At 46.9% G+C, this 51,270-nt stretch overlaps 1 protein-coding gene across 1 annotated transcript; it reads right to left on the bottom strand.

The window, feature by feature from the left end:
- Positions 1-12,924: 12,924 nt before the first annotated feature.
- Positions 12,925-36,725, bottom strand: LOC136629167 (oocyte zinc finger protein XlCOF22-like). The gene is made up of 5 exons (XM_066605323.1): positions 36,651-36,725; positions 22,974-23,062; positions 22,827-22,891; positions 22,555-22,663; positions 12,925-14,313 (listed from the first exon to the last, which is right to left on the bottom strand). Exons 2-5 carry the CDS (start codon positions 22,990-22,992, stop codon positions 12,980-12,982), a joined length of 1,527 nt encoding a protein of 508 aa, XP_066461420.1. The 5' UTR covers positions 22,993-23,062; positions 36,651-36,725; the 3' UTR covers positions 12,925-12,979.
- Positions 36,726-51,270: the final 14,545 nt, after the last annotated feature.

The following is a 51,270-nucleotide window of genomic DNA, read 5'->3' as shown; positions in this document are numbered from 1 at the left end:
TGCTGGAATTTTACGCTGCCTATGTTGGCCAGGCTGTACGAGCAGCGTAGAGCAATAGTGGAATACCAGCTGCAAAATGGGCGGCGTAGGGGTAGTCATCCTCCGCAATTCTTTACTGAGGACTGGGCACGGATGGCAGATATCTGCCAGGTCCTCGGAAACTTTGAGGAGTCTACCCAGATGGTGAGCGGGGATGCGGCAATCATTAGTGTTACCATCCCGCTGCTTTGTCTGCTGAAAAGTTTGCTGCAAAGCATAAATGCTGACGCTTTGCGGTTTGAACAGGAGACGGGGGATGACAGTATGTCGCTTGATCGCCAGACCACCCTCATGTCTATACCTAAGAGCGTTTTGGAGGAGGAGGGAGAAGAGACAGCTGGGCACACTGCAGAGGGTACCCATGCTACTTGCCTCTCATCTGTTCAGCGTGTTTGGGCTGTAGAGGAGGAGAAGGAGGAGGAGGATCCTGAAAGTCATCTTCCTAGTGAGGACAGCAATGTGTTGTGTACTGGTAGCCTTGCACACATGGCTGACTTCATGTTAGGCTGCATTTCCCATGACCCTCGTGTTAGATGCATTCTGGCCACTACGGATTACTGGGTGTACACCGTTCTCGACCCACGGTATAAGGAGAACATTTCCACTCTCATTCCCAAAGAGGAAAGGGGTATGAGAGTGATGCAATACCACAGGGCCCTGGTGGAAAAAGTGATGCTAAAGTTCCCATCTGACAGCGCTAGTGGCAGAAGACACAGTTCCGAGAGCCAAGTTGCAGGGGAGGCGCGGGGATCAGGCAGCATGTTCAGCGCAGGCAGGGGAACACTCTCCAAGGCCTTTGCCAGCTTTATGGCTCCCCAGCAAGACTGCGTCACCACTCCCCAGTCAAGACTGAGTCGGAAGTAGATGGTGAGGGAGTACATAGCCGACCGTACCACCATCCTCCTTGATGCCTCTGCTCCATACAACTATTGGGTGTCAAAGCTGGACGAACACGTGGCACGAACTTGCGCTCTATGCCCTGGAGGTGCTGACTAGCCCTGCCACTAGTGTCTTGTCAGAGAGGGTGTTTAGTGCAGCTGGGGGAATCATCACAGATAAGCGTACCCGCTTGTCAACTGCCAGTGCCGACATGCTTAGACTCATAAAGATGAACAAAGCCTGGATTTCCCCAGACTTCTCCACTGGCAGAAAGCAGCGGAACCTAATGATTCTTTTCGCTGCAACTGGACAAAAAAGCATTTTCTATCAGCAGAAAAAAGGGGGGAATTTGCTTTGTCAATCACTCTCGGATATTATTACTCCTCCTACTCCTCCTCCTAAAACAGTATGTCATCACGCTGAACTGCAAATTTTTTTGAGGCCCAAAAGGCTCTGTTTATAATTTTTTAACAATTTTCAAAAGTTGTTAGTCAAAGAAACCATTTTTTTCATAGGGCTGCCTCCAAGCTCTGTTACAAATTAAGCAACACTCCAATCTTTTTACAGAAATGTTACAGGGGTCTGCCTATACTTTTGCTACAGAAATGTTACAGAGGTCTGCCTATACTTCTGCTACAGAAATGTTACAGGGGTCTGCCTATACTTCTGCTTAACAGGCCAAACCTGGCGCAGTTGCATTTCCCTAAGGACTTCACAGCTGTACTAGCATCTGCTTTATGCCCACGATTACTAAGGGTGTGGGCAGAGGCCGAAGTCCTGGGGGGAATGCAACTGCACCAGGTTTGGCCTGTGGAACTTCTTTGTGGTTCATCCAGTCTTTGCAGAGATGAAAGCAGCTCTAACTGATTTAATGAGACGTTCATAGCTGTACTAGTATCAGAGTCTGCTTTATACCCACGATTACTAAGGGTGTGGGCAGAGGCCGAAGTCCTGGGGGAAATGCAACTGCACCAGGTTTGGCCTGTGGAACTTCTTTGTGGTTCATCCAGTCTTTAGGGCAATGAAAGCTACTGTAACTGATTTAGACACTTGAAAATGGTGTGCTGTGCTGTCAGCTTGCTCACTTCATATATCTCATGATCCACTGCTTGCTCAAGCGGGTTCACCTGCCCCCGGTCCTGGGCTTAAACAACAGAGAATTCCATGCAGGAAAAAGTGTAATCCACGCTTGCTTGCAGAATAAAATATATAATCTTCCTTTATTTAGACATATTTAAATTTGCCAGCTGTACACATCTCTGGACCAGACGCGTATCGGCTGCACAGAGCCTTCGTCAGTGGTATGATCTGAATAGAGTATGGGACCGGCTCAAATAGGTGGAACAGAACAAATAATTACAATGGCTGTCAGCTGTACAGGCTATAGGGCAAAAGGGAAAATATACACAGAAACATCAAACTATTACTGGTGGGATAATGCTTGTGATGAAACTTGTAATAAAACAAATATCGCACACATATCAGCGAAGGCTCTGTGCGGCCGATACACGTCTGGTTTAGAGCTGTGTATACCTGGCAATTTTAAATATGTCTAAATAAAGGAAGATGATTAGAGATGAGCGAGCACCAAAATGCTCGGGTGTTCATTATTCGGGACGAAATTTTCGCGATGCTCGGGTGTTCGTTTTGAATAACGAACCCCATTGAAGTCAATGGGCGACCCGAGCATTTTTGTATTTCGCCGATGCTCGCTAAGGTTTCCATGTGTGAAAATCTGGTCAATTCAAGAAAGTGATGGGAACGACACAGCAACGGATAGGGCAGGCGAGGGGCTACATGTTGGGCTGCATCTCAAGTTCCCAGGTCCCACTATTAAGCCACAATACCGGCAAGAGTGCCCCCCCCCCCCCAACAACTTTTACTTCTGAAAAGCCCTCATTAGCATGGCATACCTTAGCTAAGCACCACACTACCTCCAACAAAGCACAATCACTGCCTGCATGACACTCCACTGCCACTTCTCCTGGGTTACATGCTGCCCAACCCCCCTCCCCCCTGCACGACGCAGTGTCCACAGCGCACACCAAACTGTCCCTGCGCAGCCTTCGGGCTCAGTCAGACGGGCGTTTGTTCGCGCGATTTGCGGATCGCATGACGGATGCGCATCCGCAAATCGCGTGATCGGTGCGCGCAAGTCGCCCGCAAATCGCCCGCAAATCTGCTCCTAGCCGCGTTTCATTAGAAACGGGCCGGAGCTGTCCAGCGCAGTGCATTCAATGGAGACGGCAATACAGCCGTCTCCATTGAAAGCAATGCGCTGCCGGCGATCGCGGGATGAATTGTCGGTAAGGGCTTAAATATATAAGCCCTTACCTGCAATTCATCCTAAAATGTGTTAAAATAAAAAACAATTGTATACTCACCTTCTGCCGGCAGCCGAAGCTCCGTGCGGCCGTCCTGCAGTGAGTGTGAAGGGGGTGTGAGTCAGACCTGCCCCCTGATTGGCTCAGCGCTGAGCCAATCAGAGGCATGCCTCACTCACACCCATTCATGAATTCATGAATGGATGTGAGTCAGACCTGCCCCTGATTGGCTCAGCGCTGAGAGGCAGCAGTCATTCATGAATTCATGAATGGGTGTGTGAGTGTTTTCAGCCTCTGATTGGTCAGGGCTGTGACCAATCAGAGGCAGATCATTCAGCAGGCGGGGATTTTAAAGCCCCGCCGGCTGAATAGTGCCGAGAAGCAGTTCAGGAGAACTGACAGCGGCCGCGGCTGGACTCCGGCTGCAGCGGAAAGGTGAGTATACAATTTTTTTTTATTTTAACACATTTTAGGATGAATTGCAGGGAAGGGCTTATATATTTAACCCCTTCCCGACAATTCACCCCGCGCACGCCGGCAGCCCATTGCTTTCAATGGAGCGGCTGTATTGCCGCTCCATTGAATTCAATGGGCAAACATCGTTCTTCTCTGCCACAGCTGTTACAGATGTGGCAGAGAAGAATGATTTGTCTTCTATATGTTCTCAATGGGGTCGATGCTGCTGCCGCCGGCCCCATTGAGCGCATATACAGAAGAGAACAGGAATCGCAGATCGCAGATAGGTGCGATCTGCGATTTTTTGTTCTATAATTTATCGGACGAGCGCATAAAAAGCGCTCATGTGTCCGATACCATTGCAAAGCAATGGTTTTAAAAAATCGCCGGACGCATGCGCATGCGCAAATCGCAGCTAAAAACGCCCGTCTGACTAAGCCCTTCAGGTGCCCTCATGCCACGCCACCCTCATGTCTATTTATAAGTGCGTCTGCCATGACGAGGAACCGCAGGCACACATTGCAGAGGGTTGGCACGGCTAGGCAGCGACCCTCTTTAAAAGGGGCGGGGCGATAGCCCACAATGCTGTACAGAAGCAATGAGAAATATAATCCTGTGCCACTGCCATCAGGAGCTGCACACGTGGGCATAGCAATGGGGAACCTATGTGCCACACACTATTCATTCTGTCAAGGTGTCTGCATGCCCCAGTCAGACCGCGGTTTTTAATTCATAGACACAGGCAGGTACAACTCCCTATTGTGAAGTCCCTGTGGACCGACAGCATGGGTGGCTCCCTGGAACCCACCGGCGGTACATAAAAATATCCCATTGCATTGCCCAACACAGCTGAGGTAGGAATTCTCGTGCTTAATGCAGGTGGGTTTCGGCCCACACTGCATGCCCCAGTCTGACTGGGGTTCTTTAGAAGTGGAAACAGATGCATTTACAAGTCCCTGTGGACCGACAGCATGGGTGGCTCCCTGGAACCCACCGGCGGTACATAAAAATATCCCATTGCATTGCCCAACACAGCTGAGGTAGTAATGTTGTGCTTAATGCAGGTAGGCTTCGGCCCACACTGCATGCCCCAGTCAGACTGGGGTTCTTTAGAAGTGGAAACAGATGCATTTATAATTCTCTGTGGACCCACAGCATGGGTGGGTGCCAGGAAGCCACCGGCGGTACATAAAAATATCCCATTGCATTACCCAACACAGCTGAGGTAGTAATGTCGTGCTTAATGCAGGTGGGTTTCGGCCCACACTGCATGCCCCAGTCTGACTGGTAATATATACCTTAACAGTAACCTCGTTGGTGGTAATGTGGTGGTGACTGCGGACCTGGTTTTATGTAGTTGGTTTTCGGAATGTGGCCAGGATTAAGTGGGCCGTGGCGGGGGGATGGTGGTGGTGCTCTCTTGTTGTGTCGTTAAAGGTGAAATTCTTGGACTGCCACCAGACGGACCAATGCAAAGGTATTTGCCAAGAATGTTTTCATTGTTGGAGGAGGGGGATGTTTTGGAGGCACTATGTGTCCTCTACACGTGTCCGTGGTTATATGCACCTTAACAGTAACAGCGTTGGTGGGAAATGGCCTCGCCGCCATCATTTCTTTGTGAAGCCTCTGTTTCCACACCCCAGTGACATACCATTAGCAGCGGTATAGGCAGAGCCCACAATTATTAACATTTCAGCGGTAGCATTAGGGACAGTCCCCACTAACATATCACTAGCAGCAGTATAGGGGGAGCGCAGTCTTAGTTCCATTTCAGTAATAGTAGCACTCAAGACAGGCCCCAGTAACATTCCCATGTTGCAGCAGTTTAGGGAGATAACAGTCTCTTTCACATTTCAGTAGCTGCAGTATAGACATTTATGTAGCTAAAGTGTAGGCCAACCCCACACACCTTTCTGTACCATGAGTGCAGGCGAAGAACATAGAAATTACTATGATTACACTGTAGGTGAGGGCCCAAAAAAATTAGTGTACCAACAGTACTAATGTACCTCAGAAAAAATTGGCCATGCCCAACCAAGATGGCAGGTGAAACCCATTAATCGCTTTGGTTAATGTGGCTTAAGTGGTAACTAGGCCTGGAGGCAGCCCAGTTGAACGAAAAATTGGTTCAAGTTAAAGTTTCAACGCTTTTAAGAGCATTGAAACGTATAAAAATTGTTTAGAAGAATTATATGAGTGAGCCTTGTGGCCCTAAGAAAAATTGCCCGTTCGGCGTGATTACGTGAGGTTTCAGGAGGAGGAGCAGGAGGAGGAGGAGGAATATTATACACAGATTGATGAAGCAGAAATGTCCCCGTTTTGGATGGTGAGAGAGAACGATGCTTCCGTCCGCGGGTGCAGCCTATGTATTGCTTAGGTATCGCTGCTGTCCACTGGTGGAGAAGAGAAGTCTGGGGAAATCCAGGCTTTGTTCATCTTGATGAGTGTAAGCCTGTCGGCACTGTCGGTTGACAGGTGGGTACGCTTATCCGTGATGATTCCCCCAGCCACACTAAACACACTCTCTGACAAGACGCTAGCCGCAGGACAAGCAAGCACCTCCAGGGCATACAGCGCGAGTTCAGGCCACGTGTCCAGCTTCAACACCCAGTAGTTGTAGGGGGCAGAGGCGTCACCGAGGACGGTGCTGCAATCGGCTACGTACTCCCTCACCATCCTTTTACAGTGCTCCCGCCAACTCAGCCTTGACTGGGGACCGGTGACACAGTCTTGCTGGGGACCCATAAAGCTGGCAAAGGCCTTAGAGAATGTTCCCCTGCCTGCGCTGTACATGCTGCCTGATCTCTGCGCCTCCCCTGCTACCTGGCCCTCGGAACTGCGCCTTCTGCCACTAGCGCTGTCGGATGGGAAGTTTACCATCAGTTTGTCCACCAGCGCCCTGTGGTATAGCATCATTCTCGAACCCCTTTCCTCTTCGGGAATGAGAGTGCAAAGGCTCTCCTTATACCGTGGATCAAGCAGTGTGTACACCCAGTAATCCGTAGTGGCCAGAATGCGTGTAACGCGAGGGTCACGAGAAAGGCATCCTAAAATGAAGTCAGCCATGTGTGCCAGGGTACCTGTACGCAACACATGGCTGTCCTCACTCGGAAGATCACTTTCAGGATCCTCCTCCTCCTCCTCCTCCTCCTCCTCCTCCTCTGGCCATACACGCTGAAAGGATGACAGGCAAGCAGCATGTGTACCCTCAGCAGTGGGCCAAGCTGTCTCTTCCCCCTCCTCCTCATGCTCCTCCCCCTCCTCCTCAACGCGCTGAGATATAGACATGAGGTTGCTCTGACTATCCAGCGACATACTGTCTTCCCCCGCCTCCGTTTCTGATTCCAAAGCGTCTGCCTTTATGCTTTGCAGGGAACTTCTCAAGAGGCATAGCAGAGGAATGGTGACGCTAATGATTGCAGCATCCCCGCTCACCATCTGGGTAGACTCCTCAAATTTTCCAAGGACCTGGCAGATGGCTGCCAACCAGGCCCACTCTTCTGTAAATAATTGAGGAGGCTGACTCCCACTGCGCCGCGCAAGTTGGAGTTGGTATTCCACTATAGCTCTACGCTGCTCATAGAGTCTGGCCAACATGTGGAGCGTAGAGTTCCACTGTGTGGGCATGTCGCACAGCAGTCGGTGCACTGGCAGATTAAACCGATGGTGCAGGATCCGCAGGGTGGCAGCGTGCGTGTGTGATTTGCGGAAATGTACGCAGAGCTGGCGCACCTTTCCGAGCAGGTATGACAAGTGGGGGTAGCTTTTCAGAAAGCGCTGAACCACCAAATTAAACACATGGGCCAGGCATGGCACGTGCGTGAGGCTGCCGAGCTGCAGAGCCGCCACCAGGTTACGGCCGTTGTCACACATGACCATGCCCGGTTGGAGGCTCAGCGGCGCAAGCCAGCAGTCGGTCTGCTCTGTCAGACCTGCAGCAGTTCGTGGGCCGTGTGCCTCTTATCTCCTAAGCTGAGTAGTTTCAGCACGGCCTGCTGACGCTTGCCCACCGCTGTGCTGCCACGCCGCGTGACACCGACTGCTGGCGACGTGCTGCTGCTGCTGACACATCTTGATTGCGAGACAGAGGTTGCGTAGGAGGAGGAGGAGGAGGGTGGTTTAGTGGAGGAAGCATACACCGCCGCAGATACCACCACCGAGCTGGGGCACGCAATTCGGGGGGTGGGTAGGACGTGAGCGGTCCCAGTCTCTGACTCTGTCCCAGCCTCCACTAAATTCACCCAATGTGCCGTCAGGGAGATATAGTGGCCCTGCCCGCCTGTGCTTGTCCACGTGTCTGTTGATAAGTGGACTTTGGCAGTAACCGCGTTGGTGAGGGCGCGTACAATGTTGCGGGAGACGTGGTCGTGCAGGCCTGGGACGGCACATCGGGAAAAGTAGTGGCGACTGGGAACCGAGTAGCGCGGGGCCGCCGCCATCATGCTTTTGAAAGCCTCCGTTTCCACAAGCCTATACGGCAGCATCTCCAGGCTGATCAATTTGGCAATGTGCACGTTTAACGCTTGAGCGTGCGGGTGCCCTGCTGATGCCCCTGCCTCCCCCTCTGAAGACCTGTCCTGTGTAGGCGTTGCACACCAGGTGGGGTCAGTCACCTCATCGTCCTGCTGCTCTTCCTCCGAATCCTCTGTGCTCTCCTCCCTCGGACTTACTGCCCTTACTACTACCTCACTGCAAGACAACTGTGTCTCATCGTCATCGTCCTCCTCACCCACTGAAAGGTCTTGAGACAGTTGCTGGAAGTCCCCAGCCTCATCCCCCGGACCCCGGGAACTTTCGAATGGTTGGGCATCAGTGAAGATAAACTCCTCAGCTTGGAGAGGAACCGCTGCTGCCCAATCTGAGCAGGGGCCCGAGAACAGTTCCTGGGAGTCTGCCCGCTCCTGAGCATGTGTCATTGTAGTGGAGTGAGGAGGCTGGGAGGAAGGAGGAGTAGCAGCCAGAGGATTTGGATTTGCAGCACTGGACGGCGCAGAACTGTGGGTGGATGATAGCTTGCTCGAAGCACTTTCTGCCATCCACGACAGGACCTGCTCACACTGCTCATTTTCTAATAAAGGTCTCCCGCGTGGACCCATTAATTGGGCGATGAATGTGGGGACGCCAGAAACGTGCCTCTCTCCTAATCGCGCAGCAGTCAGCTGCGATACACCTTGATCAGGAGCTCGCCCTGTGCCCACACCCTCACTTGGGCCTACGCGTCCTCGGCCACGTCCACGTCCACGTCCTCTAGGCTTACCCCTACCCCTCAGCATGCTGTATTACCAGTGATTTCCCAGGCAGGAAATAAATTGGCGCAAGCCTGCAGGACAAATACAATTTTTCCCTTTTTGGGAAACGGAGGGCCCACTGACTATATTCAATCAGATAAGATATGTGTTGCACAGAAATGCAGTTATATGAAGTGCAGCAGAGTGGAGACTTTTCACAGGCAGCAAATAAATTGGCGCAAGCCTGCAGGACAAATACAATTTTTCCCTTTTTGGGAAACGGAGGGCCCACTGACTATATTCAATCACATAAGATATGTGTTGCACAGAAATGCAGTTATATGAAGTGCAGCAGAGCAGTTACTTTTCCCAGGCAGGAAATAAATTGGCGCAAGACTGCAGGACAAATACAATTTTTCCCTTTTTGGGAAACGGAGGGCCCACTGACTATATTCAATCAGATAAGATATGTGTTGCACAGAAATGCAGTTATATGAAGTGCAGCAGAGCGGAGACTTTTCACAGGCAGCAAATAAATTGGCGCAAGCCTGCAGGACAAATACAATTTTTCCCTTTTTGGGAAACGGAGGGCCCACTGACTATATTCAATCACATAAGATATGTGTTGCACAGAAATGCAGTTATATGAAGTGCAGCAGAGCAGTTACTTTTCCCAGGCAGGAAATAAATTGGCGCAAGACTGCAGGACAAATACAATTTTTCCCTTTTTGGGAAACGGAGGGCCCACTGACTATATTCAATCAGATAAGATATGTGTTGCACAGAAATGCAGTTATATGAAGTGCAGCAGAGCGGAGACTTTTCACAGGCAGCTAATAAATTGGCGCAAGCCTGCAGGACAAATACAATTTTTCCCTTTTTGGGAAACGGAGGGCCCACTGACTATATTCAATCAGATAAGATATGTGTTGCACAGAAATGCAGTTATATGAAGTGCAGCAGAGCAGTTACTTTTCACAGGCAGCAAATAAATTGGTGCAAGACTGCAGGACAAATACAATTTTTCCCTTTTTTGGAAACGGAGGGCCCACTGACTATATTCAATCAGATAAGATATGTGTTGCACAGAAATGCAGTTATATGAAGTGCAGCAGAGCGGAGACTTTTCACAGGCAGCAAATAAATTGGCGCAAGCCTGCAGGACAAATACAATTTTTCCCTTTTTGGGAAACGGAGGGCCCACTGACTATATTCAATCAGGTAAGATATGTGTTGCACAGAAATGCAGTTATATGAAGTGCAGCAGAGCAGTTACTTTTCCCAGGCAGGAAATAAATTGGCGCAAGACTGCAGGACAAATACAATGTTTCCCTTTTTTGGAAACGGAGGGCCCACTGACTATATTCAATCAATAATATATGTCTTCTGGCCCTGCCTACACAATTCTCTCCCTGTAGTATTACTGCAAGGCGCAATGCTCTGCAGACAGCCGATTTTGAAAAGAAAAAAATATGCAACACTGCTAATAGCAGCCTGCACAGTACTGCACACGGATAGATGTGGCCCTAAGAAGGACCGTTGGGGTTCTTGAAGCCTACACTCACTCCTAACACTCTCCCTACCTAACCACCACTTCTCTCCCTGTAGTATTACTGCAAGGCGCAATGCTCTGCAGACTGCCGTTTTTGGGGGAAAAAAAATTTGTGCAACACTGCTAACAGCACCCTCCACAGTACTGCACACGGATAGATGTGGCCCTGAGAAGGACCGTTGGGGTTCTTGAAGCCTACACTCACTTTTAACACTCTCCCTACAGCAGCACCAGCAGCAGCACTTTCCCTCAGCTAACTCACAAGGCATCTGAGGCGAGCCGCGGGAGGGGCTGACTTTTATACTCGGGTGACATCTGATCTCCCCAGCCACTCACAGCAGGGGGGTGGTATAGGGCTTGAACGTCACAGGGGGAAGTTGTAATGCCTTCCCTGTCTTTCAATTGGCCAGAAAAGCGCGCTAACGTCTCAGAGAGGAAACTGAAAGTAACCCGAACACCGCGTGGTGCTCGTTAAGAATACCGAGCATCCCGAACACCCTAATATTGGCACGAATATCAAGCTCGGACGAGTACGTTCGCTCATCTCTAAAGATGATATATTTTATTCTGCAAGCAAGCGTGGATGACACTTTTTCCTGCATGGAATTCTCTGTTGCAACTGATTTAATGAAACGTTCACAGCTGTACTAGCATCGGAGTCCGCTTTATACCCACGATTACTAAGGGTGTGGGCAGAGGCCGAAGTCCTGGAGGAAATGCAACTGCACCGGGTTTGGCCTGTGGAACTTCTTTGTGGTTCATCCAGTCTTTGGAGCGATGAAAGCGTGTTCAGCTATCTGACACCTACACAGAATGAATTGTGTGGGGACACATGGATTTCCCATTGCTATGTAACTCACGGCACCTTGGGTCACACAAGGTGGAGGCCGGTACCGAGCCTGACCCAGGGCCCGCTCACGTGCTTCCCACACAGAGTATTGCGGGTCCTACCTTGGCAATGGTTTCTCGGGCTTATTATGCCACCTCCACCTCCTGCTTGGGGTCTGGGATCTGCATTGGTCGGCATGTATTATCTCTCGTGCTACAAATTACCACAGTTATCCGAGATACAGGATTGGAGCGATCACAGGAAGCATTAGTGATTTCATGAGACTTTCACAGGGTCACTGTATACCTGTGGTGGTTACTTTTGCGACACCTTCTGCTTCAAACCAATCTTTGGTGTTAGTATGTGCTGCTGCTTTGTGGAGATGTGTAGTAGTGCTGGCACCCAAGTCCCCTTTATGCCCACGTTTGTGGCTCCTGACAATTTTGTGACAGAGGTGGCACGGGATTGGAATGATGATCATATGTCAATTTATCATCAATTCTCAACAGCATTGTGGGCTATTGCCCACACTTTCAAAGTGGTTTGCTGCCTAGCCCTGCCAATCCTCTGCAGTGTGTGCCTCTGGTTCCTCCTCATCCAGTACACACTTATAAATAGACATGAGGGTGGTGTGGCTTTGAAGCGAGCGTGTGGCTTGAGGGCAGCTGAACACTGCACAGGGAAACTTTAGTGTGCGCTGTGGCCGGAGGGTCATGCGGGGGGGAGGGGGGAGTGGACAGCAATGCCAGCATGTAACTAAGGAGAAGAGGCAGCGGTGTCACCCACAGGCAGTGATTGTCCTTGGTTACAGGTAGTGTGGTGCTTAGCTAGGATGGGGCAGTGCATGTGCTTTGCTAATGAGTGTTTGTCCGAAGTAAATTGTTAGGGGGGTGAAGCCAGACTCTATTTTGGCTATTTTGGCTTAATAGTGGGACCTGGGAGCCTCAGATGCAGCCATGCATGCTGCCCCTGCCCTTCCCTATCCGTTTCTGTGGTGTTTCCATGACTTTCTGATGTTTTCTGCTGTTTGACAAGTCATGACCTATGCGGAACATCGGTCCCATACAGAAATGCTCGAGTCACCCATTGACTTCAATGGAGTTCGTTACTCGAAACGAGCTCTCGAGCATTACGAAAAGTTTGACTCAAGCAACGAGCACCCGAGCATTTTGCTGCTCGCTCATCTTTAGTCATGACCTGTGCGGAGCATCAGTCCCATACAAAAATGCTCGAGTCGCCCATTGACTCAATGGGGTTCGTTACTTGAACCAAGCTCTCGAGCATTACGAAAAGTTCGACACGAGCACCCGAGCATTTTGGTGCTCGCTCATCTCTAGTCGTGACCTATGTGGAGCATCGATCGCATACAAAAATGCTCCAGTCGCCCATTGAGTTCAATGGGGTTCGTTACTCGAAACGAACTCTCGAGTATTACGAAAAGTTCGACTCGCGCAACGAGCACCTGAGCATTTTGGTGCTCGCTCATCTCTAATTAACTCTTTAATGACCTTTAATTAACATCCAATCATAGCAGATTTTGCAGGAAACAAATGTCAAAAAAAGCCCGGAAAAGGTCATTAGTAATCTGGTATTTTATTTCAAAAATGCTAGGAATGAAGTCACCTGTTTTTGTACCATTTGCAAATTAGATGAGTTTTCAAAATGAAAATAGTTATCTTTCTGTGTGAATTCTTAGATGTTTAAGAAATTGTGATTTCCAAGTAAAGCCCCTCCCACATTCTGAACATGAAAATGGCTTCTCCCCTGTGTGATTTCTCTGATGCCTAAGCAGATATGCTTTGCTAGTAAAACACTTCCCACATACTGAACATGAAAATGGCTTCTCTCCTGTGTGAGTTATCTGATGTCTATCAAGTTCTTGTTTCGTTCTAAAACACTTCCCACATACTGAACATGAAAATGGCTTCTCCCCTGTGTGAATTCTGTTATGAATAACAAGATATGCTTTGCTCTCAAAACACTTCCCACATTCTAAACATGAAAATGGCTGCTCCCCCGTGTGACTTCTCTGATGTTTAACAAGTTCTTGTTTCGTTTTAAAACACTTCCCACATTCTGAACATGAAAATGGCTTCTCCCCTGTGTGACTTCTCTGATGTATAACAAGATTTGCTTTGAAAGTAAAACACTTGCCACATTCTAAACATGAATATGGCTTCTCTCCTGTGTGAGTTCTCTGATGTGTAATTAAATGTGTTTTATGAGTAAAAGACCTTCCACATTCTAAACATGAAAATGGTTTTTCCCCTGTGTGAGTTCTTTGATGTTTAACAAGCTCTGCTTTGCTAGTAAAACACTTCCCACATTCAGAACATGAGAATGGCTTTTCTCCTGTGTGATTCCTCTGATGTACAACAAGTCCTGATTTTGTTGTGAAACACTTCCCACATTCAGAACATGAAAATGGCTTCTCTCCTGTGTGAGTTCTCTGATGTTTAATTAAATGTGTTTTATGAGTAAAAGACCTTCCACATTCTGAACATGAAAATGGTTTTTCCCCTGTGTGAGTTCTTTGATGTTTAACAAGCTCTGCTTTGCTAGTAAAACACTTCCCACATTCAGAACATGAGAATGGCTTTTCCCCTGTGTGACTTCTCTGATGTATAACAAGTCCTGATTTTGTTGTGAAACACTTCCCACATTCTGAACATGAAAATGGCTTTTCCCCAGTGTGACATCTCTGATGTATGGTGAGACGCGATTTCACATTAAAACATTTACCACATTCTGAACATGATAATAACTTCTCTCCTCTGTGAGTTCTTTGATGTTCTCGTCTTCCATGAGTTTTCTTCTGCTTATCAGCCTGTAATGGATCAGAAGATGACATCTGTATAAGAGGATCAGATAATGGATCTTTGCTGTGAAGGGCTGAGGAGATATCTGTAATAAAGCCAGGTTTTTCATATGCATCTTGTTTACTATTATCAACTGCTTCGAAATCTGCAGATATCAGATGGCCCTCTGAGTTCCGGGTACCCTCATCTGCCAAGAATAAAGCTGATTTTAGGATTATTGAACATAAGTAAAACTGATATTAATATTTTAGAGCATTTATCTATGAATTATGAGTCGCATACCAAAATGCAATTAAAAAAATAATAGGTTCATATGTCAGTGTCTCCGTGCTGCTAGTAAATGCTCAGAAAGATAAAAGGTTCCTGTGAGTCAGTGCTATTAGATGGTGTCCATCTCACATACTTCCTGAGAGCTACATTAGCTTTATCACAAACCAAGGTAGAGGGGGAGGGGGAAACCAGGATATCGGGCTGTATGGTTACATTGAAGATTCATTTGGCCCTAAGAGAGATGTCTTTTAGAAAATGCGAAGCCATCCAACAAGGTTCACCTTCATTCAGAGGATGGGCCCCCATGTTTTGATCAAAATATAAGCTAAAAACGTTACATTATCATACGTGCAGTATAAACAGTTGTGCAACTTTATTCAGATATTAAATGTGTATGAGTGCTGAGACATGTTTCTGTTTAACCTGGCTGACGTCAAATGCAACCATTGCATCTGCAACTGTATCCCCTACTCTACTCAAGGAGTAGAAGAGGAAATTAATCTTTCCTGCTTGTAGTGAGATTTGTTATACAATAATGATGATCCAGCATCCAGGTTTCTTCCTTCCAATCCCTGTTTCCTGGGCACTGTGTCTGATGTCCTCTTTGGGGGCTGCAGATCTTCACATATCAGTGGATTTTGTAGGGTTATTGTTTTTTGTTGTTGTTCAATAATTTTTATTATTGTATATCAAAACATACAGCACATATAGAGCAAAATCGGTAACATATCTTCTCAGGAGTTTGTTATACGGAGAAAGAACATCAAATAGAAATGCAATTTATGTTAATCGACTAGCTTCTTCTGCTTCAGTTATAACTGTTCTAACGGAGAGAAATATCTTGAGTATCAATACTAAGATAAGAGATGATATGACTCTATCCAGTTTTTTCCAAAGTTTACCAGTGCGGAACAATTTTGACAACCTAATAAAGGAAGGGTAGAAAAGTTGGACAGAAAGGGAATGGGAAAACCAGAGATGGGGAGGAAAAGGGGATGTGAACATGAATAGGTAAGAAGACAAGGAAATGGGAAAGGCAGGGCAGGTGAGGCCACAAAACTTCTCTTGAATAATAAAATCTAAAACCTTCCAGATATAGAACCAAGTAAAGTTAGTTGTAGTTATATTAGATAGGACCGACTACGTTGCATACAATAGGGAGATCTGCACGATCCTTTTGTGGCTCTATCTGCTGTAGAATGCTCTGTATTTTACTATCAACCATAGAACCAAGAAAAGTTTGATAAGAGAGTCATTAAACTGTTTGCAATAGGACCTCTCTAGTCCATACTTTATGTTGAAGCTTGGAAAACATCTAGCTTAAAATAGTTTTCCCAAGGACCCCATACTTCCCTGAAAGTCTTGATTGTGTCATTCCTGTAGGCGAGTATTTTTTCATAAGAACAATGATCTGATAGCAATTTAATTATCTCCGGCTCTGAGGGAGTTTGGGGTAGCCTCCAATATCTTGTTTTCAAGAGTTTGATAGAAAGAAGCCCATGTGTTATAAAATTTCTATGTTTAATAGGGACTCCCTCTATTCCCAGCAACAAAACCGCCAGTCCTGGTGATGGATGGGTGACAATATTTAAAACTCTTTTCAAGAGACAGAAGAAAGACTGCCAAGTGGTTTGGACTCTTGGGCAGCCCCAGAAAATATGGAGTAAAGTCCCTCTTTTCCCATACCCCCTCCAGCCTCTGTCTGAGGTCTCTGGAATAAAGGTCTTCCAGTCTTTCTGGTGACCAATACCAGCGTGTGATCACTTTACAGTGTACCTACAAAGGATTTGCACACCGGGATGCTTTGTTAGCCCATTTGTGTGTGTTTTTCCATTGCTGAAAAGAGAAGAACATCACCCCACCCACACACACACACACACACACACATCTCTCTCCCAGTTTAAGATATGGGCTCTTTGGGGATTTTTAGGGTGCAGGTACCATTCCCCAATAAATATCTCATAGAAAACTTTTAAAAGAAACTACCGAAAAAAACTATAGACCTGCGCTACTTGAAATACCGAATAAATTATGCATGTCTCAATAATCAATGTTTCCAATAGAGACAAATAAAAACACTTTTTTTATTTTATACAAATAAAAGAAAAGAGGTAGCAACCTCCTCAGTTTGATATATAAAAATACTTGCGGGATCCTTATACATGCGACGCGTTTCGGCGCAATATACGCCTTTCTCAAGCATACAAGACATCAACAAACATGGGTATAAATAGGACTAAACAAATTACGTACCTATTACAAAGTATCATTCATCAAGTGTGGATGGGTTGCAGTTCTTGGCGCCGTTATGGCCAAGAAAGATGACGTATCAAACATCACCACGCTTAGTGCGGCGCTCCGGATGTGACGTATACGGCCAGCATCAGAGATCGTAGTGCCTCTGATGTTGATCCGAACCACGCCTCCCTGGGTTCAGAGGTGCGTCTCATTAAACGTAGCTCCTTTCCAACTAGAGACACACGCCGTCATGACGTCATGACGTCATGACGTCATGACGGCGTGTGTCTCTAGTTGGAAAGGAGCTACGTTTAATGAGACGCACCTCTGAACCCAGGGAGGCGTGGTTCGGATCAACATCAGAGGCACTACGATCTCTGATGCTGGCCGTATACGTCACATCCGGAGCGCCGCACTAAGCGTGGTGATGTTTGATACGTCATCTTTCTTGGCCATAACGGCGCCAAGAACTGCAACCCATCCACACTTGATGAATGATACTTTGTAATAGGTACGTAATTTGTTTAGTCCTATTTATACCCATGTTTGTTGATGTCTTGTATGCTTGAGAAAGGCGTATATTGCGCCGAAACGCGTCGCATGTATAAGGATCCCGCAAGTATTTTTATATATCAAACTGAGGAGGTTGCTACCTCTTTTCTTTTATTTGTATAAAATAAAAAAAGTGTTTTTATTTGTCTCTATTAGAAACATTGATTATTGAGACATGCATAATTTATTCGGTATTTCAAGTAGCGCAGGTCTATAGTTTTTTTCGGTAGTTTCTTTTGATTTATCCGACCTCCTAGGAGGAACGGAGTTATACTGTGATCCGCAGCTCTCCAGAAAATTTTGGATTTTTTTCTGCTTAATCTGTCTTTGGTATACCCTGGATAAAGTAATCTTTACAAGCATACCAGGATGTTAGGTGCAGGCATAATCACCTGAGAGTGATATGCCTTGCACCAGGTGAGTTACCACACGAGCATCATTGTGGTATTATACATAGTGTGTTGGCGCTCTCCGTGACCCCTATCTTCTATAGAAAACTTTTAGGGAGAGTTTAATGGGGAGGGGTTCGAAAAGAAATTTGTAGAGAAAAAGGGGCAGTGAGATCACATCCTCCCAACCTGGGAATATCTTAAGAATTCACCATCGGCTAGGCCAAATTCCTCCTGAAGTTTGGTAAATGACTTCAATTCCTCTCCCTTCCCCAGGTACGTTAAGATAGCAATTCCTCTATCTCTCCAATTCTGTAGCAGTAGATCTTCCACCCTGAACTCCAACACATCCACAGGGAGTGGCAACACTTTTCTAGGGCTGTAATTCCCGTTTCGCCTGGGACTAAACATTATGGCAGCTGCTACTCTCGGTTTGCCTTATGTCATACAAATGAGAACATCTGTTTTTGAAGTTATTTAAGCCAAATCATGGAGCATTTAAGAGGGATTGTACGAAATGTATACATAATCTTAGGCAAAATCATCATTTTGTGTAACACAATTCTCCCCAGCCATGTGAATTCTATTTTATTGTAGCTTTCTAGACTCCTATGGATGTCCTCTACCAATGAACAAACTTTATCATCGAGAATGTTCCTCACTGGGGAAGTCAGATTTACACCCAAGTATTAGATGCCCTCAGGGCTCCACTCAAATGGGAACTTTGTTAATATTTGTCTGTTAATATTTCGTTGGGTTGATTTTATAATCGGATATTTTCCCAAAAGAGGAAATTACCTTCCACACTGCTCTAAGGGACTCTATTGGTGAGGTTAGTATTATGTCATCTGCGAAAAGCCTTATTTTATGCTGTCTATAGGAGAAAATAAAACCTCTAATAGATGTATCTAAACAAATTGCTTCCGCCAGGGGTTCCATGGTTAAAATAAATAACGTTGGTGAAAGGGGGCAGCCCTGTCTGGTTCCATGTGTGATATTAAAACTATCAGAGACCAACCCATTCATCAAGATTCTAGCCGAGGGGGCGCCGTAAAGGGCTCGGATCATGTTCAAAACTCTCCCCTCAAAACCCAATTTTCTAAGAGTTGAAAAGGCATATTCCCAGTTGATTCTGTAGAACACCTTCTCTGCATCCAAAGTGAAAAGCAGAGATGGCGTCCGAGAGGCCTCCATCTCCCCCATCAAGTCTAACACTCTCCTTGTGGCATCTGATGTCTGGCGTCCCTTAACGAACCCTGTTCGGTCGCTATGAATTAAGTTTGGAACAATATCTAGTAATCTTAAAGGGGTTGTCCCGCGCCGAAACGGGTTTTTTTTTTTTTAAACCCCCCCCCCCGTTCGGCGCGAGACAACCCCGATGCAGGGGTTAAAAAAACAACCCCCACAGCGCTTACCTGAATCCCGGCGGTCCGGCGTCTTCATACTCACCTGCTGAAGATGGCCGCCGGGATCCTCTGTCTCCATGGACCGCAGGGCTTCTGTGCGGTCCATTGCCGATTCCAGCCTCCTGATTGGCTGGAATCGGCACGTGACGGGGCGGAGCTACACGGAGCTACACGGAGCCCCATAGAGAAGAGGAGAAGACCCGGACTGCGCAAGCGCGGCTAATTTGGCCATCGGAGGGCGAAAATTAGTCGGCACCATGGAGACGAGGACGCCAGCAACGGAGCAGGTAAGTATAAAACTTTTTATAACTTCTGTATGGCTCATAATTAATGCACAATGTACATTACAAAGTGCATTATTATGGCCATGCAGAAGTGTATAGACCCACTTGCTGCCTCGGGACAACCCCTTTAATGCTAATAATTTGGCGTAGTACTTAGTGTCACAATTTAGAAGCAAGATGGGTCTGAAGTTTGCGGGCGATGAGTAGTCCTTTCCTGGCTTGGGGATTGTAACAATATTAGCTTGGAGCATCTCCGAAGGCAGATAACCTCTGTTCATTGCTACATTGAAGATGCCTCTCATGTGGTTAACTAAATGGGAACTGAAGGTTTTGTAATACTCATTTGAAAAGCAGTCAGGGCCCAGGGCCTTGTCCTTCTTAGATTCTTTTATTAAGCACAGGATCTCCTTAGATGTATTGGGAGAGCCCAATTTTTCAATTTGGATTTTATTTAGAGACGGGAGGTATAGTGGTTAGAGAAATTGCTCAATCTCAGTTTTGGTAGGATGAGCAACCGAGGATCCCCCCTCAAGGTTGTACAGGGAATCATAAAATTTCCTGAAAATTTCTATAGGGTTTGAGGTTTTTATACCGGTCTCGGGGTTGATCATGTAAGGGATCCTTGCTTTAATCCTTTTTTGTTTAGCTCTACTTGCCATGAGATTTGTATATTTGTTGTTAGCAATGTAGTATTTTGTTTTTAAATATTTCAATTTTTTTTTCAATATCATCCATCAGTATATTCTTTACTTTTAATCTGGGCTCTAGGAAACGTTTGTGCAAAGGAGGAGTGGGTGAAACTTGTAGCTCCATCTCTATCTTAGCTACTTTTGACAGGATGCTAGTAAGAAGTTTAGTCTTTTCTTTTTTATATATGGCACCCTGTTGTATCATAACTCCTCTGATCACTGATTTGTGAGCACTCCATAATGTGAATTCCGGTGTATCGTTGATCTGGAAGTATTCCCCGAGAGCTTTTTTGATTGTTTCTTGGAATTTGTGATTTTTCATAAGGAACCTGTTGTTCCTCCAATTCCCGGATAGAGGGGGTCCGGGGACTCAGGAGTAATTTAATTTTGACGGGGGCATGATCTGACCAGGATGCTAATCCTACAGAAGCTTTAGTTGATTCTAGAGAAGGACTGATGTCTAGGAGAGTAAAATGTATATTCTCAGGAATTCACATTAAGACATCTAAAAGAATCATGTAGTTCATTTCCCAAGAACCAGAGAGACAAAGTCGTTCCACTGCGTCTACTTTTGTTGCTAGAGTCTAATCCCGCATCTGCTATAGCATTAAAGTCTCCGCATAATATCAGGCTTCCCTTCTGTAAATTTCTTATTTTTCTCATCACTTTATCCAAAAATCTCATCTAACAGGTGTTAGGCGCATAGATATTAGCTAAAGTCATGAGAAAGCCTTTAATCTTACCTATTAATACAATAAATCTCCCATCCACATCTACCCTCTTTCTCAGGAGTTGGAAGTCCACAGAGTCCCTCACAGCCACCAAAACCCTCGCCTTCTTCCGAGGGCCATTAGCCATAAATAATATGGGGAATTTAGGATGGGTCATCTTAGGTTCCCTGCCTTGGGCAAAATGAGTTTCCTGGACACATAGGATGTCAGTCTTTGTTGTTATTGCCTCCTTCCAGAGCACCGATCTTTTGAAAGGGGTGTTAAGTCCCTTTAAGTTCAGAGATAGTATATTTAAGCTCCATCTTTCTCTTAATGGTAGAGCTCTAGAAATCTCATTTGAAATTGTGTGGTCATATAAAGATATAAAGTGGGTCTTCTGTTTAGATTTTTTTCCTTGGTGGTGCTCAGTTTGATAGTAGATCCTGTTCTCAGGGGTTAGGGAAGTCTGGGGTGGGAGTACAAATGTGTAACTTTTGTTCGATATAGGAAATTAAAGAAAAAACAAAAACAAGAGTAACTGAAATGGACCTTTATGGGTCTCAGGACAACTGGGGGCCCTTTGTGCAAAGGCCTTATATTGGGGTACGAAAAGTTCTGGCATTTTTCTGAATGGTACCTCCTCTGTTTTCTAGGAGGACCAGTAACGAGAGAGCTTCACCCTATACAAGGGGTGACAGGAAGCTGTTGGGAATCAACAAAAGGTGGTTAGCGTCTTGTTAGAGTGTGAGCTCTTTTCTTTTGGGACCATTCTTTTTCAATTTGGGAGGGGCCTTTAGGGATCTGTAGCTTCCATTTGTTCAGTTGCGAAATTTCATTATCTAGAGAGGATATGGTTGCGGATTTTCCATCTCTAAATACATATAATTTAGTTGGAAAGCCCCATTTGTAGATAATTATGTTGTTTCTTAGGACCTCTGTAATTGGGGCAAGTTTTTTGCGTGCAGCCATGGTGAGCTGAGAGAAGTCGGAGAAGATTTTGATGTTAGCACATGGAGAAGGGAGTTCCTTGAGATTTCTGGATATCTTAAGTATCTCCTCTTTTATATGGAAATAGTGTATTCTTGTTATCCCATCCCTAGGAACTTTCTCCGGAATATTTTTTGGCTTAGAGACTCTGGGTTCTGTCCAAAATAAGCTCAGCTGGATTGGTATTTGGCAGCAAGGATTTCAGGAGATCTTGCACATAAGAACGTAACTCTTCAGGTTTCACAGTCTCCTCTATTCCTCTCAATTTAAAGTTGTTTTGTCTATTGCGATCTTCCTGGTCTGCTAATTTAAATTTGAGGGCTTCAACTTCCTCAGACAGCTTGTAGTGAGCATCTATTAGCTTGTTGTGGGAGCTTGTTATCTCCCCAGTTTTTCCCCCAAGTGATCCACCCTTTTGCCTAGTTCTAGGATGTCAGAATTCACTCTTTTGTTTATAGCAGCTAAATCTTTTTGCAATGAGCCCCTAAGAGCCAGCAACATATCCCTGATGACGGATTCAGAGGCTGTCCGACTAGAGCAGGGGTGTCAAACTCATTTTCACCGAGGGCCACATCAGCCTTATGGTTGCCTTCAAAGGGCCGATTCTAATTGTAAGACAGTATAGTAAGAGTGAACCGCATTGTGGCCCAATTGGTAATAAGGTTCCCCATAGTGACTAATGGCGCACACTATTATACATGTGTATGTATATATTATATATATATATATATATATATAATTTTTTTTTTTTTTTTTTTTTTTTTTTAAACACACACAGGCGCACGGTATATTATAGCAGAAACTGACAGATCACAGAGCTTATAAATCTACATAACTATCAGCAGCCGCTGACCGAGGAGAATCTGTGACTCTTCTCTGCTCTATTTAGTGGTAACTACTCACCTGGGCGGTTACCTGATGCAATTCCTGATTCCTCTTTACACCGCTGATCGCTCCTCAGATTTGTCTCTGTAGTATTAATATTGGTCAGATCTTCATCCGGATACAAAAGCTGTGAGACAAATATTGTAAAAGTCAACAGACGGTTGGAGAAGTCATATAAAAGGTTTTACATGACCAGAAAAGATCATTAATTATCATGTAGAAGACATCTAATAAGACTGAAGACAAGAGCTTCACAGCCTCCTACAGATCAGAGGGACGTCTCCATCTACCTGATGGTCCTGTGGAAGAAGAGGACGGGGACATCTCTCTGGTGGGCTTCTCTTACTGGATGGAACTGGAGGAAACACAGACAGTCACTGAAGTCATTCTTTACATACAGATAATAAAGTCCCTCTGTATTTAGTCCTGTTTATTACCTGAGGGTGAAGTGAACATTCTCCTGGGTCTATCCTCTTCCAGCTCAGGTAGTTGGCCACAGTGTTCTTTGCTCCTTTTATGTGGAAAGCTGTGAGAGACAGGGTGAGATGTTATGCCAAGAACAGAATTTTGGCCGCCAGGCATTCTAGTCGTGGATTACTCGTGCCCCCCTGATGATGAATAAGGGATACAGTAGTTATATTGTCTGAAAAGACCTTAACATGTTTCCCTTTAAAGTGTGACTTCATGCTACATAAAGCCTCCCAGACTGCTCATAGTTCTCTAAAGTTGGAAGACTGGGCTCTCATGTGGAAGTCCCATGACCCCTGGGCATTTTTTCCCTGTATATGAGCTCCCCAACCGGTTTTACTTGCATCAGTTGTAAGCAGCACGTGTCGGTCTTGTACCCATGATGTGGGTCAAGCGAGGTTATTAGGGGACATTCACAATTGCAGTGATTTCTTAACTTGGGGTGGTATCCCAATTTTCTTGTCTAAAGAAGTTTAGTGTTTATCCCACTTCTTCAAAATAAGGGACTGTAAGCATCGGCTATGCAGTTTAGCCCAGGGTATAATATTTATACATGACATCATTCGCCCCAAAATTTTCATGGCCTCTGTAATTAGGACCTAAGTCTTTTATTAAAAGGAATTAACAGATTTCAAAATTTGTTGTTTTCTGTCTGATGGGAAAGATGAGTACTGGGGAGTGAGTCAAAGATTCCAAGAATGTTTTCTTTTTTTTTCTAGGAAAAGGCTAGATTTTTCTCTGTTAACCAGCCAACCCAAGAAATTCAGGGTTTCCAAGGTTATCAGTAGATGAGTTTCCAGCTGATGAGGAGTTTCTGCTTCCAGATAAGTTATGATGTAATTAGAGATGAGTGAGCACCAAAATGCTCGGGTGCTTGTTACTCAAGTCAAGCTTTTCGTAATGCTCGAGAGCTCATTTCGAGTAACAAACCCCGTTGAAGTCAATGGGAGACTCTTGAATTCCATATCCAGGAGTCCGGCTTTCGTGAGATAATTCCTGCTTCATTTATATAAACTTGTGCTCATGACAGACAAACAGAGTACGCGTTTCGGTTCACATAGAACCTTGCTCACCTCTGGATAACAAACTCTACAAAAACCTTTAAAAAGCTTAATGTATAATTAATTAATTAAAAACGAATGTGTTAACCCCTGCATTGGCGTTTTGTGTTAATTGCCATGGTCAGTCTCCTCCTGTATGATCCAACACATGTCTATTTGCATATTAAATATTCACAGTAGGACAATTCAAAAATGGGCAGTCATACCAAATATAGTGGAAAATATAATAATAAAAATGACCTTGAAGGACTGAAGCAGCTTACTTGCCATATCTATGCATATATCACACAAAATTCATTTAGCGGTATATAAATAAATCAATGTATGGGTTATATAGACACTTTATAACATAGGGCAATTCAGTGTGGGTAGAGATGAGCGAGTATACTCGCTAAAGGCAATTGCTAGAGCGGGCATTGCCTTTAGCGAGTATCTCCCGCGCTTGAGACAGAAGGTTCGGTGTGCAGGCACGGGGGAGCGGTGAGTAGCGGCTGGCAGCAGGAGGGAGCGGGGGGGGGGGGGGGGGGGAGAGATCTCCCCTCCGTTCCGCCCCGCTCTCCCCCGCAGCTCCCTGCCCGCTGCTGGCACCCGAACCTTCAGTCTCGAGCGAGCAAGTACTCGCTAAAGGCAATACTCGCTCGAGCAATTGCCTTTAGCGAGTATACTCGCTCATCTATAAGTGTGGGTAGTCATATTACATAGAAGTTTACTTTGAAAGACTGAAGCAGCTTAATTACATGTCTTTATCATTACTATGCATATACCACAGGAATTCAATTAGAGGCACACAGATAAATAAACAGCATGGACAGAAAGAAGAAGAAATCAATCAGTTCAGCAGATACATTAATGAGAACTCTGTTCATTTACAATTTACTGTTATTCACAATAAGGCAGAGGTGCCATTTCTGGACTTGACTTTGAAGGGCAATCTTGTTACCGGCATTGAGACTAAACTTTATAGGAAAGAAACGGCTGGCAATACCGTGTTACACGCGAGTAGCGGTCACCCCAAGCATACCATAAAAGCCATCCCTATGGGAGAAGATCTTGTTCTGACAGCTCCGTGTTCAATACAACAAAAAGTGATATTAAAATAGATTACATCAGAGAAGTTACAAAAAAACAATGCTGGAGAAGAACTACTCATGGACAGATTCAAAGAAAAAGAGAAATAAAGCCTTAGTATTTTCCACAGCATTCAGCAGGAATTTTTATAGTATTAGAAAAACTTTTTTCAAATTTTTGCCAATACTTAGGATGATATGGTTGATGAAATACATTATGATTTAAGGCTGTACAGCTCCGATGTTGGAAGACGTCCGTCGGGGCTCTCTTACTGTATATTGCCAGCCTCTCTGCTGTTGGAGCCTATCCAACGTGTCACCTCATGCAGTACTGGCTTTAGCCAGCAGATAGCGCCGTTGTATAATGGCAGAAAAAGAGTAAGCCCCCTAGGAAAACCAGGATACAAATTGGATTGGAAAGGGTTAAGCTACATTAATTGTAACACTACTAATGTAATTTACATGATCCGATGCAATGATTGTAACATGAGCTATATAGGGTGTACTATACGCAAACTAAGAATACGGGTTGGTGAACACATCCGTAACATAAAAAGGGCAATGCTAGCAGCTCAGGTGTAGCCAAGCACTTCTGTGAGAGACATGCAGGCAGCATAGAAAGCCTTTCTTTCTTTGGGATAGAAAGGGTGTTGAACAAGAAAAAAGGTATAGTCAGCCAAGAAAAGGTTTTCAAAAGGGAAGCTTTTTGGATTCTAAATTTGAACACCAGATACCCTAAAGGGATGAATTATAGGACAGATCTCATGTACATCTACTAGATCCAATTAGGTATGTAGGAATCCATTGTCTTTTTTCTGTCCTTACTGTTTATTTATTTACCTGTGTGCCTCTAATTGAATTCCAGTGATATATGCATAGTAATGATAAAGACGTGTTAATTAAGCTGCTCCAGTCTTTCAAAGTAAACTTCTATGTAATATGACTGCCCACACTGAATTGCCCTATTCTAAAAAGTATATATAACCCATACATTGATTTATTTACATACCGCTAAATGAATTTTTGTGATATATGCATAGATATGGCAAGTAAGCTGCTTCAGTCCTTCAAGGTAATTTTTATTATTATATTTTCCTACTATATTTGGTATGACTGCCCATTTTTGAATTGTGCTACTGTGAATATTTAAAGGGGTTGTCCCGCGGCAGCAAGTGGGTCTATACACTTCTGTATGGCCATATTAAAGCACTTTGTAATGTACATTGTGCATTAATTATGAGCCATACAGAAGTTATCAAAAGTTTTATACTTACCTGCTCCGTTGCTAGCGTCCTCGTCTCCATGGTGCCGACTAATTTTCGGCCTCCGATGGCCAAATTAGCCGCGCTTGCGCAGTCCGGGTCTTCTGCTTTCTTCTATGGAGCCTCTCGTGCAGGATGCAGGCTCTGTGTAGCTCCGCCCCGTCACGTGCCGATTCCAGCCAATCAGGAGGCTGGAATCGGCAATGGACCGCACAGAAGAGCTGCGGTCCACGGAGGAAGAGGATCCCGGCGGCCATCTTCACCGGTAAGTATAGAAGTCACCGGAGCGCGGGGATTAAGGTAAGCGCTCCGGTAAGCTTTCTTTACGTCCCTGCATCGGGGTTGTCTCGCGCCGAACGGGGGGGGGGGGGTTGAAAAAAAAAACAAAACGTTTCGGCGCGAGACAACCCCTTTAATATGCAAATAGACATGTGTTGGATCGTACAGGAGGAGACTGACCATGGCAATTAACACAAAACGTCAATGCAGGGGTTAACACATTTGTCTTTAATTAATTAATTATACATTAAGCTTTTTAAAGGTTGTTGTAGAGTTTGTTATCCAGAGGTGAGCAAGGTTCTATGTGAACCGAAACGCGTACTCTGTTTGTTATGAGCACAAGTTTATATGAATAAAGCAGGAATTATCTCACAAAAGCCGGACTCCTGTATGTGGAATTCATGTGTTTAACTAAAGCCAAAGCAGCCGGATGGCAATGTGAAGGCGTGTGAGTATACCTGCCGACAGGAACAGAGCCGCAGCACATGAAGCAAGGTGGGACAATTTATAATTTGTTTTAGATCAATAGAAGACTCGAGCATTTTCCAATGTGACCCATGGTCTGCATAGGGACGGGTGTGGGATTCACCTGAAAACATCAGAAAGTGATGGAAACACCACAGAAACAGATAGGGAACAGCAGGGGCAGCATGCATGGATGCTTCTGAGGCTCCCTGGTCGCACTATTAAACCAAAATGGGGGCAAGAGCCTGGTGGTCACCCCCCTAACAATTTAGTTAGGCCAGACAATAATCAGCAAGGCACATGTACTGGCACATCTTAGCTAAGCACCACACTAGGTGCAACCAAGGCCAATCACCGCCTGCGGGTGACACCACTGCCTCTTCTCCTGTGTTACATTCTGGCATTGCTATCCAATCCCCCCAGGATGCAGGCACGAGCCTGTGTCCACAGCATACTAAAAATGTTACCGATCGCAGCGTCCAGCTGTCCCTATCCCAGACAGGGTAAGACGCATCCCTTAGCCTACTCAGTAGTCCACAGCATTCTGAAATTTTTCCCAGCGCAGCCTTCAGCTGCCCTCATGCCACACGCTCACTTGATAGCCACACCACCCACATGTCTATTTATAAGTGTGTATTGGATGAGGAGGAACAGGAGACACATACTGCAGAGGGTTGGCAGGGCCTGGCAGCGACCCTCTTTGAAATTGTGGGTGATAGCCCACAATGCTGATGAGGATTGCTGATAAATTAACGTATGATTATAATTCCAATCCCATGCCACCTCTGTCACAAACTTTCATGAGCCACAAATGTGGGCATAAAAGGGGACTCAGATGCCAGTACTTCTACACATCTCCACAATTCAACAACCCATTATAAAACAAAAGATTTTTGTTACCCAGAGTGCAGGTAAACCTCTGAAAGATTTATTTACCAAGAGTATAGGTGAACCCCTGAAAGATTTGTGTACCAAGAGTATAGGTGTACCCATGAAAGATTTGTTTACCCAGACTGCAGGTGAACCCCTGAAATATTTTTTTTAACATATCTCGTACTTGCTTAATGGGATCCAGGTGGTGGTCCACCGACAGGCAAGCTACCACTTCTCCCAGCCTCTGCCTCTCCCCGAGGGGCTTTTTCACCAGTGCCCCAGGGAAAGAAAGTATGTTCTATGAAGAAATTAGAGTGGCCAAACCAGGACAATTCATTCGGTCTCGGTGTCAGATAGGACACTGCGCTGGAATACATTTGTGGACTCTGTGGGCGTATGAAGCTGGAACCAGCACGCTTGCTGAACTCTAGTGGTGAACATTTTCAAAATTGGGGGCGAGAACCTGGAGGCGGCCCTCAGAAAAAATTTTTTGACAGAGCCTGGAGGAAGGCCTCTGAAAAAAATAGTTTTTACAGAGCCTTTTGGCCCTCTGAAGAATTGGCTGTTCAGCGTGCTGACATGCTGGTTTAGCAGGAGGAGGAGGAAGATCAGAGGAGGATAGACCAAGCTACTTCTACCCTTGGGTGATAGAGGTTGCATGGTTTTCCAGTTCCAGCTTAAAGATACTTTATGTTAACCCCTTAGTGACGAAGCCTGTTTGCACCTTAGTGACGGAGTCATATTTTGGAAATCAGACATGTGTCGTTCAACGTAGCATAACTCCATAAAGGCTTTACATATCCAAGTGATTCTGACATTGTTTTTTCACCACATATTGTACTTCATTTACGTTGCAAAAATAGACCGATATAATTCGTGTATAAGAAGTACCAATATTGGAAAAATTTTGAAAAAAAATGTCATTTTTTCACATTTTCAACTGTAATATCTAGAGATGAGCGAACGTACTCGTCCGAGCTTGATATTCGTGCCAATATTAGGGTGTTCGGGATGCTCGTTACTCGTAACGAGCACCACGCGGTGTTCGGGTTACTTTCAGTTTCCTCTCTGAGACGTTAGCGCGCTTTTCTGGCCAATTGAAAGACAGGGAAGGCATTACAACTTCCCCCTGTGACGTTCAAGCCCTATACCACCCCCCTGCAGTGAGTGGCTGGGGCGATCAGATGTCACCCGAGTATAAAATTCGGCCCCTCCCGCGGCTCGCCTCAGATGCCTTGTGAGTTAGCTGAGGGAAAGTGCTGCTGCTGGTGCTGCTGTAGGGAGAGTGTTAGGAGTGAGTGTAGGCTTCAAGAACCCAAACGGCCCTTCTCAGGGCCATTCACAGGTATAGACTAAAAGAATATAGTTTATTAGAAACTCTTAAAAACATATACGGGCTGACTAACAGTACTAACATACATTAACACAAAAAAGAGGAGAAGATATATTTCGGTGCAAGTTTGAATTATGCATCCAATGTCTCCAATGTAGATAATGGTCACAATAGCATGGTCAGTATAAGTGGATAACTTTAGTGCATATACAGAGTTCCTGCACTGAATGACTGGTGACAGTCGTATGTAGAGGTTGCAGAGAACTACGGCTCTGAATGACTGGTGAAGTCACAGAGAAATGCGGCTCAACGCGTTTCTCCGCTCGCTTTAGAGCGGTTCATCAGGAGCCACAGATGTATATTTGACCAAAAAATCTTTAGTGGGATTAATAGCGTCACTCATTTAATTGACTAAGCTATCTTCCTCTTTTAGGATATATAATCAGTAGGATTAAATTGGCAAGAAAGTGGGTTGTCTGCGAAGATGTCGCCAACAGGTATATATATATACCAGACACCGTTAGACAAAAAGCCAGCAGGGTACGATGGTATAGTGGCTACGTTGGTAAAGAAGGAAGGAGGACTCGGATAAAGAACTTATGCACTGACAGTAGTCACAAGTCAGATGCGTGTTTAGATATGTCAGCTATAAGGATCCTGTATTTAGCGCTGTATACCTGTCCTCCTACAAGTGTTGCAATGTTAGCAGCACTAATGTAGAATTTCTAGTCATATGCACTGACATTAATAGAAAGTCAGGTGCATGTTCAGATAGGTCAGCTAAAGAGGATCCTGTATTTAAAGCTGCATACCTATCCTCCTACAAGTGTTGCAATGTCAGCAACACTAATGTAGAAATGCTAGACTCCTATCAAAAGTTCAGACAACCAATCTGATATTCAAGCAGGCAGCCAAAAATAGGCTTCAACAAATTTTTCTGCTCAAACAATAGGTCCCCAAGATAAGGCTACCTATTGTGCCAAACATAGAGTAAAATAACAAACAGATAAAGCCTGTGGCCCTGATGGTGAGCTGGTGCTGCTGTAGGGAGAGTGTTAGGAGTGAGTGTAGGCTTCAAGAACCCCAACGGTCCTTCTCAGGGCCACATCTATCCGTGTGCAGTACTGTGGAGGGTGCTGTTAGCAGTGTTGCACAAATTTTTTTTTTTCAAAATCGGCAGTCTGCAGAGCATTGCGCCTTGCAGTAATACTACAGGGACAGAAGTGGTGGTTAGGTAGGGAGAGTGTTAGGAGTGAGTGTAGGCTTCAAGAACCCCAACGGTCCTTCTTAGGGCCACATCTATCCGTGTGCAGTACTGTGCAGGCTGCTGTTAGCAGTGTTGCATATTTTTTTCTTTTCAAAATCGGCTGTCTGCAGAGCATTGCGCCTTGCAGTAATACTACAGGGAGAGAATTGTGTAGGCAGGGCCAGAAGACATATATTATTGATTGAATATAGTCAGTGGGCCCTCCGTTTCCCAAAAAGGGAAAAATTGTATTTGTCCTGCAGTCTTGCGCCAATTTATTTGCTGCCTGGGAAAAGTAACTGCTCTGCTGCACTTCATATAACTGCATTTCTGTGCAACACATATCTTATCTGATTGAATATAGTCAGTGGGCCCTCCGTTTCCCAAAAAGGGAAAAATTGTATTTGTCCTGCAGGCTTGCGCCAATTTATTTGCTGCCTGTGAAAAGTCTCCGCTCTGCTGCACTTCATATAACTGCATTTCTGTGCAACACATATCTTATCTGATTGAATATAGTCAGTGGGCCCTCCGTTTCCCTAAAAGGGAAAAATTGTATTTGTCCTGCAGGCTTGCGCCAATTTATTTCCTGCCTGGGAAATCACTGGTAATACAGCATGCTGAGGGGTAGGGGTAAGCCTAGAGGACGTGGACGTGGACGTGGCCGAGGACACGGCCGAGGACGCGTAGGCCCAAGTGAGGGTGTGGGCACAGGGCGAGCTCCTGATCAAGGTGTATCGCAGCCGACTGCTGCGCGATTAGGAGAGAGGCACGTTTCTGGCGTCCCCACATTCATCGCCCAATTAATGGGTCCACGCGGGAGACCTTTATTAGAAAATGAGCAGTGTGAGCAGGTCCTGTCGTGGATGGCAGAAAGTGCTTCGAGCAAGCTATCATCCACCCACAGTTCTGCGCCGTCCAGTGCTGCAAATCGAAATCCTCTGGTTCCTACTCCTCCTTCCTCCCAGCCTCCTCACTCCACTACAATGACACATGCTCAGGAGCGGGCAGACTCCCAGGAACTGTTCTCGGGCCCCTGCTCAGATTGGGCAGCAGTGGAGTTTATTGTCACTGATGCCCAACCATTCGAAAGTTCCCGGGGTCCGGGGGATGAGGCTGGGGACTTTCGGCAACTGTCTCAAGACCTTTAAGTGGGTGAGGAGGACGATGACGATGAGACACAGTTGTCTTGCAGTGAGGTAGTAGTAAGGGCAGTAAGTCCAAGGGAGGAGCGCACAGAGGATTCGGAGGAAGAGCAGCAGGACGATGAGGTGACTGACCCCACCTGGTGTGCAACGCCTACACAGGACAGGTCTTCAGAGGGGGAGGCACGGGCAGCAGCAGGGCAGGTTGCAAGAGGCAGTGCGGTGTCCAGGGGTAGAGGCAGGGCCAGACCGAATAATCCACCAAGTGTTTCCCAAAGCACACCCTCGCACCATGCCACCCTGCAGAGGCCGAGGTGCTCTAAGGCCTGGCAGTTTTTCACAGAGATGCCTGACGACCGACGAACAGTGGTGTGCAACCTTTGTCGCGCCAAGATCAGCCGGGGAGCCACCACCAACAGCCTCACCACCACCAGCATGCGCAGGCATATGATGGCCAAGCACCCCATAAGGTGGGACGAAGGCCGTTCACCGCCTCCGGTTTGCACCGCTGCCTCTCCCCCTGTGCCCCAACCTGCCACTGAGATCAAACCCCGCTCTGAGGACACAGGCACTACCGTCTCCTGGCCTGCACCCACACCCTCACCTCCGCTGTCCTCGGCCCCATCCACCAATGTCTCGCACCACACCGTACAGCCGTCGCTAGCGCAAGTGTTTGAGCGCAAGCGCAAGTACGCCGCCACGCACCCGCACGCTCAAGCGTTAACCGTCCACATAGCCAAATTTATCAGCCTTGAGATGCTGCCGTATAGGGTTGTGGAAACGGAGTCCTTCAAAAGTATGATGGAGGCGGCGGCCCCGCGCTACTCAGTTCCCAGTCGCCACTACTTTTCCCGATGTGCCGTCCCAGCCCTGCACGACCACGTCTCCCGCAACATTGTACGCGCCCTCACCAACGCGGTTACTGCCAAGGTCCACTTAACAACGGACACGTGGACAAGCACAGGCGGCCAGGGCCACTACATCTCCCTGACGGCACATTGGGTGAATTTAGTGGAGGCTGGGACAGAGTCAGAGCCTGGGACCGCTCACGTCCTACCCACCCCCAGAATTGCGGGCCCCAGCTCGGTGCTGGTATCTGCGGCGGTGTATGCTTCCTCCACTAAAGCACCCTCCTCCTCCTCCGCAACCTCTGTCTCGCAATCAAGATGTGTCAGCAGCACGTCACCAGCAGTCGGTGTCGCGCGGCGTGGCAGCACAGCGGTGGGCAAGCGTCAGCAGGCCGTGCTGAAACTACTCAGCTTAGGAGAGAAGAGGCAGACGGCCCACGAACTGCTGCAGGGTCTGACAGAGCAGACCGACCGCTGGCTTGCGCCGCTGAGCCTCCAACCGGGCATGGTCGTGTGTGACAACGGCCGTAACCTGGTGGCGGCTCTGCAGCTCGGCAGCCTCACGCACGTGCCATGCCTGGCCCACGTCTTTAATTTGGTGGTTCAGCGCTTTCTGAAAAGCTACCCACGCTTGTCAGACCTGCTCGTAAAGGTGCGCCGGCTCTGCGCACATTTCCGCAAGTCCCACACGGACGCTGCCACCCTGCGCACCCTGCAACATCGCTTTAATCTGCCAGTGCACCGACTGCTGTGCGATGTGCCCACACAGTGGAACTCTACGCTCCACATGTTGGCCAGGCTCTATGAGCAGCGTAGAGCTATAGTGGAATACCAACTCCAACATGGGCGGCGCAGTGGGTGTCAGCCTCCTCAATTATTTTCTGAAGAGTGGGCCTGGTTGGCAGACATCTGCCAGGTCCTTGGAAACTTTGAGCAGTCTACCCAGGTGGTGAGCGGCGATGCTGCAATCATTAGCGTCACCATTCCTCTGCTATGCATCTTGAGAAGTTCCCTGCAAAGCATAAAGGCAGACGCTTTGCGCTCGGAAACAGAGTCGGGGGAAGACAGTATGTCGCTGGATAGTCAGAGCACCCGCCTGTCTATATCTCAGCGCATTGAGGAGGAGGAGGAGGAGGAGCATGAGGAGGATGAGGAGGAGGGGGAAGAGACAGCTTGGCCCACTGCTGAGGGTAAAGATGCTGCTGGGCTGTCATCCTTTCAGCGTGTATGTGTGGGGGTCAGGATGGATGGAGTAGAGCTGTGTGTGTGATGTGTGTGGGGATCAGGATGGATGGAGTAGAGCTGTGTCTGTGATGTGTGGGGGATCAGGATGGATGGAGTAGAGCTGTGTGTGATGTGTGGGGATCAGGATGGATGGAGCAGAGCTGTGTGTGTGATGTGTGGGGGATCAGGATGGATGGAGTAGAGCTATGTGTGTGATGTGTGGGGATCAGGATGGATGGAGTAGAGCTGTGTGTGTGATGTGTGGAGATCAGGATGGATGGAGTAGAGCTGTGTGTGTGATGTGTGGGGATCAGGATGGATTTAGTAGAGCTGGGTGTGTGATGGATGGGGATCAGGATGGATAGAGTAGAGCTGTGTGTGATGTGTGGGGGATCAGGATGGATGGAGTAGAGCTGTGAGTGTGATGTGTGGGGGATCAGGATGGATGTAGTAGAGCTGTGTGTGTGTGATGTGTGGGGGATCAGGATGGATGGAGTAGAGCTGTGTGTGTGATGTGTGGGGGATCAGGATGGATGTAGTAGAGCTGGGTGTGTGATGTGTGGGGGATCAGGATGGATGTAGTAGAGCTGGGTGTGTGATGGGTGGGGATCAGGATGAATGGAGTAGAATTTTGTGTGTGATGTGTGGAGATCAGGATCGATGGAGTAGAGCTGTGTATGTGATGTGTGGGGGGCCAGGATAGATGGATTAGGGCTGTGTGTGATGTGTGGGGGATCAGGATGGATGGAGTAGAGCTGTTTGTGTGAGATGTGTGGGGGATCAGGATGCATGTAGTAGAGCTGTGTGTGTGATGTGTGAGGGTCGGGATGGGTGGAGTAGAGCTGTGTGTGTGATGTGGGGGGATGAGGATGGATGGAGTAGAGCTGTATGTGTGATGTGTGGGGATAAGGATGGATGGAAAACAGCTGTGTGTGTGATGTGTGGTGGATCAGGATAGATGGAGAGGAGCTGTGTGTGTGTGATGTGTGGGGGTCAGGTTGGATGGAGTATACCTATATGTGATGTGTGTGGGATCAGGATGGATGGAGGAGAGCTGTTCGTATGTTCTGTGGGGGTCAGGTTGGATGCAGTAGAGCTGTATGTGTGATGTATGAGGATCAGGATGGGTGGAGTAGAGCTGAGCGTGTGATTTGTGTGGGGATCAGGATGGATGGAGTAGAGCTGTGTGTATGATGTGGCTGGATCAGGATGGATGGAGTAGAGCTGTGTGTGTGTGATGTGTGGGGTTCAGGTTGGATGGAGTAGAGCTGTGTGTGTGATGTGTGGGGGATCAGGATGGATGGAGTAGAGCTGTGTGTGTGTGATGTGTGGGGGATCAGGATGGAGGGAGTAGAGCTGTGTGTGTGATGTGTGGGGGATCAGGATGGATGGAGTAGAGCTGTGTGTGTGTGATGTGTGGGGGATCAGGATGGATGGAGTAGAGCTGTGTGTGTGATGTGTGGGGGATCAGGATGAATGGAGTAGAGCTGTGTGTCTGATGTGTGGGGGATCAGGATGGATGGAGTAGAGCTGTGTGTGATGTGTGGGGGATCAGGATGGATGGAGTAGAGCTGTGTGTGTGTGATGTGTGGGGGTCAGGATGGATGGAGTACAGGTGTGTGTGATGTTTGGGGGTCAAGTTGAATGGAGTACAGCTGTACGTTTGATGTGTGGGGATCAGGATGGATGGAGTAGAGCTGTGTGTGATGTGTGGGGATCAGGATGGATGGAGTAGAGCTGTGTGTGATGTGTGGGGATCAGGATGGATGGAGTAGAGCTGTGTGTATGATGTGGGCGGATCAGGATGAATAGAGTAGAGCTGTGTGTGTGATGTGTGGGGTCAGGATGGATGGAGTAGAGCTGTGTGTGATGTGTGGGATCAGGATGGATGGAGTAGAGCTGTGTGTGTGATGTGTGGGGATCAGGATGGATGGAGTAGAGCTGTGTGTGTGATGTGTGGGGGATCAGGAGGGATGGAGTAGAGCTGTGTGTGTGATGTGTGGGGGATCAGGATGGATGGAGTAGAGCTGTGTGTGATGTGTGGGGGGATCAGGTGATGTGTGGGGGGATCAGGATGGATTGAGTAGAGCTGTGTGTATGATGTGGGGGGATCAGGATGAATGGAGTAGAGCTGTGTGTGTGATGTGGGCGGATCAGGATGAATAGAGTAGAGCTGTGTGTGATGTGTGGCGGATCAGGATGGATGGAGTAGAGCTGTGTGTGATGTGTGTGGATCAGGATGGATGGAGTAGAGCTGTGTGTGATGTGTGGGGGATTTTGATGGATGGAGTAGAGCTGTGTGTGATGTGTGGGGATCAGGATGGATGGAGTAGAGCTGTGTGTGATGTGTGGGGGATCAGGATGGATGGAGTAGAGCTGTGTGTGATGTGTGGGGGATCAGGATGGATGGAGTAGAGCTGTGTGTGTGATGTGTGGGGGATCAGGATGGATGGAGTAGAGCTGTGTGTGTGATGTGTGTGGGGGATCTGGATGGATGGGATGGAGGTGTGTGTTTGATGTGTGGGGGTCAGCATGGATGGACTAGAGCTGTGTGTGATGTGTGGGGGATCAGGATGGATGGACTAGAGCTGTGTGTGTGATGTGTGGGGGATCAGGATGGATGGATGGACTATCTCTGTACGTGTGATGGTGCTAAATGAATCCCTATGATTTCAATGGGGTCGATTTGGTCGCTGTTCAGCTGTTCGGCATGTTAGCAGACATAGAAGACTTGCATGCATAACTTTTCCTTCCAGTGCTTTGCCTCGAATCTACGACTACACCTCTGAAAGGAGGATCCAGCGCACATTTGACACATAACACACTTCTTGCATAGATGCACTTACCTTTTTAGGTGGTAGAGCAGCTGATTACTGGATGTCCAGGTCCTTGTAGACTCCACACGTGTCTGCAGAGCTTTTTCTCCAAGTCACACAATGCACACTCCAGGCTTCCCGTGGGCTTCCCCTTCCTCTTCCCATGGATTCTGGGGCTTCTCCCTCCCCCTCCTCTACCTGGGGGTTTCCTTCTCTTCTTCCCCTCCCTCTCTGGTTACCAGTTGCTTTGTTTTGCAAGGTTACTAATAACAATGATTCCTTTAACATTGAAGTTTGCTTCTTTCTGTCATTGACTTAATGCAAAAAACAAAACAGTAAGTTGCTTCCCATCTGCTTTTCTTTCTTTGGATGGGAACAATAATGCTGCAAGCTGCGCTTTTCTTCCACTCAATTTTTAAATATTGAAAGCAATCGGAACAGAGTCAAACTAAACCCAAACGGAGAGCAAAAAATTTGTATTGTTCTCTGTTGGTCCAATTCGCCTCCGTCTTTTTAACTGAAAAAAACATAAAACGAATACTGAGGGACGACGCAGATGTGAAGCCGCCATCACACTCCACAATGTCCCACATTTGGGTGGATTGTCCTGAGATCCCAGGTTTTTGGAATGAAGTCTCTGACTTCTTGAACAAATTACAGGCAGATGTCACACGGTCACTACTGTTACTCTGGGGTCCCTCAAACTCTTTTTGCCCTATGGGATATGATTTACCCCCACAATGATTACAGCAACAAAACTATTAATCCTGGCGGGCTGGAGACGGCGAACCTCCACCCATACAGATATGGATCAGCAGATTAGATTTCCTTTGCAGGATGGAAGAGTTAGCTGCCGGGAGAACAGACAGCGAGCCAAATACAAACTAATCTGGGCCCCTTGGCTGCCCCTCAGCAATCTACAGACCATAATCCCCACGCCTCTGCTGCTTCACCACTTTACTGAATGTGTTGTTCCCCCCTCCTTCCTGATCTTAAGGCCCTTTTACACGGAATGACCTGTGGGGTGCAGATGTCCGACAGGCCGTCCCAGCAATAATCCTTCCTTTGCTTTTACCCTTCACAGATATAGATAATAAAACTTAATGACTTTTATTAAATAAATATTAAAATCGTGGGCTCACATGTAACACTCATAAACATCAAAACGATACAAAGAGAGATAGAGAGTAGAAAAAGTCGACCCTGGTTGATTGGTCATCTAGAGTAGCGCGTCTCCTATGAAATTCAAGCAGATTGCTACGGTTTTTTTGTTCACTTAAGAATATTTTTGGGACGTCGTAGATGTATATATACGAGTCTTAGAAGTACCGCTATTGGAGAAAAGTAATAAAGAATTTTGTGTAATAGTTGGGCCCAAGATCGAGTCCCATAATCCACAAAATAAATACCCAAATCGGAATGGAATGATGGGTGTTTTGTCTTAAGGTAATTATGCGGTACGTAAATAATGTAGAGGTACCCAATTGTGACAGGGTACTAATTTACACGTCAGTGGTGCTAAAGAGAAGTGCTCGACGCGTTTCCCTGTCCTAGTGCAGGACAGTTCCTCAGGAGCAGAGGTGGTAATCACCATAAGCTAGTGTACAGTAGTTGTGATGCGAACCGACGGTCACCAGGGTTCAGTAGTTAAGAGAGTCTTTGATTTATGTGGTGGGGCCCAATAGTGGGTGGTGCCACCTTATTAATATTCCACATAGGTTACAATTTCCACTTCAATATTTTAATTTCCCCATATAGTGTCTAAGCTATCACCAATGTCGGGTTTTCAAAGTATACACACCCTCAAGGCAGACTTGGTTGGTGCTAAGTTATAGCTCTTATTGCTCCAACACTTCTGTGGGTTGGTACAGTAAGACCCCAGATGTGTGATCACAGGAGCCTCATACTACCAAGTCAAGACAGGTCACTCCATGTATCATCCAGGTAGCTAGATTGATACTATGTGGTGATCCCTTGGGGTATACCAATACATCCCTAAAAAGCTTAATGTATAATTAGTTAATTAAAAACAAGTGTGTTAACCCCTGCATTGACTTTTTTATGTTAATTGCCATGGTCAGTCTCCTGCAAGATCCAACACATGTCTATTTGCATATAGAGTATTCACAGTAGGACAATACAAAAATGGGCAGTCATATTAAACATGGTGGAAATATAGTAGAATAAAGTGAAATAAGTATTACCTTGAAGGACGGACGCAGCTTATTTATCATATCTATGCATATAACACAAAAATTCATTTAGCGGTATATAAATAAATGTATGGGTTATATATACTTCATAAAGCAAAGCAATTCAGTGTGGGCAGTCATATTAAATAGAAGCTCATTTTGAAAGACTGAAGCAGCCTAATTAACATGTCTTTAGCATTACTATACGTGTACCTAAAGAAATTCAATTAACGGCACACAGATAAATAAATACATAAACAAACAAACAGTAAGGACAGAAAAAAGAGAAGACAATGGATTCCTACATACCTAATTGGATCTAGTAGATGTACATGAGATCTGTCCTGTAATTCCTCCCTTTAGGGTATCTGGTGTTCAAATTTAGAATCCAAAAAGCTTTCCATTTGAAAACCTTTTCTTGGCTGACTATACCTTTTTTCTTATTCAACACTAGAGATGAGCGAACGTACTCGTCCGAGCTTGATACTCGTTCGAGTATTAGCGTGTTCGAGATGCTCGTTACTCGTGACGAGTACCACGCGGTGTTCGGGTTACTTTCACTTTCATCTCTGAGACGTTAGCGCGCTTTTCTGGCCAATAGAAAGACAGGGAAGGCATTACAACTTCCCCCTGCGACGTTCAAGCCCTATACCACCCCCCTGCAGTGAGTGGCTGGCGAGATCAGGTGTCACCCGAGTATATAAATCGGCCCCTCCCGCGGCTCGCCACAGATGCGTTCTGACATAGAGGAGGGAAAGTGCTGTCTTGGTGGAGCTGCTATAGGGAGAGCGTTAGGAGTATTTTAGGCTTCAAGAACCCCAACGGTCCTTCTTAGGGCCACATCTAACCGTGTGCAGTACTGTGGAAGCTGCTTTTTGCAGTGTTGCACTTTTTTTTTTTTTGGTATATCGGCCGTGCAGAGCATTGCGCCCTGCAGTAATACTCTAGGGCCAGAAGCGCTTAGGCAGGGACAGAAGACATATTGATTGAATATAGGCAGTGGGCCTTTGCAAAAACATTTGGGGAAAAAAATCTATTTGGGCTGCCTGTGACTGTCCTCAGTGTTCTGGGTCTCTGCTGGGTGTAGTAGTCCTCCAAATTCATACGCAGCCAGCTAAGTGTTACAGCAGGCTTGCGCAAAATTATTTCCTGGCTCTGTCTGGGCTGTTAAATCACCGCTGTATTGCAGTCCACAGTGCAACACTCTGCAGTTCTTTGACATACTCCAGGGCCAGAAGTGGTGGTTAGGCAGGGACAGAAGACATATTGATTGAATATAGGCAGTGGGCCTTTGCAAAAAAATTTGGGGAAAAAAATCTATTTGGGCTGCCTGTCACTGTCCTCAGTGTTCTGGGTCTCTGCTGGGTGTAGTAGTCCTCCAAATTATTTCCTGGCGTTCTGTAAGCGAAGTCAGCCTCCAACCACAGGCCAATAAGCGGCACATTTAATTACAGCGTTCTGTTTCTGCACTACTGGTAATACACCATGCTGAGGGGTAGGGGTAGGCCTATAGGATGTGGACGCGGGCGAGCACGCGGAGGCCCAAGTCAGGGTCTGGGCACAGGCCGAGCCAGTACGGTGACCAGGGGTAGAGGCAGGGCCAGACCGAATAATCCACCAAATGTTTCCCAAAGCGCCCCCTCGCGCCATGCCACCCTGCACAGGTCAAGGTGCTCAACGGTGTGGCAGTTTTTCACAGAGACGCCTGACGACCGACGAACAGTGGTGTGCAACCTTTGTCGCACCAAGATCAGGTGGGGAGCCACCACCACCAGCATGCGCAGGCATATGATGGCCAAGCACCCCACAAGGTGGGACGAAGGCCGTTCACCACCTCCGGTTTGCACCGCTGCCTCTCCCCCTGTGCCCCAACCTGCCACTGAGATCCAACCCCCCTCTGAGGACACAGTCACTACCATCTCCTGGCCTGCACCCACACCCTCACCTCCGCTGTCCTCGGCCCCATCCACCAATGTCTCTCAGCGCAGTGTCCAGACGTCGCTAGCGCCACTGTTTGAGCGCAAGCGCAAGTACGCCGCCACGCACCCGCACGCTCAAGCGTTAAACTTGCACATTGCCAAATTGATCAGCTTGGAGATGCTGCCGTATAGGCTTGTGGAAACGGAGGGTTTCAAAAGCATGATGGTGGCGGCGGCCCCGCGCTACTCGGTTGCCAGTCGCCACTACTTTTCCCGATGTGCCGTCCCAGCCCTGCACGACCACGTCTCCCGCAACATTGTACGCGCCCTCACCAACGCGGTTACTGCCAAGGTCCACTGAACAACAGACACGTGGACAAGCACAGGCGGGCAGGGCCACTATATCTCCCTGACGGCACATTGGGTGAATTTAGTGGAGGCTGGGACAGAGTCAGAGCCTGGGACCGCTCACGTCCTACCCACCCCCCGAATTGCATGCCCCAGATCGGTGGTGGTATCTGCGGCGGTGTATGCTTCCTCCACTAAACTACCCTCCTCCTCCTCCTACGCAACCTCTGTCTCGCAATCAAGATGTGTCAGCAGCAGCACGTCGCCAGCAGTCGGTGTCGCGCGGCATGGCAGCACAGCGGTGGGCAAGCGTCAGCAGGCCGTGCTGAAACTACTCAGCTTAGGAGAGAAGAGGCAGACGGCCCACGAACTGCTGCAGGGTCTGACAGAGCAGGCCGACCGCTGGCTTGCGCCGCTGAGCCTCCAACCGGGCATGGTCATGTGTGACAACGGCCGTAACCTGGTGGCGGCTCTGCAGCCTCACGCACGTGCCATGCCTGGCCCACGTCTTTAATTTGGTGGTTCAGCGCTTTCTGAAAAGCTACCCACACTAGTCATACCTGCTCGGAAAGGTGCGCCGGGTCAGCGCACATTTCCGCAACTCCCAGACGGACGCTGCCACCCTGCGGACCCTGCAACATCGGTTTCATCTGCCAGTGCACCGATTGCTGTGCGACGTGCCCACACAGTGGAACTCTACGCTCCACATGTTGGCCAGACTCTATGAGCAGCGTAGAGCTATTGCGGAATACCAACTCCAACATGGGCGGCGTAGTGGGAGTCAGCCTCCTCAATTATTTACAGAAGAGTGGGCCTGGTTGGCAGCCATCTGCCAGGTCCTTGGAAACTTTGAGGAGTCTACCCAGATGCTGAGCGGGGATGCTGCAATCATTAGCGTCACCATTCCTCTGCTATGCCTCTTGAGAAGTTCCCTGCAAAGCATAAATGCAGACGCTTTGCACTCGGAACCGGAGGCGGGGGAAGACAGTATGTCGCTGGATAGTCAGAGCACCCTCATGTCTATATCTCAGCGGGTTGAGGAGGAGGAGGGGGAGGAGCATGAGGAGGAGGGGGAAGAGACAGCTTGGCCCACTGCTGAGGGTACACATGCTGCTTGCCTGTCATCCTTTCAGCGTGTATGGCCTGAGGAGGAGGAGGAGGAGGAGGAGGAGGATCCTGAAAGTGATCTTCCTAGTGAGGACAGCCATGTGTTGCGTACAGGTACCCCGGCACACATGGCTGACTTCATGTTAGGATGCCTTTCTCGTGACCCTCGCGTTACACGCATTCTGGCCACTACGGATTACTGGGTGTACACACTGCTCGACCCACGGTATAAGGAGAACTTTTCCACTCTCATTCCCGAAGAGGAAAGGGGTTCCAGAATGATGCTATACCACAGGGCGCTAGTGGACAAACTGATGGTAAACTTCCCATCAGACAGCGCTAGTGGCCGAAGGCACAGTTCCGAGGGCCAGGTAGCAAGGGAGGCGCAGAGATCAGGCAGCATGTACAGCGCAGGCAGGGGACCATTCTCCAAGGCCTTTGCCAGCTTTCTGGCTCCCCAGCAAGACTGTGTCACCGGTCCCCAGTCAAGGCTGAGTCGGCGGGAGCACTGTAAAAGGATGGTGAGGGAGTACGTAGCCGATCGCACGACCGTCCTCCGTGACGCCTCTTCCCCCTACAACTACTGGGTGTCGAAGCTGGACACGTGGCCTGAACTCACGCTGTATGCCCTGGAGGTGCTTGCTTGTCCTGCGTCTAGCGTCTTGTCAGAGAGTGTGTTTAGTGTGGCTGGGGGAATCATCACGGATAAGCGTACCCACCTGTCAACCGACAGTGCCGACAGGCTTACACTCATCAAGATGAACAAAGCCTGGATTTCGCCAGACTTCTCTTCTCCACCAGCGGACAGCAGCGATACCTAAGCAATACGTAGGCTGCACCCGCGGATGGAAGCATCGTTCTCTCTCACCATCCAAAACGGGGACATTTCTGCTTCATCAATCTGTGTATAATATTCCTCCTCCTCCTCCTCCTGCTCCTCCTCCTGAAGCCCACCTGCATTAAGCACGACATTACCTCAGCTGTGATGGGCAATGCAATGGGATATATTTATGTACCGCCAGTGGCTTCCTGGCACCCACCCATGCTGTCGGTCCACAGGGACTTCACAATAGGGAGTTGTACCTGCCTGTGTCTATGAATTAAAAACCCCGGTCAGGTTGGGGCATGCAGTGTGGGCCGAAGTCCACCTGCATTTAATTGGACGTTACCTCAGCTGTGATGGGCACTGCAATGGGATACGTTTATGTACAGCCGGTGGGTTCCAGGGAGCCACCCATGCTGTGGGTGCACGCGGAATTCCCATTGCGGAGTTGTACCTGCCTGTGACTATTTATAAAAAACCGCTGTCTGACTGGGGCATGCAGACACCTTGACAGAATGAATAGTGTGTGGCACATAGGTTCCCCATTGCTATGCCCACGTGTGCAGCTCCAGATGGAGGTGGCACAGGATTGGATTTCTCATTGCTTCTGTACAGCATTGTGGACTATCGCCCCGCCCCTTTTAAAGAGGGTCGCTGCCTAGCCGTGCCAACACTCTGCAGTGTGTGCCTGCTTTTCCTCTGGCAGACGCACTTATAAATGGACATGAGGGTGGCGTGGCATGAGGGCAGCTGAAGGCTGGGCAGGGACAGTTTGGTGTGCGCTGTGGACACTGGGTCGTGGATGGGGGGGGGGGGTTGGGCAGCATGTAACCCAGGAGAAGTGGCAGCGGAGTGTCATGCAGGCAGTGATTGTGCTTTGTTGGAGGTAGTGTTTAGTGCTTAGCTAAGGTATGCATTGCTAATGAGGGCTTTTCAGAAGTAAAAGTTGTTGGGAGGGGGGGGCCCACTCTTGCCGCTATTGTGGCTTAATAGTGGGACCTGGGAACTTGAGATGCAGCCCAACATGTAGCCCCTCGCCTGCCCTATCCGTTTCTGTGTCGTCCCATCACTTTCTTGAATTGCCCAGATTTTCACAAATGAAAACCTTAGCGAGCATCGGCGATATACAAAAATGCTCGGGTCGCCCATTGACTTCAATGGGGTTCGTTACTCGAAACGAACCCTCGAGCATCGCGAAAAGTTCATCCCGAGTAACGAGCACCCAAGCATTTTGGTGCTCGCTCATCTCTAGTCCCTAGGAATCCAGACACCCAAATGTTTTATAGCATCGTGGAACCACTTAAACTGGAATAAAGAATTAAGGGAGGTCTGAAGTATTTGGGTTAGGGATATAATTAAAGCTTCAGATTTCTGGAAGTTTATTTTAAAATTGTGGAACTGCTGGAATTTCTGAAATTCTTTCATTAAACATAAAAAAGGTCATCTGCATAGGCCACTATTTTGATTTTCTGTTTGTTGATCATAAGGCCATTAAGGCTTGGATTGGCTCTAATGGTCCTTAGTAAAGGCTCCAGGGACAGAGCAAAGAGTAGTGGTGAAAGTGGGCAGCCCTGACATGTACCATTACCTATGGAGAATGGAGGTAAAGAGGCATCATTGACTTTGGTGGAAGCAGTGGAGGGGGACTGTATCTAAGTCCTCATGACCAGGCCGTGGCCAATACGCCTTAATGCTGGGAAGAAGAGGGGCCATGCCATGCAGTCAAAAGACTTCTTAGCATCAGTGATAAGGGGGCAGAGAAGGATACATTTAATTTTAGCATAGTTGCATTCAGGACTTTCGTGGTGGTGTCACGGACCTCTCTAGAGGGGAGAAACCTGACCTGATCAGAGTTTACAGCTCTGGTAGCAGTGGGGAGAGGAGCATTGCTAGCACCTTTGCAAACAGTTTGATGTCTACATTGAATAGGGAGATGTGATGATAATTTGAACAAAGAAAAGGGTCTCTACCTTGCTTATGCATAACAGTAATCTGGGCACTAGTCATCTCTGGGGGGAGCGGGCAATTAGACGCAATGGAGTTCAGTGCTGAAGTCAGCAGGCTGGTTAACAGGTCTGAGTATTTCTTATAGTGCAAAGACATGAGGCCATCTGGACCAGCTGCTTTACTGGAGGGCATTAATTTTAGAGCTTGGGAAATCTCTTCCTCTGAAATAGGTCTGTCTAGGGCACTCGTCGACTCCATTGACACTGTCAACAGGCCAGACCTCTCTAAATAATCCTGCATTTGGGAACCCAAGGAAAAATCAACTCCCGTCCCTGAGGGGGTGTCAAACTCCAATGCAGTTTTTTCAGGATCAATAGTGAGAGTACCGTTGCGGATGAAATTACTGGCACAAAGTTACGGGCTCTCTACTTTCTCAAAGATCTCGCCAAGGTCCTGCCACATTTTTTTCCCAAATTTGAAAAAGTGTATTGGATCTCGAGCAGTTGCGTAGCCGACGATCCCCTCTCACATCAATGATACGTTCGTTATTTGTCCCCTCACTTGACAGCAAGTGATATGAGATTAGACGGCTATCGCACACCGCATACACACTCCAAGCCAGCCCACCACATGTCACTTCCTTCATGGGCTATGATCTGCCGTTGTCGTAAGGAGGAGGTGATCACAACAATGGGGCCCAACTGCGTATAACCCATGTGCAATTGCTATCTGGGTCCGGGTTTTGCCTTCTTCTCATGGAGACATTTGTGGGCGTTCATGATTTACGTGTTTGAATATGTCCCAATTATGGTGATGCACTCATGTGGATGCCTACTATAGAGGTCATGTGATGCTCACGTGTTGTATCGCGTCATAACACAAATGTGTTCCAAAGGGCATATTGATGGTGCTGTAGAGTGAGACTGGAGATGCATGTATGTAGGCATTGATCATGTGATGGCCACGTGTGGTATCACGTGAATGTCATAATGCATGCGTGGTTCGTAGGTACATGTATGTAAAGTGACATTGGTGGATGGGCGCATGCGTGATTGATAGCATTTGTGATACCAGAAGCGGGAATAGGGTTTCATACATTCCGTGTAAGAGGTTGCAGCACATCCGCTTTAGATGTTCTAATTATGGTACTTAGGGGATCTACGTGGTGACATAGGAAGGTGATACTCCAAAATGACCTGAGAGAACGGACAGAAGGATTGACATAAAGGGGGGCACGCCCTGGAATGTAATATACAGCGGTTTAGTTTTATCTGCTATCTGTATGTCACATGTTGTGGTGAGATGTACAATCCATCATATGGCACTACCGCTACCCTTACATGTTTCGTAGTCATCGTCGGATGAACCATCTGTGTGACATAAGAGGGGGTAATGCATCGGGGCTGGTTGCTGGATGTGTCAGAGTTCTTTTACATGTTTCAGTTACATTGTGCTTAGATGGAATGATTATCGTTTAAAAAAATTGATCAAACAAACATGAACAATAATCGTTCAGTTTCAACATGAACCGATGACAGAATGACAAACGAGAATTCTTTGCTTCTCATTCATTGTTCAGTTTCTGCAGGACTAAAAAATCATCATTTATAAAAAAGAAATTAGAACAATTAGGACAGCACCTCTGATGGAGTTATTATAGGAGTTAAACAAAAAAGATATGACTGGACTCACCATGCGTGGACAGCCCAACTGTACAGGACAGCCACGATGCCTAAGGTCCACGTAGGCATAATGTATAGGACAGGGGATGCACTCCATCACCATAACATTCAGGGAGGGTAGCGGGCACAGGGAGAATCCCAGAACACCACGGGCTTTCCTGTATTTATAGGGGGGTACTTGGAGTCAGCCTTAGACTTTTCCCCCGTCAAGTTAGTGGATAGAGGTTTCCTCCTTATTGTTATTTTGGGATAGACCATCCAAGCGCGGGAGATTTTTATTCTTTTCTATAGTTCTAAAAATCATCATTGGCTCACTCACTTATAATTCAATTTAATCCCTTAACACCACAGGATGTAGGTTTATGTATGTGCGACTAATACTTAGTGCCATAGGACGTAAGCTTAAGTCCTGTGATAAAAGTGGCAGCACAACGAGGAGTCAGAGTAGGTTTTGGTCAGTGGAAAAAACAAAATGATGGGTCACAGACAATTCAGAGTCACTTATGCTGTTGGTCGCATCTCAGTGGGATGGGGGCGATTGGGCACTAGGTCCCACCTATGATGGCTTGTGTGTCCCTCCTGTGTCCCTAAAATGCTGGTCAGGTGCAGAGGGGGCACAGTGGGTGGTGTCCAAGACTGTCAATCCTCCCAAAGATCATGTGCAAAGAACTCAGTCTAGAAGTCCCACTGATACTGGAGACTGTGGGACTACAGATCTCAAAGCAGCTCAAGTGAGCAGAGCGATAACCACTAATATTGTAAAGACTGCTGAGAAACTGGGGTCTGGTCAGCCTAATATAGTCTTTAAAAAGATTGGTAACATTGCCAAATACAAAAATGTCTTCCTTGTCTTGTAGCTCAGGGGATGGCACATTGCAACAGCACCTCCTGGAAACCTTGAGGGGGGAGAGCACAATGAATGTAGAGGCGGGTGACCTCTATACCCTGATCCATCCATACGGCATGTCAAAGTTTGATATCTCAGAGAGAATTGAGCTCTTTTGGGGAACTATGAGCAGGCAAAAGACGAGATCAGCTGGCAAGGTTTTGCTGAACAAGTGGTAACCCGCAAGGCTGTAGTCAAAAGAGTGACCATTTGAATGAGTCGCTGTCTTGCTGTAACATCATCACTTGGCTCAATCGGTACCGTGAAGTGCTGGATATGCCCAAAAAGAAATGGGATGGATATGGTATATTGTCTGGAGCAGGGACGTTTGTGGTCAACTGGTGGGTCAATGCTGGTCCCTGTTACAGATGCAGATCATGTGGCTGTGCCTCAAAGGGAAGGGGAATTGGAGGAGGAGGACAGAAGATTCCTTCCATTATGTAAGAGTGGGTGAAGATACCAAGGGGTTGCAAGAGAAAAAGCAAAAAGCAGGGTGGAGAGAAAAATCAGGGATAGTAAATCTTCCCCTACTCTAGTCCAGGTACAGGAAGGCAAACCCAACTTTAATCTTGTTGAGTTCTCCAACAGATTCCGAGTTCTCACCTGGGGTAGTTCTCATTTGGTTGAGGGACTTTTGTATTTATAGATGATGCTATAAAGACCAAGTCAGCCATGATTAAGAAAATTTAAGTGTTTTAACTTTTTGTGTCAATGTGATTTTTCTTATGCTTTTGAAGGCGTAGTTGCTGGATCAGGCTAAAGTGCTTGATCGGGTTAGCTATGAGTACCTCTGGTCTGTTCTACTGAGGTATGGTCTGTTGGGGAGGTTTGTCAGTTGCCTTAGGGCATAGCATGCAGAGGCTAAGACTTTCCTGCTGGTGAGTTGTTGGGTTGGAAGCCCTTTAGAGGTTGGGTCTAACATCCTTCGGAGTTGTCCTTTGAGCCCCTTGTTTTTTTGTATTTTGTCATTGATCCTTTTTTTAAGAGGATTGATTGTAGACCTATGGCGGAGGCCAGATTGGATCGGGTGGTGTTGAAAGCCACTCTGAGGTTGGTGGCATATGCTGATGATGTTACCGTCTTTGTGTCCTCAAGAGGGAGATTACCCTATGCAAAATTGCGTGGAAATGCTTGATGGTGCCACTCAGAAAGTGTTTCAGTGGAACGGTTGGTTTTTGACTCTTTGGAAAACATTTAATCCGATCAAAACATACCTGCTCTGTTTATTGATCTACCTGGGCAGTGTATGCATTTTGTCAGAACATCTCTGGACTTGGGTATATAACCAGTTCTTCTTAATGTTGTGGGGAACTAGGTTGAACCTAATTAGGAGAGATATCACATACTGCACAATGAGATTAGCATGGTAATCTCTGGTCAACTCCATGGTGTTTCTTGTAAACACCTTTGTTAAAAACAACATAGCAACGACTGGCAAGAGAGGTGTTCTTCGTTGGTATTTTTCTATTGGCGTGGTTTGGGCCTTTCCTCCTGCAATTGGAGACAGGAGTCCAAGTGAAGGATCTTTGCATGCCCATGAGCATCTTCCGCCTAATGCTACCATGGTTCTGAAAATGATACATCATTGGAGTCTAGGATTGTGGAAGATAAGGACTCTGTTGAGGAAGCCATTTGACAAGAGGGTCCTATTGACCCATTTCCAGTCCCTGGTACTCAAGGACTGCCCCAAGTTGGAACCATGTAGTGGTAGGGTTGCATTTATTGAATTCTGACTGGTTGGGCACATATGGGGGGTGGGGGGGTCAGCAGGCCCATCCATCTGGAAGCAAGGCTGGTGAGACATGAAGGAGAAAGAGCTACAGGGTCTCAGTGGAGTGTCTAACCAGCTCCAGTAAGAAGCACATCCAACTGCCAGGGGGAAAGCAAAGTCCACAAATACTGTGATTGCTCCTGGCAGGAAGATGCACCCCGCTCCTGAGACCCTGAGGGATAGTGATGTGGATGAAGAAACGAGAAGGATGGACAGAGATGAGGTGGCTACCACTTTCGCTGCATCTTCCCGTGAAGACAGTGCAGACGGGGAAAAAAGGGTAAGAATTAGAATAAGTTTCAAAAGGTTTTTATTTGGGTTTAATAAGAAAGTTGGCAACACTCTGCCGCATAGACCCCACGCAGGGGGATGTAGCCAAATCTTTATTGGAGTGCAGAGATTCCATTATTAGACTAGCAGAAAAGACAAACAGGGTAAAGTTTTAAATGTATACAGGGAATATTGAATATCTCTCCATACATCACACAAGATAGGAATAAATCCTGATATCTCAATTTTTTATGGTGTTTAATTCACATAAAACATAGGGGCCTAGGTCTGCTTGAATACCATCCTTAATCTCCGGGTATATTACTGATTTATCATCCTTCTAAAGTCTCACAAAATAGTGTAAGTTAGGAACATTAACAAAGGTTATCCAGGGATTCCAAATCTTTTCAAATTGCGAAATTTTGTCTTGGTGTATAGCTATGATTTTTTCATTCAAAAGAGTTTTATTTATGCAGGATATTAGAGGTTCAAATGGGAGTGTTGGTTTTCGCCACTGCTGTGCTATCGAAAAATGTGCTGCCATAGTAATATACTGCAGCAATTTAAAGGGGGCATTGCATATACCTGTAGGTTTATTTCCCAGTAGTAAGACATAGGGGTTGAGTCTAGGACTCTTCCCAGTCACGGAAGTTATGAGATGGGAGACCCTTCTCCAAAAAGCCTGTGCTATTGAACATGTCCACCAAATGTGGTGATGTGACCCTATGTCGTTACAACCTCGGAAACATAAATTGGAGATCTCCGGGTAGATAGCATTTAGCCTCTCAGGTACCAGATAAGCTCTGTGTAACACCTTTAAGGATGTATCTGTCTAAGAGACTTGCCAGCTATTTTGCTTAAAGTCTCACAGCCGTGGTGCCAACGGTCTAATGACAATGCAAATCTGACTTCCATTGTAACATAAAGGGAAGCTTGGCATCTTGTAATGTTTCATTCAGAATATTATAGAAATGGGATAGGGTGCCTAGATGTATGGGGCAGAATTTACATATGGCTTCCATGCGACTCATCTCTACCTTGGTTGATGGTGGTAAGATGGATGACCAATAATGGAAAACCTGCATTCTTCTCCACCATTCTTCTGGAGGTGGTTTATATTGCGTATTAAAAGAGGATATTGAAATCAATTTGCCATATATGAGAAAATCGTAAAGAGAAGTCAATCTATTTGTTTGCCACCATACAAATTGTGCCGCATCCAAGCCATGGGGAAAAGCTGGATTGTAGAGTAGGGGGGTAAATGGGGATGGGGTGGATTGAGGGTTCAATTTGAATCTGACTTCTCTCCATAACAGGATAGAGAAAAATGAGTATGGCACATTATTTCTAAAATTTGAAGGAAGGGGGACTCTTGTTCAAAGTAGGGAAGGCCAGTTCTAAGGAGAAAACTGTCTATAGCGGGGATTGGGAACCAGCATGAATAGGTGGAATTTGTGCCAGGCGGGCTGCTTTATAATATTTCAGGATACATGGAACAGAAAGACCTCCATATTTCTTGTGCAAAAACATTATGGACTTGGAAATTCTGGGACATTTATGTGCCCAGTTAAAGGTAAATTTTTTTTTTGAAAGGCTCGGAGGTCTGGGGCAGGGACAGGAATAGGAAGCGTTCTAAACAAATAGAGCAGTTTTGGAAGTAAAGTCATCTTTATACTGTGAATATGTCCAATCCACGAGAGGTATG

This window comes from Eleutherodactylus coqui, chromosome 5, assembly GCF_035609145.1.
Source record: "Eleutherodactylus coqui strain aEleCoq1 chromosome 5, aEleCoq1.hap1, whole genome shotgun sequence".
NCBI classification, from domain to species: Eukaryota; Metazoa; Chordata; class Amphibia; order Anura; family Eleutherodactylidae; genus Eleutherodactylus; species Eleutherodactylus coqui.
Note: the sequence above shows the minus strand (reverse complement) of the source record. Positions and strands in the feature narration are given on the sequence as shown.

Excerpts from the sequence above, each read along its gene's own strand:
- LOC136629167 (XM_066605323.1), bottom strand. Across the intron at positions 22,664-22,826 it reads TTCTTCCACAGGACCATCAG|CTTTTGTATCCGGATGAAGA; the intron begins GTAGATGGAGAC and ends TTTGTCTCACAG. Across the intron at positions 14,314-22,554 it reads TGCATCAGGTAACCGCCCAG|ATGAGGGTACCCGGAACTCA; the intron begins GTGAGTAGTTAC and ends TATTCTTGGCAG.